This window comes from Phyllobates terribilis, unplaced genomic scaffold, assembly GCF_046119375.1.
Source record: "Phyllobates terribilis strain yellow unplaced genomic scaffold, ASM4611937v1 Scaffold_5__5_contigs__length_657084704, whole genome shotgun sequence".
NCBI classification, from domain to species: Eukaryota; Metazoa; Chordata; class Amphibia; order Anura; family Dendrobatidae; genus Phyllobates; species Phyllobates terribilis.
Window position 1 is genome coordinate 346,528,315 of NW_027362765.1, and position 72,089 is coordinate 346,600,403.

A 72,089-nucleotide genomic window follows, 5' to 3' on the forward strand; every position below is an offset into this window, starting at 1 on the left:
ACGAATCAATTTGTGAAGCACCTGGGGGTTACCGCTGCTCACTATGCATCTAGATAGGTGCCTTGGGGGTCTAGTTTCCAAAATGTGGTCAACTTTGGAATTAGGCAAACAGGGGCTCTCCAAACGCAACATCTTGTTCGCTAACAAATTGGAACCATGTCGCGTTTGGAGAGCCCCTGTGTGCCTAAACATTGGAGCTCCCCCACAATTGACCCCATTTTGGAAACTAGACCACTTTTTCATTTTTACAAATCAATTTGTGAAGCACCTGTGGGATCCAAGTGCTCAATGTGCATGGAGATAGGTGCCTTGAGGGGTCTAGTTTCAAAAATGGGCTCAATTGTGGCTGAGCTCCAATGTTTAGGCACACAGGGGCTCTCCAAACTCAACATGGTGTCCGCTAACCATTTTTTGCCGATTTTCCATTCAATTTGTTAGCGGACACCATGTCGCGTTTGGAGAGGCCCTGTGTGCCTAAACATTGGAGCTCCCCCACAAGTGACTCCATTTTGGAAACTAGACCCCCCAAGGCACCTATCTAGATGCATAGTGAGCACTTGGAACTCCCAGGTGCTTCACAAATTGATTCGAAAAATGAAAAAGTGGTAGAAAAAACACTTTTTTATATTTACGGATAAATTTGTGAAGCACCTGGGGGTTCCACGTGCTCAGTATGCATCTAGATAGGTGCCTTGGGGGGTCTAGTTTCCAAAATGGGGTGACTTGTGGGGGAGCTCCAATGTTTGGCACACAGGGGCTCTCCAAACACAACATGGTGTCCGCTAACAATTTTAGCCGATTTTCCATTCAATTTGTTAGCGGACAACATGTCGCGTTTGGAGAGACCCTGTGTGCCTAAACATTGGAGCTTCCACACAAGTGACCCCATTTTGCAAACTAGACCCCCCAAGGCACCTATATAGTTTCATAGTGAGCACTTGGAACTCCCCGGTGTTTCTCAAATTGATTCGTAAAAATGAAAAAGTGGAAAAAAAAACACTTTTTTATATTTACTGATTAATTTGCGAAGCACCTGGGGGTTCCAAGTGCTCACTATGCTTCTATATAGGTGCCTTGGGGGGTCTAGTTTCCAAAATGTGGTCAATTTTGGAAGAGCTCCAATGTTTAGGCATACAGGGGCTCTCCAAACTCAATATGGTGTCCACTAACAAATTGGAACCATATCGCGTTTGGAGAGCCCTTGTGTGCGTAAACATTGGAGCTCCCCCACAATTGACCTCATTTTGGAAAGTAGACCCCACAAGGCACCTATCTAGATGCATAGTGAGCACATGGATCCCCCAGGTGCTTCACAAATTAATCCATAAATATAAAAAAGTGTTTTTATTTCCACTTTTTCATTTTTACGAATCAATTGGAGAAACACCTGGGGGTTTAAAGTGCTAACTATGTATCTAGATAGGAGCATTGGGGGGTCTAGTTTCCAAAATGGGATCAATTGTGGGAGAGCTCCAATGTTTAGGCACACAGGGGCTCTCCAAATGCAACATGGTGTCCGCTAATAATTAGAGCCGATTTTCCATTCAATTTGTAAGCGGACGCCATGTGGCGTTTGGAGAGCCCCTGTGTGCCTAAAAATTGGAGCTTCCCCACAATTGACCCCATTTTGGATTTTACACCCCACAAGGGACCTATCTAGATGCATAGTCAGCACTTGCAACCCCCAGGTGCTTCACAAATAGATTCGTAAAAATGAAAACGTGAGAAACAAAAAACTTTTTTATATTTACTGATTTATTTGTGAAGCACCTGGGGGTTCCAAGTGCTCACTATGCATCTTGATAGGTGCCTTGGGGTGTCTAGTTCCAAAATGGGGTCACTTGTTGGGGAGCTCCAATGTTTAGGCACACAGGGGCTGTCCAAACGCGACATGGTGTCCGCTAACAAATTGAAACCATGTCGCGTTTGAAGAGCCCCTGTGTGCCTAAACATTAGAGCTCTCCCACAAGTGACCCCATTTTGGAAACTAGACCCCCAACGTCACCTGTCTAGTTGCATAGTGATCACTTGGAACCCCCAGGTGCTTCATAAATTGATTCGTAAAAATGAAAAAGTGGAAAAAAAAACACTTTTTTATTTTTATGGATTAATTTGTGAAGCACATGGGGTTTCCAAGTGCTCAATATGCATTTACATAGGTGCCTTGGTGGGTCTAGTTTCCAAAATGGGGTCACTTGTGGGGGACCTCAAATGTTTAGGCACACAGGGGTTCTCCAAACGTGACATGGTGTCCGCTAACAAATTGGAACCATGTCGCATTTGGAGAGCCCCTGTGTGCCTAAGCATTGGAGCTCCCCCAGAAGTGACCACATTTTGGAAACTAGACCCCGCAACGCACCTATCTAGATGCATAATGAGCACTTGGACCCCCCAGGTGCTTCACAAATTAATCGGTATATATAAAAAAAGTGTTTTTTTTTCAACACTTTTTCATTTTTACGAATCAATTTGTGAAGCACCTGGGGGTTCCAAGTGCTCACTATGCATCTATATAGGTGCCTTTGAGGGTCTAGTTTCCAAAATGGGGTCACTTGTGGGGGAGCTCCAATGTTTAGGCACACAGGGGCTCTCCAAACGCGACATGGTGTCCGCTTACAAATTGGAACCATGTTGCATTTGGAGAGCCCCTGTGTGCCTAAACATTGGAGCTCCCCCACACTTGACCCCATTTTGGAAACTAGACCCCTTAAGTGACTAATATTGATGCATAATGAGCACTTGGATCGCCCAGGTGCTTCACAAATTGATTCGTAAAAATGAAAAAGTGGAAAAAAAAACCTTTTTTATTTTTACGGATTAATTTGTGAAACACCTGGGGGTTCCAAGTGCTCACTATGCATTTAGATAGGATCCTTGTGGGGTCTAGTTTCCAAAATGGGGTCACTTGTGGGGGAGCTCCAATGTTTAGGCACACAGGGGCTCTCCAAACGCAACATGGTGTCCGCTAACAATTTGAGCCGATTTTCCATTCAATTTGTTAGCAGACACCATGTTGGGTTTGGAGAACCCCTGGGTGCCTAAACATTGGAGCTCCCACATAAGTGACCCTATTTTGGAAACTATACCCCCCCAAGGCACCTATCTAGATGCATATTGAGCCCTTCGATCCCCCAGATGCTTCACAAATTGATTCGTAAAAATGAAAAAGTGAAAAAAAAAGCACTTTTTTATTTTTACGGATTAATTTGTGAAGCACCTGGGGGTTCCAAGTGCTCACTATGCATATACATAGGTGCCTTGGAGGTCTAGTTTCCAAAATGGGGTCACTTGTGGGGAGCTCCAATGTTTAGGCACACAGGGGCTCTCCAAACGCAACATGTTGTAAGCTAACAATTTGAGCCGATTTTCCATTCAATTTGTCAGCGGACACCATGTCGCATTTGGAGAGCTTCTGTGTGCCTAAACATTGGAGATCCCCAACAAATGACCCCGTTTATGGAAACTAGACCCCCCAAGGCACCTTTATAGATTCATAGTGAGCACTTGGAACCCCCAGGTGCTTCACAAATTGATTCGTAAAAATGAAAAAGTGGAAAAAAAACACTTTTTTATTTTTACGGATTAATTTGTGAAGCGCCTTCGGGTTTCAAGTGCTCACTATGCATCTAGATAGGTGCATTGGGGGGTCTACTTTCCAAAATGTGGTCAACTTTGAAATTAGGCACACAGGGGCTCTCCAAACGCAACATGGTGTCCGCAAACAAATTGGAACCATGTCGTGTTTGGAGAGCCCCTGTGTGCTTAAACATTGGAGCTCCCCCACAATTGACCCCATTTTGGAAAATAAACTCCCCAAGGCACCTATCTAGATGCATAGTGAGCACTTGGAACCCCCAGGTGATTCACAAATTAATCCGTAAATATAAAAAATTGTTTTTTTTTTTCCACTTTTTCATTTTTTCGAATCAATTTGTGAAGCACCTGGGGGATCCAAGTGCTCAATGTGCATGTAGATAGGTGCCTTGGGGGGTCTAGTCTCCAAAATGGGCTCAACTGTGGGGGAGCTCCAATGTTTAGGCACACAGGGGCTCTCCAAACTCAACATGGTGTCCGCTAACCATTTTTTGCCGATTTTCCATTCAATTTGTTAGCGGACACCATGTCTCGTTTGGAGAGTCCCTGTGTGCCTAAACATTGGAGCTCCCCCACAAGTGACTGTTGGAACCCCCAGGTGCTTCACAAATTGATTCGAAAAATGAAAAAGTGGAAGAAAAAACACTTTTTTATTTTTACGGATAAATTTGTGAAGCACCTGGGGGTTCCACTTGCTCAGTATGCATCTAGATATGTGCCTTGGGGGTCTAGTTTCTAAAATGGGGTCACTTGTGGGGGAGCTCCAATGTTTGGCACACAGCTTCTCTCCAAATGCAACATGGTGTCCGCTAACAATTTGAGCCGATTTTCCATTCAATTTGTTAGTGGACAACATGTCGCATTTTGGAGAGACCCTGTGTGCCTAAACAGTGGAGCTTCCCCACAAGTGACCTCATTTTGGAAACTAGACCCCCCAAGGCACTTATATAGATTCATAGTGAGAACTTGGAACCCCCAGGTGCTTCACAAATTGATTCGTAAAAATGAAAAAGTGGAAAAAAAAACACTTTTTTATATTTACTGATTAATTTGTGAAGCACCTGGGGGTTCCAAGTGCTCACTATGCATCTAGATATGTGCCTTGGGGGGTCTAGTTCCAAAATGGGGTAACTTGTGGGGGAGCTCCAATCTTTAGGCACACAGAGGCTCTCCAAACGCTACATGGTGTCCTCTAACAAATTGGAACCATGTCGCGTTTGAAGAGCCCCTGTGTGCCTAAATATTAGAGCTCTCCCACAAGTGACCCCATTTTGGAAACTAAACCCCAACGTCACCTATGTAGTTGCATAGTGATCACTTGGAACCCCCAGGTGTTTCACAAATTGATTCGTAAAAATGAAAAAGAGGGAAAAAAAGCACTTTTTTATTTTTATGGATTAATTTGTGAAGCACCTGTGGGTTCCAAGTGCTCACTATGCATTTAGATAGGTGCCTTGGTGGTCTAGTTTCCAAAATGGGGTCAGTTGTGGGAGATCTCAAATGTTTAGGCACACAGGGGATCTCCAAACGCGACATGGTGTCCGCTAACAAATTGGAACCATGTCGCGTTTGGAGAGCCCCTGTGTGCCTAAACATTGGAGCTCCCCCACAAGTGACCACATTTTGGAAACTAGACCCCCCAACGCACCTATCTAGATGCACTGTGAGCACTTGGACCCCCCAGGTGCTTCACAAATTAATCCGTAAAAATAAAAAAAGTGTTTTTTTATCCACTTTTTCATTTTTACGAATCAATTTGTGAAGCACCTGGGGGATCCAAGTGCTCACTATGCATCTACATAGGTGCCTTTGGGGGTCTAGTTTCCAAAATGGGGTCACTTGTGGGGAAGCTCCAATGTTTAGGCACACAGGGGCTCTCCAAACGATGCATGGTGTCCGCTTACAAATTGGAACCATGTTGCATTTGGAGAGCCCCTGTGTGCCTAAACATTGGACCTCCCCCACACTTGACCCCATTTTGGAAACTAGACCCCTTAAGCGACTAATCTAGATGCATAATGAGCACTTGGATTCCCCAGGTGTTTCACAAATTGATTCATAAAAATGAAAAAGTGGAAAAAAAAACACTTTTTTATTTTTACGGATTAATTTGCGAAACACCTGGGGGTTCCAAGTGCTCACTATGCATCTAGATAGGAACCTTGGGGGGTCTAGTTTCCAAAATGGGGTCACTTTTGGGGGAGCTCCAATGTTTAGGCACACAGGGGTTCTCCAAATGCGACATGGTGCCCACTAACAAATTGGAACCATGTCGCGTTTGGAGAGCCCCTGTGTGCCTAAACATTGGAGCTCCCCCACAAGTGACCTCATTTTGGAAACTAGAACCCCAAACGCACCTATGTAGACGCATAGTGAGCACTTGGACACCACAGGTGCTTCACAAATTTATGCGTAAAAATAAAAAAAATTGGTTTTTTTTCCACTTTTTTATTTTTACGAAACAATTCGAGAAGCACCTGGGGGTTCCAAGTGCTCACTATGCATCTGTATAGGTGCCTTGGGGGGTCTAGTTTCCAACATGGGGTCACTTGTGGGGGAGCTAAAATGTTTAGGCTCACAGGGGCTCTCCAAACGCAACATGGTGTCCGTTTATTAGCGGACACCATGTCGCGTTTGGAGAGCCCCTGTTAGCCTAAACATTGGAGCTCCCCCACAATTGACCCCATTCTGGAAACTAGACCCCCCAAGGCACCGATCTAGATGCATAGTGAGCACTTGGAACCCCCAGGTGCTTCACAAAGTGATTCGTAAAAATGAAAAAGTTGAGAAAAAAAAATCACTTTTATTTTTACGGATTAATTTGTGAAGCACCTGGGGGTTCCAAGTGCTCATTATGCATCCAGATAGGTGCCTTGGGGGGTCTAGTTTCCAAAATGAGGTCACTTGTGGGGGAGCTCCAATGTTTAGGCGCACAGGGGCTCTACAAACGCAACATTGTGTCCGCTAATAATTTGAGCCGATTTTCCATTCAATTTGTTAGCAGACACCATGTCATGTTGGGAGAGCTCATGTGTGCCTAAACATTGGAGCTCTCCCATAAGTGACCCCATTTTGGAAACTAGACCCCCCAAGGCACCGATCTAGATGCATAGTCTGCACTTGCAAACCCCAGGTGCTTCACAAATTGATTCGTAAAAATGAAAAAGTGGAAAAAAAAACACTTTTTTATATTTACGGATTCATTTGTGAAGTACCTGGGGGTTCCAAGTGCTCACTATGCATCGAGATAGGTGCCTTGGGGGGTCTAGTTTCCAAAATGAGGTCACTTGTGGGGGAGCTCCAATGTTTAGGCACACAGTGGCTCTCCAAACGCGACATGGTGTCAGCTAACAAATTGGAACCATGTCGCGTTTGGAGAGCCTCTTTGTGCCTAAACATTGGAGCTTCCCCACAAGTGACCCCATTTTGGAAACTAGACCCCCCAGGCACCTATCTACATGCATAGTGATCACTTGGAATCCCAACGTGCTTCACAAATTAATCCGTAAATATAAAAAAGTGTTTTTTTTTCCACCTTTTTATTTTTACAAATCAATTTGTGAAGCACCTGGGTCTTTCAAGAGGTCACTATGCATCTAGATAGGTGCCTTGGGGGGTCTAGTTTCCAAAATGGGGTCATTTGTGGGGGAGCTCTAATGTTTAGGCACACAGGGGCTCTCCAAACGCAACATGGTGTCCGCTAACAATTTGAGCCGAATTTCCATTCAATTTGTTCCCGGACACCATGTCGCGTTTGGAGAGCCCCTGCATGCCTAAACATTTAAGCTCCCCCACAAGTGACCATATTTTGCAATCTAGATCCCCCAAGGCACCAATCTAGATGCTTATTGAGCACTTGGATCCCCCAGGTGCTTCACATATTAATCCGTAAAAATAAAAAAGTGGATTTTTTCCACTTTTTCATTTTTACGAATCAATTTGTGAAGCACCTGGGGGTTCCAAGTGCTCACTATGCATCAAGATAGGTGCCTGGGGGGGTCTAGTTTCCAAAATGGGGTTACTTTTGGGGGAGCTCCAATGTTTAGGCACACAGGGGCTCTCCAAACGCGACATGGTGTCCGCTAACAAATTGGAACCATGTCGCGTTTGGAGAGCCCCTGAGTGCCTAAACATTGTTGCTCCCCCAAAAGTGACCCCATTTTGGAAACTAGACACCCCAAGGCACCTATCTTGATGCATAGTGAGCACTTGGAACCCCCAGGTGCTTCACAAATTAATCCGTAAAAATAAAAAAGTGTTTTATTTTCCACTTTTTCATTCTTACGAATTAATTTGTGAAGCACTTGGGGGTACCAAGTGCTCACTATCCATCTAGATAGGTGCCTTGCGGGGGTCTAGTTTCCAAAATGGGGTCACGTGTGGGGGATCTCCAATGTTTAGGCACACAGGGGCACTCTAAACGCGACATGGTGTCCGCTAACAAATTGAATGGAAAATAGGCTCAAATTGTTAGCGGACACCATGTTGCGTTTGGAGCGCCCCTGTGTGCCTAAACATTGGAGCTTCCCCACAAGTGACCCCATTTTGGAAACTAGACCCCCCAAGGCACCTATCTAGATGCATAGTGAGCACTTGGAACCCCCAGGTGCTTCACAAATTAATCCGTAAAAATAAAAAAGTGTTTTATTTTCCACTTTTTCATTCTTACAAATCAATTTTTTAAACACCTGGGGGATCCAAGTGCTCACTATGCAGCTAGATAGGTGCCTTGAGGGGTCGAGTTTCCAAAATTGGGTCAATTGTGGAGGAGCTCCAATGTTTAGGCACACAGGTGCTCTCCAAACGCGACATGGTGTCCGCTAACAAATTGGAACCATGTCGCGTTTGGAGAGCCCCTGTGTGCCTAAACATTGGAGCTCCCCCAAAAGAGACCCCATTTTGGAAACTAGACCCCCCAAGGCACCGATCTAGATGCATAGGGAGCACTTGGAACCCCCAGGTGCTTCACAAATTGATTCGTAAAAAGAAAAAGTGGAAAAAAACACTTTTTTATATTCACGGATTAATTTGTGAAGCACCTGGGGGTTCCAAGTGCTCACTATGAATCTAGATAGGTGTCTTGGGGGATCTAGCTTCCAAAATGGGGTCATTTGTGGGGGAGCTCCAATGTTCAGGCACACAGGGGCTCTCCAAACGCAACATTGTGTCCGCTAACAATTTGAGTCGATTTTCCATTCAATTTGTTAGTGGACACCATGTCGCGTTTGGAGAGCCCCTGTGTGCCTAAACATTGGAGCTCCCACACAAGTGACCCCATTTTGGAAACTAGAACCCCCAAGGAACCTATCTAGATGCATAGTGAGCACTTGGACCCCCCAGGTGTTTCACAAATTGATTCATAAAAATGAAAAAGTGGAAAAAAAAACACGTTTTTATTTTTACGGATTAATTTGTGAAGCATCTGGGGGTTCCAAGTGCTCACTATGCATCTAGATAGGTGCCTTGGGGGGTCTAGTTTCCAAAATGTGGTCACTTTTGGGGGAGCTCCAATGTTTAGGCACACGGGAGCTCTCCAAATGCGACATGGTGTCCGCTAACAAATTGGAACCGTGTCGCGTTTGGAGAGCCCCTATGTGCCTAAACATTGGAGCTCCCCCAAAAGTGACCCCATTTTGGAAACTAGATCCCCCAGTGCCCCTATCTAGATGCATAGTGAGCACTTGGAACCCCTAGGTGTTTCACAAATTAATCCGTAAAAATAAAAATGTGTTTTTTTTTCCACTTTTTTATTTTTACGGATTAATTTGTGAAGCACCTGGGGGTTCCAAGTGCTCACTATGCATCAAGATATGTGCCTTCGGGGGTCTAGTTTCCAAAATGGGGTCACTTGTGGGGGAGCTCCAATGATTAGGCACACAGGGGTTCTCCAAACGCGACATGGTTTCAATTTGTTAGCGGACACCATGTCGCGTTTGGAGAGCCCCTGTGTGCCTAAACATTGGAGCTCCCCCACAAGTGACCCCATTTTGGAAACTGGACCCCCCAACGCACCTATCTTGATGCATAGTGAACACTTGGAACACCCAGGTGCTTCACAAATTAATCTGTAAAAATAAAAAAAAAATTTTTCCACTTCTTAATTTTTACGAATCAATTTGTGAAGCACCTGGGGGTTCCAAGTGCTCACTATGCATATAGAAAGGTGCCTTGGGGGTTCTAGTTTACACAAGGGGGTCACTTGTGGGGGTGCTCCAATGTTTAGGCACACAGGGGCTCTCCAAACACGACATAGTGCCTGCAAACAAATTGGAACCATGTCGCGTGTGGAGAGCCCCTGTGTGCCTAAACATTGGAGCTCCCCCACAAGTGATCCCATTTTGGAAACTAGACCCCCCAAGGCACCTACCTAGATACACAGTGAGCATTTGGAACCCCCAGAACCATCACATGTTCAACTGTAATAATAAAAAAGTGTTTTTTTCCCACTTTTCATTTTTATGAATCAATTTTGTGAAACACCTGGGGCTTCCAATTGCTCACTTGGCATCTAGATAGGTGACCTGGGGGGTCTAGTTTCCAAAATGGGGTCACTTGTGGGGGAACTCCAATGTTTAGGCACACATGGGCTCTCCAAACGCAACATCGTGTCCGCTATCAATTTGAGCCGATTTTCCATTCAATTTGTTAGCGTTCACCATGTCGCGTTTGGAGAGCACCTGTGTGCCTCAACATTGGAGCTCCCCCACAAGTGACCCCATTTTGGAAACTAGACCCCCCAAGGCACCTTTCTAGTTGCATAGTGAGCACTGGGATCCCCCAGGTGCTTCACAAATTGATTCTCAAAAATGAAAAAGTGGGAAAAAAAACACTTTTTTATTTTTACGGATTAATTTGTGAAGCAACTGGGGGATCCAAGTGATCACTATGCATCTAGAAAGGTGCCTTGGGGGCTCTAGTTTCCAAAATGGAGTCACTTGTGGGGGAGCTCCAATGTTTAAGCACACAGGGGCTCTCCAAACGCAACATGAAGTCCGCTAACAATTTGAGCCGATTTTCCATTCAATTTGTTAGCGGACACCATGTCGGGTTTGGAGAGGTCATGTGTGCCTAAACATTGGAGCTCCACCACAAGTGACCCCATTTTGGAAACTAGACACCCCAAGGCACCTATCCAGATGCATAGTGAACACTTGGAACAACCAGGTGCTTCACAAATTGATTCGTAAAAATGAAAAAGTGGTAAAAAAGACGCTTTTATTTTTACGGATTAATTTGTGAAGCACCTGGGTGTTCACAGTGCTCACTATGCTTCTAGATAGGTGCCTTGGGAGGTCTAGTTTCCAAAATGTGGTCAATTTTGGAAGAGCTCCAATGTGTAGGCACACAGGGTCTCTCCAAACTCAACATGGTGTCCGCTAACAATTTGGAACCATATCGCGTTTGGAGAGCCCCTGTGTGCATAAACATTGGATCTCCCCCACAATTGACCTCATTTTGGAAAATTGGCCCCACAAGGCACCTCTCTAGATGCATAGTGAGAACTTGGAAACCCCAAGTGCTTCACAAATTAATCCATAAATATAAAAAAGTGTTTTTTTTCCACTTTTTCATTTTTACGAATCAATTTGTGAAACACCTGGGGGTTTAAAGTGCTGACTATGCATCTAGATAGGTGCATTGGGGGGTCTAGTTTCTAAAATGGGATCAATTGTGGGGGAGCTCCAATGTTTAGGCACACAGGGGCTCTCCAAATGTAACATGGTGTCCACTAATAATTTGAGCCGATTTTCCATTCAATTTGTTAGCGTTCACCATGTCGCGTTTGGAGAGCCCCTGTGTGCCTCAACATTGGAGCTCCCCCACAAGTGACCCCATTTTGGAAACTAGACCCCCCAAGGCACCTTTCTAGTTGCATAGTGAGCACTGGGATCCCCCAGGTGCTTCACAAATTGATTCTCAAAAATGAAAAAGTGGGAAAAAAAACACTTTTTTATTTTTACGGATTAATTTGTGAAGCACCTGGGGGGATCCAAGTGATCACTATGCATCTAGAAAGGTGCCTTGGGGGCTCTAGTTTCCAAAATGGAGTCACTTGTGGGGGAGCTCCAATGTTTAAGCACACAGGGGCTCTCCAAACGCAACATGAAGTCCGCTAACAATTTGAGCCGATTTTCCATTCAATTTGTTAGCGGATACCATGTCGGGTTTGGAGAGGTCATGTGTGCCTAAACATTGGAGCTCCACCACAAGTGACCCCATTTTGGAAACTAGACACCCCAAGGCACCTATCCAGATGCATAGTGAACACTTGGAACAACCAGGTGCTTCACAAATTGATTCGTAAAAACGAAAAAGTGGTAAAAAAGACGCTTTTATTTTTACGGATTAATTTGTGAAGCACCTGGGGGTTCACAGTGCTCACTATGCTTCTAGATAGGTGCCTTGGGAGGTCTAGTTTCCAAAATGTGGTCAATTTTGGAAGAGCTCCAATGTTTAGGCACACAGGGTCTCTCCAAACTCAACATGGTGTCCGCTAACAATTTGGAACCATATCGCGTTTGGAGAGCCCCTGTGTGCATAAACATTGGATCTCCCCCACAATTGACCTCATTTTGGAAAATTGGCCCCACAAGGCACCTCTCTAGATGCATAGTGAGCACTTGGAAACCCCAAGTGCTTCACAAATTAATCTATAAATATAAAAAAGTGTTTTTTTTTCCACTTTTTCATTTTTACGAATCAATTTGTGAAACACCTGGGGGTTTTTAAAGTGCTGACTATGCATCTAGATAGGTGCATTGGAGGGTCTAGTTTCTAAAATGGGATCAATTGTGGGGGAGCTCCAATGTTTAGGCACACAGGGGCTCTCCAAATGTAACATGGTGTCCACTAATAATTTGAGCCGATTTTCCATTCAATTTGTTAGCAGACACCATGTCATGTTTGGAGAGCTCATGTGTGCCTAAACATTGGAGCTCCCCCATAAGTGACCCCATTTTGGAAACTAGACCCCCCAAGGCACCTTCCTAGATGAATAGTGAGCATTTGGAACCCCCAGGACCTTCACAAATTAAACTGTAATAATAAAAAAGTGTTTTTTTTCCCACTTTTTCATTTTTATCAATCAATTTTGTGAAACACCTGGGGGTTCCAAGTGCTCACTTGGCATCTAGATAGGTGACCTGGGGGGTCTAGTTTCCAAAATGGGTCACTTGTGGGGGAACTCCAATGTTTAGGCACACATGGGCTCTCCAAACGCAACATGGTGTCCGCTAATAATTTGAGCCGATTTTCCATTCAATTTGTTAGCGTTCACCATGTCGCGTTTGGAGAGCCCCTGTGTGCCTCAACATTGGAGCTCCCCCTCAAGTGACCCCATTTTGGAAACTAGACCCCCCAAGGCACCTGTCTAGTTGCATAGTGAGCACTGGGATCCCCCAGGTGCTTCACAAATTGATTCTCAAAAATGAAAAAGTGGGAAAAAAAACACTTTTTTATTTTTACGGATTAATTTGTGAAGCACCTGGGGGATCCAAGTGATCACTATGCATCTAGAAAGGTGCCTTGGGGGGTCTAGTTTCCAAAATGGAGTCACTTGTGGGGGAGCTCCAATGTTTAAGCACACAGGGGCTCTCCAAACGCAACATGGTGTCCGCTAACAATTTGAGCCGATTTTCCATTCAATTTGTTAGCGTTCACCATGTCGCGTTTGGAGAGCCCCTGTGTGCCTCAACATTGGAGCTACCCCACAAGTGACCCCATTTTGGAAGCTAGACCCCCCAAGGCATCAGTCTAGATGCATAGTGAGCACTGGGATCCCCCAGGTGCTTCACAAATTGATTCGCAAAAATGAAAAAGTGAAAAAAAAACACTAGTTTTATATTTAAGGATTAATGTGTGTAGCACCTGGGGGATCCAAGTGCTCACTATGCATCTAGATGGGTGTCTTGGGGGGTCTAGTTTCCAAAATGGGGTCAATTGTGGGGTAGCTCCAATGTTTAGGCACATAGGGCCTCTTCAAACGCGACATGGTGTCCGCTAACGAATTGGAACCATGTCGGGTTTGGAGAGCCCCTGTGTGCCTAAATATTGGAGCTCCCCCACAAGTGACCCCATTTTGGAAACTAGACTCCCCACTGCACCTAACTAGATGCATAGTGAGCACTTGAAACCCCCAGGTGTTTCATAAATTAATCCGTTAAAATAAAAAAGTGTTTTTTTTTCCACTTTTTTATTTTTACGGATTAATTTGTGAAGCACCTGGAGGTTCCAAGTGCTCACTATGCATCAAGATAGGTGCCCTCGGGGGTCTAGTTTCCAAAATGGGGTCACTTGTGGGGGAGCTCCAATATTTAGGCACACAGGGGCTCTCCCAACGCAACATGGTGCCCACTAACAATTTGAGACGATTTTCCATTCAATTTCTTAGCGGACACTATGTCGAGTTTGGAGAGCCCCTGTGTGCCTAAACATTGGAGCTCCGCCAAAAGTGACCTCATTTTGGAAACTAGACCCCCCAAGGCACCTATCTAGATGCATAGTGAGCACTTGGAACCCGCAAGTGCTTCACAAATTAATCCGTAAAAATAAAAAAGTGTTTTTCTCTCCACCTTTTCAGTTTTGCGAATCAATTTGTGAAGCACCTGGGGGTTCCAAATGCTCACTATGCATCTTGATAGCTGCCTTGGGGGGTCTAGTTTCCAAAATGGGGTTATTTTGGGGGAGCTCCAATGTTTAGGCACACAAGGGCTCTCCAAACGCGACATGATGTCCTCTAACAAATTGAATGGAAAATCGGCTCAAATTGTTAGTGGACACCATGTTGCGTTTGGAGAGCCCCCCACAAGTGACCCCATTTTGGAAACTAGATCCCCCAAGGCACCTATCTAGATGCATAGTGAGCACGTGGAACCCCCAGGTGCTTCACAAATTAATCCGTAAAAATGAAAAAGTGTTTTATTTTCCACTTTTTCATTCTTACGAATCAATTTTTTAAGCACCTGGGGCTTCCAAGTGTTCACTATGCAACTAGATAGGTGCCTTGGGGGGTCTAGTTTGCAAAATGGGGTCACTTTTGGGGGAGCTCCAATTTTTAGGCACACAGGGGCTCTCCAAACGCAACATGGTGTCCGCTAACAATTTGAGCCGATTTTCCATTCAATTTGTTAGCGGACACCGTGTCGCGTTTGGAAAGCCCCTGTGTGTCTAAACATTGGAGCTCCCCCACAAATGACCCCATTTTGGAAACTAGATCCCCCAAGGCACCTATCTAGATGCATATTTAGCACTTGTAACTCCCAGGTGCTTTACAAATTAATCCGTAAAAATAAAAAAGTGTTTTATTTTCCACTTTTTCATTTTTACGAAACAATTTTTTAAACACCTGGGGCTTCCAAGGGCTCACTATGCATCTAGATAAGTGCCTTGGGGGGTGTAGTTTCTAAAATGGGGTCATTTGTGGTGGAGCTCCAATGTTTAGGCACACAGGGGCTCTCCAAACGCGACATGGTGTCCGCTAACAAATTGGAACCATGTCGAGTTTGAGAGCCCCTGTGTGCCTAAACATTGGAGCTCCCCCAAAAGAGACCCCATTTTGGAAACTAGACCCCCCAAGGCACCGATCTAGATGCATAGTGAGCACTTGGAACCCCCAGGTGCTTCAAAAATTGATTTGTAAAAATTAAAAAGTGGAAAAAAAACACTTTTTTATTTTTACGGAATAATTGGTGAAGCATCTGGGGGTTCCAAGTGCTCACTATGCATCTAGATACGTGCCTTGGGGGGTCTAGTTTCCAAAATGTGGTCACTTTTGGGGGAGCTCCAATGTTTAGGCACACAGGGGCTCTCCAAACGCAACATGGTGTCCGCTAACAATTTGAGCCGATTTTCCATTCAATTTGTTAGCGGACACCGTGTCGCGTTTGGAGAGACCCTGTGTGTCTAAACATTGGAGCTCCCCCACAAGTGACCCCATTTTGGAAACTATACCCCCCCAAAGAACCTATCTAGATGCATAGTGAGCACTTGGAACCCCCAGGTGCTTCACAAATTGATTCATAAAATGAAAAAGTGGAAAAAAAAACACTATTTTATTTTTATGGATTAATTTGTAAAAGCACATGGGGGTTCCAAGTGCTCACTATGCTTCTATTTAGGTGCCTTGTGGGGTCTAGTTTCCAAAATGGGGTCACTTGTGGGAGAGCTCCAATGTTTAGGCACACAGGGGCTCTCCAAACGCAACATGGTGTCCGCTAACAAATTGGAACCATGTTGCATTTGGAGAGCCCCTGTGTGCCTAAACATTGGAGCTCCCCCACAAGTGACCCCATTTTGGAAATTATACCCCCAAGGCACCTATCTAGATGCATAGTGAGCTCTTGGAACCCCCAGGTGCTTCACAAATTGATTCATAAAAATGAAAAAGTGGAAAAAAAACACTTTTTTATTTTAAGGATTAATTTGTGTAGCACCTGGGGTTTCTACGTGCTCACTATGCATCTACATAGGTGCCTTGGGGGGCCTAGTTTCCAAAATGGGGTCAATTGTGGGGGAGCTCCATTGTTTAGGCACACAGGGGCTTTCCAAATGCAAAATGGTGCCGCTAACAATTTGAGCCGATTTTCCATTCAATTTGTTTGCGGACACCATGTCGCGTTTGGAGAGCCCCTGTGTGCCTAAACATTGGAGCTCCCCCACAAGTGACCCAATTTTGGAAACTAGATCCCCCAAGGCACCTATCTAGATGCATAGTGAGCACTTGGATCCCCCAGATGCTACACAAATTGATTCGTAAAAATGAAAAAGTGGAAAAAAAAACACTTTTATTTTTACGGATTAATTTGTGAAGCACCTGGGGGTTCCAAGTGCTCACTTTGCATCTAGAGAGGAGCCTTGGGGGGGTCTAGTTTTCATAATGAAGTCACTTGTGGGGGAGCTCCAATGTTTAGGCACACAGGGGCACTCCAAACGCGACATGGTGTCCGCTAACAAATTGGAACCATGTCGTATTTGGAGAGCCCCTGTGTGCCTAAACATTGGTGCTCCCCCACATGTTACCTCATTTTGGAAGCTAGACCCCCCAAGGCACCTATTTAGATGCATAGTGAACACTTGGAATCCCAAGGTACTTCGCAAATCAATCCGTAAAAATAAAAAAGTGTTTTTTTTTCCACTTTTTCATTTTTACAAATCAATTTGTGAAGCACCTGGGGGTACCAAGTGCTCTCTATGCATCTAGATAGGTGCCTTGGGGGGTCTAGTTTCCAAAATGGGGTCACTTGTGGGGGAGCTCCAATGTTTAGGCACACAGTGGCTCCCCAAATGCGACATGGTTCCAATTTGTTATCGGACACCATGTCGCGTTTGGAGAGCCCCTGTGTGCCTAAACATTGGAGCTCCCCCACAAGTGACCCCATTTTGGAAACTAGACTCCCCAAGGCACCTATCTAGATGCATACTGAGCACTTCGAACTCCCAGGTGCTTCACAAATTGATTCGTAAAAATGAATAAGTAAAAAAAAAAACACTTTTTTATTTTTACGGATTAATTTGTCAAACACCTGGGGGTTCCAAGTGCTCACTATGCATCTAGATAGGTGCCTTGGGGGGTCTAGTTTCCAAAATGGGGTCACTTTTGGGGGTGCTCCAATGTTTAGACACACAGGGGCTCTCCAAACGCGACATGGTGTCCGCTAACAAATTGAATGGAAAATCGGGTCAAATTGTTTGCGGACACCATGTTGCGTTTGGAGAGCCCCTGTGTGCCTAAACATTGGAGCTCCCCCATAAGTGACCCCATTTTGGAAACTAGACCCCCCAAGGAGCCTATCTAGATGCACAGTGAGCACTTGGAACCCCCAGGTGCTTCACCAATTAATCCGTAAAAATAAAAAAGTGTTGTTTTTTTTCCACTTTTTCATTTTTACGAATAAATTTGTGAAGCACCTGGGGGTTCCAAGTGCTCACTATGCATCTAGATAGGTGCCTTGGTGGTCTAGTTTCCAAAATGGGGTCACTTGTGGGGGAGCTCCAATGTTTAGGCACACAGGGGCTCTCCAAACACAACATGGCGTCCGCTAATTATTCAAGCAAATTTTACAATCAAAAAGTCAAATTGCGGTCCTTCCCTTCCGAGCCCTGCACCCAAATAGTGTTTTTTCCCCACATATGGGGTATCTGCGTGCCCAGGGGAAATAGCACAACAAATTTTGGGGTCCATTTTTTCTTGTTATTGTGGCGCCCTGCTATGCATCAGTGCCACAGATCCTAGAGGGGTGCATTAACGGATTCCTCCACAGGAGGCCCTCATAAGCATTCACACACCTCCACCTTCCACCTCAGACCACCAGAGGGATCCCGTAAGGGATATATAAAGGGAAGGTGGAGTCAGGCAGCTGAGTGAGTGATTCAGCAGTACCTGTTCAGACACAGAAAGACTCAGTGCAGTCAAGCCAGAGCCTAGCAGTTCCTGCAGAAATAGTTCAGAACAGTCTGTAGAGTGAGTCCAGACTAGAACTCACAGAGCTCAGGATAGAGAGCTAGGAGTGTGCCGACACTCTGAGAGCGGCGAAGAAGAGCAGCGTCCCGGCTTCAGTGTGTGTATCCTAGTGAGGGCCCAAGCGGGGCCGAAGGCGAGCGGAAAGTGAGTACATAGGGGGGCAGAGGAGTTTAACCAGTTCACCCCAAAGCATTTACCGGACACCGGGTCTGAGTCTACATGGATCTTCATGACCAGTAGAAAACGACCGGAACCCCTGGCGAACTACATGTCCCAGGATCACCAAAAGCTGATACATACCAGGGTCAGGAATCACAGAGACCCCAAAGAATAGGGAGCGTGTACTCCAAGAGAAGGCCCTACCACAAGGTCAGCCGGTGCAGGACAGAGACAAAGTTAGGCCTGGCTCCAGGCAGGTCAGAAACTTACTACGCAAAGGCAAGAAACAGGAGGCCCTATACCCGCTCACTGGGGAGGATCCTGATATGCACCCTTCACCCTACAGTGCTCCGGGATATGCCTGAATTTCCACCAGTAAAAGGTACTGAAGTGACTATCGTGTCTGTCCCTGTTGTTGCTCTGACCTAGCGGGTCCCGTCTGTCCTGCATCCCTACATCCATGCTGCCCTTAGGCCTAGCTCCACCTGTGGGGAGCTATACCACGCAAGCTGCCTTAACACCGGCCTCAGCGAACTGCCGCAGCGCTGGTGATCCTCACCAGACACCACAGGTGGCGTCACAAACTTTCTTGTAATTATCCACCCTTTTAAAAGAGTGACCCCAGGGTACGGGCCCGGGAGCCGACCACCGCGACATCCCCAAGGCCAGGCAAAGGCCCGGGTACCGAGTCATCCCCATCCCCTGGGCTAGTCATTATCCTTGCGAAAATAAAAAAAATTGGGTCTAAAGTAACATTTTGTGAAAAAAGTTAAATGTTCATTTTTTTCTTCCACATTCCAAAAATTCTTGTGAATCACCTGAAGGGTTAAAAAACTTCTTGAATGTGGTTTTGAGCACCTTGAGGGGTGCAGTTTTTAGAATGGTGTCACTTTTGGGTATTTTCTGTCATAAAGACCCCTCAAAGTGACTTCAAATGTGATGTGGTCCCTAAAAAAATGGTTTTGTAAATTTTGTTGGAAAAATGAGAAATCGCTGGTCAACTTTTAACCCTTATAGCTCCCTAACAAAAAAAAATGTTGGTTCCAAAATTGTGCTGATGTAAAGTAGATATGTGGGAAATGTTTTTTATTAACTATTTTGTGCGACATATCTCTCTGATTTAAGGGCATAAAAATTCAAATTTTGAAAATTGCTAAATTTTCAAAATTTTTGTCAAATTTCCTTTTTTTTCACAAATAAACGCAAGTGATATCGAAGAAATTTTACCACAATCATGAAGTACAATATGTCACGAAAAAAACGTCTCAGAATCAGGGGGATCTGCTTTGGCGTTCCAGAGTAATTACCTGATAAAATAACAGTGGTCAGAATTGTAAAAATTGGCCTGGTCATTAACGTGCAAACCACCCTCGGGGGTAAAGGGGTTAAGGAGCTTCTAAATATATAGGGCACACTAAACCATCAGGTGAGGGGCATTGTGGGAGCTGCTTGTGGCTAAATTAGCAGCTGGTCATCACACCAGGAGATGGCTGGGTGATCAAAGATAGAGCTAGGACTCTGTAGGCTCTGCAGTTTGGCACCTCTAAACATCAGATAAAATCTACAGTGGGGAAAGGACAGACATATGTGAGAATGGAATGGGACAGATAAAGCAGAAATATCAAGCGGAGAATTCTACCAGTGAGTTGAATCAGGAGAGCAGAGCATTAGATGGCGACATATACAGCAAGCAGAGGAATGTGCAGGAGCAGAGCATGTACCAGTGAGTTGAATCAGGAGAGCAGAGCATTAGATGGCGACATATACAGCAAGCAGAGGAATAGTGCAGGAGAAGAGCATGTACCAGTGAGTTGAATCAGGAGAGCAAAGCATTAGATGGCGACATATACCGCAAGCAGAGGAATGTGCAGGAGCAGAGCATGTACCAGTGAGTTGAATCAGGAGAGCAGAGCATTAGATGGCGACATATACAGCAAGCAGAGGAATAGTGCAGGAGAAGAGCATGTACCAGTGAGTTGAATCAGGAGAGCAGAGCATTAGATGGCGACATATACAGCAAGCAGAGGAATGTGCAGGAGCAGAGCATGTACCAGTGAGTTGAATCAGGAGAGCAGAGCATTAGATGACGACATATACAGCAAGCAGAGGTGACGCGCCCCCTGGGCCATGTTGTTAGGGATACCCGGAGCCGGATCAGATGGGGGTTGTAGTCTCCGAGTGGCTGTGACCCGGTCCGTGCCCAGGGTGTCAAACTCAGTGTGCGGCAGTCCTTGTAGATGTTTTAGTGTCGACTACGCCACCCGTTGATTTGCGGTCAAAAGGCCGCCGCTGCAGGATGGTCCGCTGAGGCTGGTGGTGTGTGTGCAGCTGTGGTAGTATAACCCCCAACGGGAGGGGTATAGCCTCAGGGGGTCAGACGTGGAGGATGGTGGTTGTGAAGGTGCAGCAAGGAGACTCAGAGGCATAAAATGCAGTTCCAGGGTTTTACTTACTGGTGTTGCTCGGGTCACTGTGTACAGCAGTGACCACCTAAGCCGTGCTGCGTCCACCAGGTGCGGGACTCGGTCAACTCCCGGGCAATTCCGGAGCGTGGTCCTGAGCTCCTTTCTGACTCTCCCTTCCTCTGGCCGTTCCCACCAGGGATCCACTTTTGGCCGGCTCCCTCGGGTCTCTTGGTGGTCAAGCCTCCTCTGGGCTCCCTGACCCTATGCTTGGTATGCCTTTCTAGTGGATTTGGTGAGGGTCGTGGCAGATCCTGCCCACGACCTCCGGTTCCTGGCTAAGGTGTGCTGTAGCCTCCGCCAGCTTGGGATCCGGTACCCTTTTGCCGACCCTTCACCCTTTTGTCCTTATTCTGGGATCTTGGGGTCCCCTCTCGTCCTGCGCCTCTGGGTCTCTCTTCCTTCTCCTCTGCCCTGCTTCTCAGGCTCTCAGACAGACTGTCTGACTGACTCACAGGCTGACTGACTGACTGACTGACTGACTGACCCTGATCTAAGATGGTGCCCACCTTATATACTCCCTCTATGTGTGAGCTCAGGTGACCAGCACCCAATGAGCTCCTAGCTTTACCCAGGCTGCTCCCCCTATCTGCCCCTACACTACTGGGATGTTCCACCCCCCTCCCACTCCAGCCAGGGACAGACGCTGTCGTACCTGCACATATATCTGGTGGGAGTACCGTAGTTCTGTCCCCCGGAAATGGGATGTATGTAGTGCATGCAGCCTACTAGCTCAGTTCCACACTCCATCCTTACCCGGGAGTGGAATACCACACCTCTGGGTTGAGGTGCAATACCCCTGTAGCAGCCGAATCCTCAGGGTGCTACATTCCCCCCTGGTAAATCACAGCACGTCCTCGGGCTGTAAAAGAATAAACATCCAAAAACATACAATTTTTTTTTTCAAAACATAAACATATAGAACATTATATATATCATAAAACTTTTCATATTAAACATTCTTGTTCCTCCGGCCACGGTGCAAATTGTGACCGGGTAAGTGCCACAGTCTCTTCTGGAAGAAAAACAGTTTCCTATAAAACCGGTAGGGGGCGCTTTAAGAAGCGCAACTATGTACAAAAAGGGGAAGGTATGGCCGCTCTCAGTCCTCGGCCAATGGGGAAGAGGAATGGCTGTTCACAGTCCTCAGCCTGTTGGGGGATAGGGACACACGGGTACAGTTCACTGGTCCCAACGGGGACTATATTTTAAACTATTAACTGTTCTTGTACCCTGATGGGTAACTATTTTACAGTTTCACGATACCGTACTCTAATGACGGCGTCCTCCTGTTCCTTCTCGCGGGCAAACTTCAGACCCGTCCGGGTCCTCTTGCTCCTCCTCACACCGCAGCTCCTCCTCCGTCAGCCGGTGTACATGAAGGGCGTACGGTCCTTTGGCACATTTGTGCCGGGTGAATGTGACCTCGTCCCCTACATATAGGTCACGTCCTCTGTGTCCCTCCGGCAGATGACTTTCAACGTCTCTGCGGGTAACAAAGACGTCGCCGGGGGTCTGATGATCCCTGATGAAACCCCAACCGTGCTGCAGTTGGAATTTAATCACAGTCCCGGTGGCACGGGGACAATGAGCTGCACGGGGGTTCCTCCGGGTCCGGCTCTTCTGTTCAGCGCTCTGTATTTGCAGCCGCTGCTCACGGACCCGCCTCTCTCTCCTTTTCCTGTCAAAGACCTCCAGCTGCTGCTGGCAGCACTCTGCACGCTCAGCTGCGGCCGCCCGTGTTTCTTGGGTGAACCCCATGAGGTCTCCTCCAGTGGGGTCCCACTCAAACTGCGCCTCCTCCAACGAGAGCGGGGTCATCTTGACAGGCGCCGGAGGCGGTATCAGGGGCTCATCCAGGGGTCTTTCTTTCCGGAGTCGGGGATGGTGGTACTCCGGTGGCCACACAAAGGGCTGCCCATCCGGGCAAGTGTGCTGGGCAAACAAGTCTTCACCCAGGTGTGGCGCTGTGGATGTTGAGGGCGCGGAGGTGGTAGCGGCGCCCAGGTTTACCAGGCCTTGCGACCAGGCTTGGGGCACCCTGAAGGTGAAGGGCACCGTGAAGACGGCGGCGCCCGGGTGTTCCTGGCCTTGCGACCAGGCCGGTGGCTCGGCAGAGGTAGAGGGCGCTGTTGGTACTGCGGCGCCTGGGGGCACTCGGCCTTGTGACCAGGCCGGTGGCGTCTCCTGCTTGGCCGCGCTCTGGATTGAGGCGCGTGACGTAGCAGGGGGCGTGGCCGCGGCTCCGGCCGCTTGAGGCCTAGCTTGGAGCGATGACGCAGCGGCTACGGGAACGGTGAGTGGGGCTTCGGGCTCTGCGACGGGGAGCTGGGGCAGGTTTGCGGCTTCTGGGCACGGGATGCTGTCGTCCCCATTTGCCTTCATCTCTTCGGCTCCCTCCGCGGCGTCGTCTCCGGCCGTCGTCCCTCCTTCGCCGTCCTCAGAGGTGGATTTGCTCCTCGCTGCGGGTGGCATGCTTCGCTGGCGGGCTCCAGCCTGCTGGGCCATCTCTCTGCTCCACTCCGCCAGTGTTTCCTGCTGCACCCGGGCCATCCTCCGTGCGAGGCCCTCCAGCGCGGTCTGTGCACGCTCCCGATCTCCGGGGAGCTGCGCCAGGATCTCCAGCAGGCCTTCTGGAGTGGCGACCTGCAACAGGCTCCTGACCACTGGGTCGGTGCTGCCTGACTCTCCCTCCATCTCCGGGTGTGTTCTCTCTGGACTCTCCTCCAGACTCCTCCAAGCTGCTCCCATCTTCTTTCTTTTGTTCTGTCTACGCCCATACCGAGGGCGGTCCTGGGGCAACTTTGTGATTGCCAGTTCCAGGGGCAGTTCTCTCACGCTGATGGACATATCAATCATCACAGTCTCTGCTGGTGGGGGCGGTTTCCACTTTTGGCGCCATTTTCTGTCCTGGCCCACGATGGGAGGTGTCCTCTTGCCATCCTTTGGCACGCCCATAATGGCGTCTGCTCTGCCAAGGCGGGAAATCTTTTCTGATGGCGGGAATCGCTTCCCAGTGGCGGGAAACTCTGCGGATGGCGGGAAAAGACTGCAGATGACGGGCAAATGGCGGGAACTGATCCGAGATGGCGTCCGATGGCGGGGACCCTCTGGAATTGGCGGGAGACTTCTTTTTACGGTAAACATGAACTTTTCTTCAGGCACGCAGTACCCGGTTGTTGCGGGCACGTGATCCTGCCGACTACGCCAAAGTTGACGAGCCCCCTGGGCCATGTTGTTAGGGATACCCGGAGCCGGATCAGATGGGGGTTGTAGTCTCCGAGTGGCTGTGACCCGGTCCGTGCCCAGGGTGTCAAACTCAGTGTGCGGCAGTCCTTGTAGATGTTTTAGTGTCAACTACGCCACCCGTTGATTTGCGGTCAAAAGGCCGCCGCTGCAGGATGGTCCGCTGAGGCTGGTGTGTGTGCAGCTGTGGTAGTATAACCCCCAACGGGAGGGGTATAGCCTCAGGGGGTCAGACGTGGAGTATGGTGGTTGTGAAGGTGCAGCAAGGAGACTCAGAGGCATAAAATGCAGTTCCAGGGTTTTACTTACTGGTGTTGCTCGGGTCACTGTGTACAGCAGTGACCACCCAAGCCGTGCTGCGTCCACCAGGTGCGGGACTCGGTCAACTCCCGGGCAATTCCGGAGCGTGGTCCTGAGCTCCTTTCTGACTCTCCCTTCCTCTGGCCGTTCCCACCAGGGATCCACTTTTGGCCGGCTCCCTCGGGTCTCTTGGTGGTCAAGCCTCCTCTGGGCTCCCTGACCCTATGCTTGGTATGCCTTTCTAGTGGATTTGGTGAGGGTCGTGGCAGATCCTGCCCACGACCTCCGGTTCCTGGCTAAGGTGTGCTGTAGCCTCCGCCAGCTTGGGATCCGGTACCCTTTTGTCGACCCTTCACCCTTTTGTCCTTATTCTGGGATCTTGGGGTCCCCTCTCGTCCTGCGCCTCTGGGTCTCTCTTCCTTCTCCTCTGCTCTGCATCTCAGGCTCTCAGACAGACTGTCTGACTGACTCACAGGCTGACTGACTGACTGACTGACTGACTGACCCTGATCTAAGATGGTGCCCACCTTATATACTCCCTCTATGTGTGAGCTCAGGTGACCAGCACCCAATGAGCTCCTAGCTTTACCCAGGCTGCTTCCCCTATCTGCCCCTACACTACTGGGATGTTCCACCCCCCTCCCACTCCAGCCAGGGACAGACGCTGTCGTACCTGCACATATATCTGGTGGGAGTACCGTAGTTCTGTCCCCCGGAAATGGGATGTGTGTAGTGCATGCAGCCTACTAGCTCAGTTCCACACTCCATCCTTACCCGGGAGTGGAATACCACACCTCTGGGTTGAGGTGCAATACCCCTGTAGCAGCCGAATCCTCAGGGTGCTACAGAGGAATTGTGCAGGAGCAGAGCATGTACCAGTGAATTGAATCAGGAGAGCAGAGCATTAGATGGCGACATATACAGCAAGCAGAGGAATGTGCAGGAGCAGAGCATGTACCAGTGAGATGAATCAGGGGAGCAGAGCATTAGATGGCGGCATATACAGCAAGCAGAGGAATTTTGCAGGTGCAGAGCATGTACCAGTAAGTTGAATCAGGGGAGCAGAGCATTAGATGGCGACATATACCGCAAGCAGAGGAATTGTGCAGGTGCAGAGCATGTACCAGTGAGATGAATCAGGGGAGCAGAGCATTAGATGGCGACATATACAGCAAGCAGAGGAATGTGCAGGAGCAGAGCATGTACCAGTGAGATGAATCAGGAGAGCAGAGCATTAGATGGCGGCATATACAGCAAGCAGAGGAATTGTGCAGGTGCAGAGCATGTACCAGTGAGTTGAATCAGGGGAGCAGAGCATTAGATGACGACATATACAGCAAGCAGAGGAATTGTGCAGGTGCAGAGCATGTACCAGTGAGTTGAATCAGGAGAGCAGAGCATTAGATGGCGACATATACAGCAAGCAGAGGAATTGTGCAGGAGAAGAGCATGTACCAGTGAGTTGAATCAGGAGAGCAGAGCATTAGATGGCGGAATATACAGCAAGCAGAGGAATTGTGCAGGAGAAGAGCATGTACCAGTGAATTGAAGTAGGACAGCAGAGCATTAGATGGCGACATATACCGCAAGCAGAGGAATGTGCAGGAGCAGAGCATGTACCAGTGAGTTGAATCAGGAGAGCAGAGCATTAGATGGCGACATATACAGCAAGCAAAGGAATTGTGCAGGAGAAGAGCATGTACCTGTGAGTTGAATCAGGAGAGCAGAGCATTAGATGGCGACATATACAGCAAGCAGAGGAATTGTGCAGGAGAAGAGCATGTACCAGTGAGTTGAATCAGGAGAGCAGAGCATTAGATGGCGGAATATATAGCAAGCAGAGGAATTGTGCAGGAGCAGAGCATGTACCAGTGAATTGAATCAGGAGAGCAGAGCATTAGATGGCGACATATACCGCAAGCAGAGGAATGTGCAGGAGCAGAGCATGTACCAGTGAATTGAATCAGGGGAGCAGAGCATTAGATGACGACATATACAGCAAGCAGAGGAATGTGCAGGAGCAGAGCATGTACCAGTGAATTGAATCAGGGGAGCAGAGCATTAGATGGCGACATATACAGCAAGCAAAGGAATGTGCAGGAGCAGAGCATGTACCAGTGAGTTGAATCAGGAGAGCAGAGCATTAGGTGGCGGAATATATAGCAAGCAGAGGAATTGTGCAGGAGAAGAGCATGTACCAGTGAGTTGAATCAGGAGAGCAGAGCATTAGATGACGACATATACAGCAAGCAGAGGAATTGTGCAGGAGCAGAGCATGTACCAGTGAATTGAATCAGGGGAGCAGAGCATTAGATGACGACATATACAGCAAGCAGAGGAATTGTGCAGGAGCAGAGCATGTACCAGTGAGTTGAATCAGGAGAGCAGAGCATTAGGTGGCGGAATATATAGCAAGCAGAGGAATTGTGCAGGAGCAGAGCATGTACCAGTGAATTGAATCAGGGGAGCAGAGCATTAGATGGCCACATATACAGCAAGCAGAGGAATTGTGCAGGAGCAGAGCATGTACCAGTGAATTGAATCAGGAGAGCAGAGCATTAGATGACGACATATACAGCAAGCAGAGGAATTGTGCAGGAGCAGAGCATGTACCAGTGAATTGAATCAGGAGAGCAGAGCATTAGATGGCGACATATACAGCAAGCAGAGGAAATGTGCAGGAGCAGAGCATGTACCAGTGAATTGAATCAGGAGAGCAGAGCATTAGATGGCGACATATACCGCAAGCAGAGGAATGTGCAGGAGCAGAGCATGTACCAGTGAGTTGAATCAGGAGAGCAGAGCATTAGATGGCGACATATACAGCAAGCAGAGGAATAGTGCAGGAGCAGAGCATGTACCAGTGAGTTGAATCAGGAGAGCAGAGCATTAGATGGCGACATATACAGCAAGCAGAGGAATAGTGCAGGAGAAGAGCATGTACCAGTGAGTTGAATCAGGGGAGCAGAGCATTAGATGACGACATATACAGCAAGCAGAGGAATTGTGCAGGAGCAGAGCATGTACCAGTGAGTTGAATCAGGAGAGGAGAGCATTAGATGGCGGAATATATAGCAAGCAGAGGAATTGTGCAGGAGCAGAGCATGTACCAGTGAATTGAATCAGGAGAGCAGAGCATTAGATGGCGACATATACCGCAAGCAGAGGAATGTGCAGGAGCAGAGCATGTACCAGTGAGTTGAATCAGGAGAGCAGAGCATTAGATGGCGACATATACAGCAAGCAGAGGAATAGTGCAGGAGAAGAGCATGTACCAGTGAGTTGAATCAGGGGAGCAGAGCATTAGATGACGACATATACAGCAAGCAGAGGAATTGTGCAGGAGCAGAGCATGTACCAGTGAGTTGAATCAGTAGAGCAGAGCATTAGATGGCGACATATACAGCAAGCAGAGGAATGTGCAGGAGCAGAGCATGTACCAGTGAGATGAATCAGGGGAGCAGAGCATTAGATGGCGGCATATACAGCAAGCAGAGGAATTGTGCAGGTGCAGAGCATGTACCAGTGAGCTGAATCAGGGGAGCAGAGCATTAGATGGCGGCATATACAGCAAGCAGAGGAATTGTGCAGGTGCAGAGCATGTACCAGTGAGTTGAATCAGGGGAGCAGAGCATTAGATGGCGACATATACAGCAAGCAGAGGAATTGTGCAGGTGCAGAGCATGTACCAGTGAGTTGAATCAGGGGAGCAGAGCATTAGATGGCGACATATACAGCAAGCAGAGGAATGTGCAGGAGCAGAGCATGTAACAGTGAGTTAAATCAGGGGAGCAGAGCATTAGATGACGACATATACAGCAAGCAGAGGAATTGTGCAGGTGCAGAGCATGTACCAGTGAGTTGAATCAGGAGAGCAGAGCATTATATGGCGACATATACAGCAAGCAGAGGAATTGTGCAGGAGAAGAGCATGTACCAGTGAGTTCAATCAGGAGAGCAGAGCATTAGATGGCGGAATATACAGCAAGCAGAGGAATTGTGCAGGAGAAGAGCATGTACCAGTGAATTGAAGTAGGACAGCAGAGCATTAGATGGCGACATATACCGCAAGCAGAGGAATGTGCAGGAGCAGAGCATGTACCAGTGAGTTGAATCAGGAGAGCAGAGCAGTAGATGGCGACATATACAGCAAGCAGAGGAATGTGCAGGAGAAGAGCATGTACCAGTGAGTTGAATCAGGAGAGCAGAGCATTAGATGGCGGAATATACAGCAAGCAGAGGAATGTGCAGGAGCAGAGCATGCACCAGTGAATTGAATCAGGGGAGCAGAGCATTAGATGACGACATATACAGCAAGCATAGGAATTGTGCAGGAGCAGAGCATGTACCAGTGAATTGAATCAGGGGAGCAGAGCATTAGATGACGACATATACAGCAAGCAGAGGAATTGTGCAGGAGCAGAGCATGTACCAGTGAGTTGAATCAGGAGAGCAGAGCATTAGATGGCGGAATATATAGCAAGCAAAGGAATTGTGCAGGAGCAGAGCATGTACCAGTGAATTGAATCAGGAGAGCAGAGCATTAGATGACGACATATACAGCAAGCAGAGGAATTGTGCAGGAGCAGAGCATGTACCAGTGAATTGAATCAGGAGAGCAGAGCATTAGATGGCGACATATACCGCAAGCAGAGGAATGTGCAGGAGCAGAGCATGTACCAGTGAGTTGAATCAGGAGAGCAGAGCATTAGATGGCGACATATACAGCAAGCAGAGGAATAGTGCAGGAGAAGAGCATGTACCAGTGAGTTGAATCAGGGGAGCAGAGCATTAGATGACGACCTATACAGCAAGCAGAGGAATTGTGCAGGAGCAGAGCATGTACCAGTGAGTTGAATCAGGGGAGCAGAGCATTAGATGGCGGCATATACAGCAAGCAGAGGAATGTGCAGGAGCAGAGCATGTACCAGTGAGATGAATCAGGGGAGCAGAGCATTAGATGGCGGCATATACAGCAAGCAGAGGAATTGTGCAGGTGCAGAGCATGTACCAGTGAGTTGAATCAGGAGAGCAGAGCATTAGATGGCGGCATATACAGCAAGCAGAGGAATTGTGCAGGTGCAGAGCATGTACCAGTGAGTTGAATCAGGAGAGCAGAGCATTAGATGGCGACATATACAGCAAGCAGAGGAATAGTGCAGGAGAAGAGCATGTACCAGTGAGTTGAATCAGGGGAGCAGAGCATTAGATGACGACATATACAGCAAGCAGAGGAATTGTGCAGGAGCAGAGCATGTACCAGTGAATTGAATCAGGAGAGCAGAGCATTAGATGGCGACATATACAGCAAGCAGAGGAATGTGCAGGAGCAGAGCATGTACCAGTGAGATGAATCAGGGGAGCAGAGCATTAGATGGCGGCATATAAAGCAAGCAGAGGAATTGTGCAGGTGCAGAGCATGTACCAGTGAGTTGCATCAGGGGAGCAGAGCATTAGATGGCGACATATACAGCAAGCAGAGGAATGTGCAGGAGCAGAGCATGTACCAGTGAGATGAATCAGGGGAGCAGAGCATTAGATGGCGGCATATACAGCAAGCAGAGGAATTGTGCAGGTGCAGAGCATGTACCAGTGAGATGAATCAGGGGAGCAGAGCATTAGATGGCGGCATATAAAGCAAGCAGAGGAATTGTGCAGGTGCAGAGCATGTACCAGTGAGTTGCATCAGGGGAGCAGAGCATTAGATGGCGACATATACAGCAAGCAGAGGAATGTGCAGGAGCAGAGCATGTACCAGTGAGATGAATCAGGGGAGCAGAGCATTAGATGGCGGCATATACAGCAAGCAGAGGAATTGTGCAGGTGCAGAGCATGTACCAGTGAGTTGAATCAGGGGAGCAGAGCATTAGATGGCGGCATATACAGCAAGCAGAGGAATTGTGCAGGTGCAGAGCATGTACCAGTGAGTTGAATCAAGGGAGCAGAGCATTAGATGGCGACATATACAGAAAGCAGAGGAATGTGCAGGAGCAGAGCATGTACCAGTGAGTTGAATCAGGGGAGCAGAGCATTAGATGACGACATATACAGCAAGCAGAGGAATTGTGCAGGTGCAGAGCATGTACCAGTGAGTTGAATCAGGAGAGCAGAGCATTAGATGGCGGCATATACAGCAAGCAGAGGAATTGTGCAGGAGAAGAGCATGTACCAGTGAGTTGAATCAGGAGAGCAGAGCATTAGATGGCGGCATATACAGCAAGCAGAGGAATTGTGCAGAAGAGCATGTACCAGTGAGTTCAATCAGGAGAGCAGAGCATTAGATGGCGGCATATACAGCAAGCAGAGGAATTGTGCAGGAGAAGAGCATGTACCAGTGAATTGAATCAGGAGAGCAGAGCATTAGATGGCGACATATACAGCAAGCAGAGGAATGTGCAGGAGCAGAGCATTTACCAGTGAGATGAATCAGGGGAGCAGAGCATTAGATGGCGGAATATACAGCAAGCAGAGGAATTGTGCAGGAGAAGAGCATGTACCAGTAAGTTGAATCAGGAGAGCAGAGCATTAGATGGCGGAATATACAGCAAGCAGAGGAATTGTGCAGGAGAAGAGCATGTACCTGTGTGAAAAGAGAAGAAGAAGACGGGTGTTAGTCCATGGCCTCTGAAATAACTGCCACTTATCTCCGAAGCCACTTTGCACAAGAAGACGCATGCACAACCCAGCAACTGCTCTCTTCTGCTCACAAATCCTTTGCAACATGTGGAGGGTAGAGTTCCAACATGTGGAGACATCACACACCATTCGGTGTGCAGGATGCTGCAAACGCTGCTGCAACACAGCAAAGGCGGCAGAAGCTGTAGCCGACTTCCGAAAAAGAGCTGACAGGCGGCGTACTTTGACGAGCAGATCTGGCAACTCGGGGTACGATTTAAGAAACCGCTGAACCACAAGGTTAAACACACGAGCCAGGCATGGTACGTGTGTGATCTTGCCTCGCCTCAGAGCCGCCACCAGGTTACGGCCATTGTCACACACGACTATGCCTGGATGTAGGTTCAGCGGTCTCAGCCACAGATCTGCCTGCTCTTTCACAGCTGTCCACAACTCACAAGCAGTGTGAGGTTTCTCACCTAAGCTTATGAGTTTCAGCACAGCCTGTTGCCGCTTGGCTGAGGCAGTACTGCAGTGCTTCCAGCTTGTAACTGATGTGGTGATATCTGAGATGGAGGCTGAACATGAGGAGGAGGATGATGCGCAGGAGCTGTACACTGTGGGGGCAACTCTGACTGACATAGGGCCCGCAGTCCTCGGTGTAGGGAGGATGTGTTCCGTCCCAAGGTCCGACTGGGTCCCGGCATCCACTATGTTTACCCAGTGTGCCGTCAGGGAGATGTACCGTCCCTGGCCACAAGCACTTGTCCACGTGTCCGTTGTCAGGTGGACTCTCCCAGTAACTGCGTTGTTGAGGGCACGGCAGATGTTTTGGGACATGTGCTTGTGTAGTGCGGGGATGGCACACCGGGCAAAATAGTGTCGGCTGGGGACTGAGTACCGAGGGACGGCCACCGCCATAAGGTTGCGGAAGGATTCCGTCTCCACCAGCCTAAAAGGCAGCATTTCCAACGCAAGCAGTCGTGAAATGTGTGAATTTAGGACTGTGGCCTGTGGGGCATTAGCTGCGAATTTGCTCCTTCGTTCAAATGTCTGGGATATGGACAATTGAACGCTGCGGTGGGACGTGGACGTGGATGTTGTTTATTGAGAAACTGCCATAACAAGTGAAGACTGAGAGGAGGGGGCAGGGGATTGCCTTGCACACACAACAGGGGGTTCTATTGCACGCACAACAGCGGAAGAAGCAGTGGTGACACCCGCTGACACTGGTCGTGGACCCTGGGGTTCTCCCCACAAAGTCGGGTGCTTTGCTGACATGTGCCTAATCATGCTGGTGGTGGTCAGGCTGGTAGTTTTGTCACCCCTGCTGATGCTGGCCTGGCAGATGGTAAAAATGGCCTTTTTGGGGTTATCAGCAGAGTCTTTAAAAAATTCCAGACTCTGGAAGACCTACCGGTTGTACTGGCAACGTCCCTCATGTTGGTGTTACGGGGAACAGATGCCCGCCTTCTGTCTGCGGCCACCACACTGCTTCTTCCTGCATGTTGGGGTACTCTGCCTCCCTCACCCTGTGTGCTGCTGGCCTCGCTCTGCGTGTCCTCCTGCCACGTTGGGTCAGTTACTAGATAGTGTTGAGCAAACATGCTCGACACTGCTCGGTACTCGCCCAAGCATCACGCTACTCGGGATGTTCGGCGAGCACCGAGCATTTCCGGGTTACTCGGGCGGGAGCTCGGGTCTCCGCCCTGCATGTTTGGCGCTCTTTACAGAGCCAATGAACATGCAGGGATTGCCAGCCAGTCACTGTAATGCCGCAGCCATGTTGTTTGTGGGCATTAAAGTGATTGGCTGGCCGCACAGCGTCACCTCGAGTATTTAAAACCGGGCGCCGCCATCTTGGACACAGTCGCTCCGGATCAGACAGTGTAGGGACAGCGCTGCTGATTTAGGGAGAGATATATCCTGCAAAATAGTTAGTGTAGGGTCTGTAAAGGCTGCCAGATCAAACAAACAGTCCTTCTCAGGACTAATATCCATCCCAGGTATATCAGGCAGGCAGGCAGGCAGGCTGTATAGGAGACGCAGTGGTTATACCAGCAAACGCTGCATTACAGTCCTGTGTGCTCCTGATGCTGAAATTGCTGGACTTAGCTCCAGGTCCCGGGGGCCAGGAAAAATCCTTTTTTTTAATCTAAATCCTCTTTTTTTTTTCCTCCTTCACAATGTACAAATACCCGTCTTATTAACCTTTTGGTGCCCCCCCCCCCCCCAAAAAAAAAGTGTGCCTCTGATTTTTCAGACACAAATATATCTATTGAAAATAGTCTGGTGTAGGCCCGAGAAATAGAAGTGTGGTTTTGCAGTTCTATGGGCCATTTGTATCTAAAAAAAACAGTTTGAGTGTGTCGCTCACTGTTCAGCCGCAAATACGCAAATATATATATATTTTAAAAAGCCTGGTATACACCAGTAAATTATTACTGTGCTTTTGATGTTCCACGGTAAAACATCTCTATTATCCTGTTTTGGGCATTTTTTGCTGTATAAAAATAATAAGTGTCTCCCTGATTTTTCAGACACAAATATATCTGTTGAAAATAGTCTGGTGTAGGCCCGAGAAATACAAGTGTGGTTTTGCAGTTCCACGGTACAAACCTCTGTATTATCCACTTTTGGGCCATTTGTATCTAAAAAAAACAGTTTGAGTGTGTTGCTCACTGTTCAGCCGCAAATATATATATATTTTAAAAAGCCTGGTATACACCAGTAAATTATAACTGTGGTTTTGCTGTTCCACGGTAAAAAATCTCTATTATTCAGGTTTTGGTAGTTTTTTCCGTAAAGAAAAACAGTAGTGTCTCCTGACTGTTGTGACACAAAAATATATCTGTTGAAAATAGTCTTGTGTAGGCCCGACATCCCAGTGTGGTTTCGCAGTTCCACCGGTCAAATCGCTGTACTATCCAGTTTTGGGCCTTTGGTATCTAAAAAAAAAGCAGTTTCAGTGTGTCGCTCACTGTTCAGCCGCAAATATCTCTATTTAAAAAAGTGTGGTATACCCCAGTAAACAATAACTGTGGTTTTCCTCTTCCACGGTTCTAATCTACTCTTTATTACCCTTTTTCCATTGATAGTGCAAGTGTAAGCTATTTTACTTCATTTACAATGGGCAAGGCGCGTGGCAAGGGACGTGGAAGTGGACCTTCTGGTGATGGTTCGTGCAGAGGACGGGGCCGTGGCAAGGTGAAAATTTGCCACAACCAACAGCCACATCTTCTCGCTCCCACTTCTTGACCGAATTACTAGGGAAGCACAGAACAACACCAGTATTGAGAACTGATCAGTGTGAACAGGTTATTAATTGGATAGCAGACAATACTTCCAGTTACCTGGGCACCACCACCTCCGGTCTGTCTTCCACACGGTCAACTCTTAGTAGCCGTGAGTCTCGACCGCATACTCCTCCTCACCCTGATGCTCCTTCCTCCCACCATGCCGAGTGTCGTCAGACAGCAAGTGATCCCACACTTGGACACTCTGAAGAGCTGTTCACTGGTCCATTTCCATATTTGGGCCCCTCGCCTGATACGCTTGAAGTGGTGGAAGAGGAGATCCCATGTTGTGATGCCCAAATATTTGAACAGCCACGGCCACAGGAAGTCGACGTTGGCAATCTGTCACAAGAGGTGGACGATGACGAGACACAATTGCCAGGAAGTGAGGAGGAGGATCGTGGTGCGCAAGTGGAAGAGGATGAGGTGGTGGATGATCTAGTAACTGACCCAACGTGGAAGGAGGACATGCAGAGTGAGGCCAGCAGCACACAGGGGGAGGGAGGCAGAGTACCCCAACAGGCAGGAAGAAGCAGTGTGGTGGCCGCAGATAGAAGGCAGGCAACCGTTCCCCGTAACACCAACACGAGGGACGTTGCCAGTACAAGCGGTAGGTCTTCCAGAGTCTGGAATTTTTTTAAAGACTCTGCTGATAACCCCAAAAAGGCCATATGTTCCACCTGCCATGCCAGCATCAGCAGGGGTGACAAAACTACCAGCCTGACCACCACCAGCATGATCAGGCACATGGCAGCAAAGCACCCGACTTTGTGGGGCGAAACCCAGGGTCCACGACCAGTGTCAGCGGGTGTCACCACTGCTTCTTCCACTGTTGTGCGTGCAATAGAACCCCCTGTTGTGTGTGCAAGGCAATCCCCTGTCCATACTGCATGTAAAGATGCCCCCTCCTCTCAGTCTTCACTTGTTATGGCAGTTTCTCAAGAAACAGCATCAACGTCCACGTCCCACCGCAGCGTTCAATTGTCCATATCCCAGACCTTTGAACGAAAGCGGAAATTCGCAGCTAACGCCCCACAGGCCACAGTCCTAAATTCGCACATTTCACGACTGCTTGCATTGGAAATGCTGCCTTTTAGGCTGGTGGAGACGGAATCCTTCCGCAATCTTATGGCGGTGGCCGTCCCTCGGTACTCGGTCCCCAGCCGACACTATTTTGCCCGGTGTGCCATCCCCGCACTACACAAGCACGTGTCCCAAAGCATCTGCCGTGCCCTCAACAACGCAGTTACTGGGAGAGTCCACCTGACAACGGACACGTGGACAAGTGCTTGTGGCCAGGCACGGTACATCTCCCTGACGGCACACTGGGTAACCATAGTGGAAGCCGGGACCCAGTTGGACCTTGGGACGGAACACATCCTCCCCACACCGAGGATTGGGGCCCTATGTCAGTCAGAGTTGCCCCCACAGTGTACAGCTCCTGCGCATCCTCCTCCTCCTCCTCCTCCTCCTCCTCATGTTCAGCCTCCATCTCAGATATCACCACATCAGTTACAAGCTGGAAGCATTGCAGTACTGCCTCCGCCAAGCGGCAACAGGCTGTGATGAAACTCATAAGCTTAGGTGATAAACCTCACACTGCTTGTGAGTTGTGGACAGCTGTGAAAGAGCAGGCAGATCTGTGGCTGAGACCGCTGAACCTACATCCCGGCATGGTCGTGTGTGACAATGGCCGTAACCTGGTGGCGGCTCTGAGGCGAGGTGAGATCACACACGTACCATGCCTGGCTCATGTGCTTAACCTCGTGGTTCAGCGGTTTCTTAAATCGTACCCCGAGTTGCCAGATCTGCTCGTGAAAGTACGCCGCCTGTCAGCTCATTTTCGCAAGTCGACTACAGCTTCCGCCGCCCTTGCTGTGTTGCAGCAGCGTTTGCAGCTTCCGGCACACCGACTGGTGTGTGATGTCCCCACACGTTGGAACTCTACCCTCCACATGTTGCAAAGATTTGTGAGCAGAAGAGAGCAGTTGTGGAGTACCAGCTGCAACAAGGCCGTCGATATTCAGGTCAGACTCCACACATAAGACCTCAGGAGTGGACCTGGATGTCTGACATATGTACCATCCTGACAAACTTTGAGGAGGCCACCAAGATGGTGAGTGGCGATGACGCCATCATTAGTGTCAGCATCCCACTTGTCTGTCTTTTGCAACGCTCTCTGCAGAGAATTAAAGAGGAAGCATTGCAGCCAGAGTATGATGAGATGGATCAAGAAGCCGTAGCGGGCGATTAGACACAGCCCAGCCTCATCTCATCCCAACGTGCATTGGGGGACAATGAGGGAGAGGAGGAGCAGGAGGAGGAGGAGGAAGAACAGGAGCTGCTATCATGCGTTGTAGACGGTAGTACCTGTACAAGTGTCATACCGTCGGTTCAGCGTGGGTGGCCTGAGGACAGGGGGGAGGAGGAAGAGGAGGAGGAGGAGGAGAGCATGGTCAGTCGTCATCTTGGTGAGGACACGGAAATCTTGCCCGTTACCAGTCTGGCACGCATGGCTGACTTTATGTTACGCTGCCTTAACCGTGACCCTCGCGTTGTCAAAATGTTGGGTGACAGTCATTACTGGTTGGTGACACTTGTAGACTCCCGCTACAAGGAGAACTTTCACTCTCTTATTCCTGAGGTGGAGAGGTCTACAAAAATGGGGCAATACCAGAAGGCCCTTGCTGCAGAACTCTTAAAAAAATTCCCATCTGAACACGCTAGCGGCAGAGGTCACAGTTCGTTGCCCAACCAAGGCGTACAGGCGAGAGAGATGCAACTCCAATCCAGCAGAGGCAGGGGAACACTGTCAACGTTCTGGGACAGTTTTCTGACACCCGCCCAGCTTACCGGCCCTGAGGCGCGGGGTACTCTCACAAGGAGTGGAAAGTTTCAAAAGATGGTGAGGGAGTACCTTGCCGATCGTACCAGCGTCCTCCGTGATTCCTCTGTGCCTTTTAATTATTGGGTATTCAAGCTGGACACTTGGAATGAACTTGCTCTGTACGCCTTGGAGGTCCTGGCCTGCCCTGCCGCTAGCGTGTTATCGGAGCGTGTTTTTAGTGCCGCTGGGGGAATTATAACTGATAAGCGCACTCGCCTGTCAACTGACAATGCTGACAAGCTGACCCTTATCAAAATGAACAAGGGCTGGATTGGGCCAGACTTCTCATCACCACCAAATGACAGCAGAGTAACATAAAGTCAAATCCACTGTGTTATTTCGGGAGGTGTATTCACATGCACCGCTTCACACCCACACATGGGTATACGCTTCCTCGTTTCGGCTGTTTAATCTTCTTCTCCTTATCCTCAGCCTCCACCACCACTATACCACCAGGGTGCCAGCATTGCAAGTTCCTCCGTCCTAATTTTTGGCAGCTTTTGCTGGGAAAGCATAAGCAAATACCATGGGACACCCACTCCCCAATAATGGGACTTATGTTTGTAATATGCTGTACTGCATGGCTCTTGTAAGGGGCATTGCAAGTTGCTCCATCCTAATTTTTGGCAGCTTTTGCTGGGAAAGCATAAGCAAATACTATGGGAGACCCACTCCCCAATAATGGGACTTATGTTTGTAATATGCTGTACTGCATGGCTCTTGTAAGGGGCATTGCAAGTTGCTCTGTCCTAATTTTTGGCAGCTTTTGCTTGCAAGGCATAAGCAAATACTATGGGACACCCACTCCCCAATAATGGGACTTATGTTTGTAATATGCTGTACTGCATGTGACGCGCTCCCTGGGCCGTGTGTACACGTGTGTGGGATACCCTGTGCCGGGTCTCTGGGGTCTGTAGTCTCCGTGGCGGTGACCCGGTCCCGTGGCTCAGGCTGGTCAAACCAGTGGCAATCTTTCTTAGGTTTTGAGGTTAATTGCCCGACTGCGCCACCCGTGGATTGCGGTCAGGGAGTACCACCTCTGCGAGGCAGACCGCTGAGGCTGGTGCTGTGTGCGCAGCATAAAATGGGATAACTCCCCTCGGGAGGAGTATAGACTCAGGGCAGTGAGTGTGGATGATGGGGGTGATGGTGCACGAGCGCAGCAGGAATGACTCAGAGTCTTTGCAGTGCAGTTCAGGGTCTTTACTGATGATTATAAGGTAGACCCTCCCGGGAGTACTGGCTAGCATAAGAGGCCTGGTCAGTCTGTGAGCAAGCAGGAGTTCCCCTGGTCAGGTGGAGTTGTAGGCCTCCCCGTCTGTCTGCACTCTTCCTGGCTACCTTGCTGTAAGCGGGTAGAAGTAGCCCACGTCCCTGAGTGTACCGTGTAGTGCTCACCCGTATGGCTGGTGACTTGGGGCCTTCTGTTAGCCTCCGCTCCACGACGGCAGTGCTGGTCCCTTGCTTGTGACTGAGCCTCCGGGCTTCTATGGCCAGAGGACCTGAAATCCCCTGCCGGCTGGTTTCTGCTGCTGGATATATAAGTCCTCACAGCTTCGGACTCCTGTGTCCGGTTCCTATTGTCTTCTGCCAGGGCGAGCTCTGCTCAGCTTCCAGCCCCTGGTCTTTAGCTCCTAGCTCGTACAGAGCTCCTTGCTGTTACTTTCCCTTGCTCTCACTCTGACTCTGACTGTTCTCTGACTCACTCAACCCCGCCGCAGATCCAGTTTATAAGGGCAGAATTCTCCCCTCCCATGACTGGGGCAGGAGGATGTTGCATGTTTAAGGGATCCTGACCAGGAAACCTCCCACTTGCTCTCCGACGTAATCTCTATTACTGTGGTGACCAGACCCCTGGGGTGCCACACATGGCTCTTGTAAGGGGCATTGCAGTACCTCATAATTTTTGGAAAGCATTCCATTCACTGCTTAGGCCAACAGTGCACAGGAGACCCAGTTGCTATAAACGGAAAAAAAGGTTTAGTTAATGCCCTCTGACCTCCATGTCATTTCCAAGGGGCATTGGAGTGCCTCGAAATTTTTGGTAGGCATTGCACTCACTGTATGCCCTATAACTGGGTAGCCGAACAGCTCCTTTTGTTACAGAAACATATCCTACAAGACATATCTGGTTGACTGGCCTGATATTGATGTGAATGGTCCCTGTTCCTCCTGCTCTTTCTCCTTTGCCACTACCTCATCCATCATTTATCACCTGAAGCTTTGATTTAATGGGAGTCATAGAACTTGGATAGTAGCAGGAAAACATCCAGCAATCCTCGGAGGAGGTAGGATATGTGCCAAAACGCTGACCTCCTCAGGCCTAGCCGCTACTACATACATGCGCTTGCATTACAACAAAACAAAGCAGATGCTAACTTCTATCATCCTCATCATGCTCCTCACCTTGGCACTCTCAACTCCCCTGATGGAGAAGCCAGGGCCCACCGGAGGAGTCTGATAGTCCGGTGGGCTCGGCCAATGCTGCCCTAAAGCAGGCCAGGCTAAGAAAAGTGTGGGAAAGGTTACCGGTACAAATAGGGGTGACTGGGGACCGAGTATGGACACCCGGCCACCCCCTGGAGGCTGGGGAGCAAGCGGGGACACCCGGCCACCAGGCGGCTGGGGACTGAGTATGGATACCAGGCTGCCGACACAGCCATGGCGTGGTGGCCAGATTCCGCCTCCACATGCCTAAAAGGCCCAATTTAAAGTGCAAGCAAGCAGTATGGTATTGCAGCCTGGGGGTGGGTGGGTGGCAGGCTGCATACTTGCGCTTGCATTGCAAGGAATGGGAGAGGTACAATTGAACACTGCCCTGGGACAAGGACTTGAATGGGGATAGTTGCAAGTCTGCAACGACAGGTGCAAGGTGGGAGGCATCTTCGCATGTACCATGAACAGGGGTTTGGCATGCACACACTACAGCGGAATAGGCTCTCCTTCCCACTAAATGCACTGGGGAGGGCACAGGTAATGTTTTGGTATAAGCGCTTAATCTTATGTATAAGGCACACCAGGACAAATAGGGGCGGCTGGGGACTGAGTATGGATACCTCGCTGCCGAAGCAGCCATGAGGTAGTGGCCAGCTTCGGCCTCCTCTAAACTAAAAGGCCCCATTTCAAGTGCAAGCTAGCAGTATGAATTGCAGTCTGGTGGTGGGTGGGTGGCAGGCTGCACACTTACACTTGCATTAAAAGAAAACATAGCAGATGCTAACTTCTGTCATCATCATCATGCTCCTCACCTTGGCACTCTCAACTCCACCGATGGAGAAGTCAGGGCCCACCGGAGGAGTCTGGTTCTCTGGTGGGCTCGTCCAATGCTGCCTAAAGCAGGCCGGGCTAAGAAAAGTGTGTGGGGGGATGTTCCAAGGAGAAATGGGGGCGGCTGGGGACCATTTATGGACACCCGACTGCCCCCAGGCAGCTGGGGACCGTGTGGACACTCGGCCGCGGGGCGGCTGGGGACTGAGTATGGACACCCGGCCGCCGGGCGGCTGGGGACTGAGTATGGATTCCAGGCCGCCAACACAGCCATGACGTGGTGGCCAGATTCCGCCTCCACATGCCTAAAAGGCCCAATTTCAAGTTCAAGCAAGCAAGCAGTATGGTATTGCAGCCTGGGGGTGGGTGGGTGGCAGGCTGCATACTTGCGCTTGTATTGCAAGGAATGGGGGAGGTACAATTGAACACTGCCCTGGGACTAGAACTTGCATGGGGATAGTTGCAAGTCTGCATCTTCTGATGCGGCAAGGATCACTTCTGATGGGCACACTTTTAGACAGTGACCTGGGAGTCAGAGATGCTTCCAGGGGTCTTCCCCATGCTGTTCCCATGTCTTTTCAGCACTTTATGCATGTGTGACACAGCACATGGCCAGATAAGGTTGTAAAATGTTAAAATGACATTTCCCGGTGAATGCATTTGTCATAGTTGAAAGCAATACAAAAGTGCAAAAACGCATAAAAAATGCTACTTGTGAACATAGCCGAAGGTGTGGAGGAGTATTTTTGTTTTTGGTCATTTATTTTAACTTATACACAAGTCTTTTCCCTGGAAAGGATGTTCCTTAACATATTTCACAGGAAAAAAGTTTCACTTTCGTTTTATTGTGAGTCTGTAAAATTGGCTTAATACCTCTGACCACGTTGTTGACAGCAGTGACCTGGGGGTCAGAAATGCTTCCTGGGGCGATCCCCATGCTGTCCCCATGTCATTTGAGCACTGTCACTATCGTTTTGGGCACTTGTTAGGCTTTTAAAAGACTGCCGGGGGTGCCACCGCAAAAATGCTCGAGTCTCCCATAGACTAACATTGGGCTCGTTGCTCGGGTCGAGCACCCGAGTATCACGGCGAGCTCGGCCCGAGCTTCGAGCACCCGAGCATTTTAGTGCTCGCTCAACACTATTATTAGATCATCCACCACCTCCTCCTCTTCCACTTCCGCACCACGGTCCTCCTCCTCACTTCCTGGCAATTGTGTCTCATCATCGTCCACCTCTTGTGACAAATTGCCAGCGTCGACTTCCTGTGGCCGTGGCTGTTCAAATATTTGGGCATCGCTACATGGGATCTCCTCTTCCACCACTTCAAGCGGAGCAGGCGAGGGGCCCAAATATGGAAATGGACCAGTGAACAGCTCTTCAGAGTGTCCAAGTGTGGGATCAGTTGCTGTCTGACGACACTTGGCATGGTGGGAGGAAGGAGCATCAGGGTGAGGAGGAGTATGCGGTCGAGACTCACGGCTACTAAGACTTGACCGTGTGGAAGACAGACCGGAGGTGGCGGTGCCCAGGTAACTTGAAGTATTATCTGCTATCCAATTAATAACCTGTTCACACTGATCAATTCGCAATACTGGTGTTGTTCTGTGCTTCCCTAGTAATTCGGTAAAGAAGTGGGAGTGAGAAGATGTGGCTGTTGGTTGTGGCACATTTTCACCTTGGCCACGGTCCCCGTCCTCTACACGCACCATCACCAGAACGTCCAGTTCCATGTCGCTTGCCACGCGCCTTGCCCATTGTAAATGAAGTAAAATAGCTTACACTCGCATTATCAATGGAAAAAGGGTAATAAAGAGTAGATTAGAACCGTGGAAGAGGAAAACCACAGTCCTAGTTATCTGGCCTACACCAGACTCTTTTAAACAGATATATTTTGGGCTGAACACTCACAGACACACTCAATTTTTTTTTTGTTGGGGGGGGGGGGGAATACCAAAAGGTTAATAAGACGCATATTTGTACAGTCTGACTGAGGAAAAAAAAAAAAAAGAGGATTTAGATGAAAAAAAAAGGATTTTTCCTGGCCCCTGAGACCTGGGGATAAGTCCAGCAATTTGAGCAGCAGCTGCACACAGGACTGTAATGCAGTGTTTGTTGGTATAACCACTGCGTCTCCTATACAGCCTGCCTGCCTGCCTGATATCTGGGATGGATATTAGTCCTCAGAAGGACTGTTTGTTTGATCTGGCAGCCTTTACAGACCCTACACTAACTATTTCGCAGTATAAATCTCTCCCTAGCTCAGCAGCGCTGTCCCTACACTGTCTGATCCCAGCCGTCTGTGTCCAAGATGGCGGCGCCCGGTTTTAAATACTCGATGTGACGCTGTGCGGCCAGCCAATCACTGTAATGCCCACAAACAACATGGCTGCGGCATTACAGTGACTGGCTGGCAATCCCTGCATGTTCATTGGCTCTGTAAAGAGCGCCAAACATGCAGGGCGGTGACCCGAGCTCCCGCCCGAGTAACCCGGAAATGCTCAGTGCTCGCCGAACATCCCGAGTAGTGAGATGCCCGGGCGAGTACCGAGCAGTGTCGAGCATGTTCGCTCAACACTAGTGATTACTGAGGGGCCATTACTGAGGGGTCATTATATATATGAAAGGGCTATGATATTATGACTTTTGTCCTATATATATACATTGCACAGTACCACTCCTCCTGTATATATACACTGCACAGTACCACTCCTCCTGTATATATACATTGCACAGTACCACTCCTCCTGTATATATACAGTACAGACCAAAAGTTTGGACACACCTTCTCATTTAAAGATTTTTCTGTATTTTCATGACTATGAAAATTGTACATTCACACTGAAGGCATCAAAACTATGAATTAACACATGTGGAATTATATACTTAACAAAAAAGTGTGAAACAACTGAAAATATGTCTTATATTCTAGGGTCTTCACAGTAGCCACCTTTTGCTTTGATGACTGCTTTGCACACTCTTGGCATTCTCTTGATGAGCTTCAAGAGGTAGTCACCGGAAATGGTTTTCACTTCACAGGTGTGCCCTGTCAGGTTTAATAAGTGGGATTTCTTGCCTTATAAATGGGGTTGGGACCATCAGTTGTGTTGTGCAGAAGTCTGGTGGATACACAGCTGATAGTCCTACTGACTAAAACTTTGAAAGTGTCCCCAAGTGCAGTTGCTAAAACCATCAAGCGCTACAAAGAAACTGGCTCACATGAGGACCGCCCCAGGAAAGGAAGACCAAGAGTCACCTCTGCTTCTGAGGATAAGTTTATCCGAGTCACCAGCCTCAGAAATCGCAGGTTAACAGCAGCTCAGATTAGAGACCAGGTCAATGCCACACAGAGATCTAGCAGCAGACACATCTCTACAACAACTGTTAAGAGGAGACTTTGTGCAGCAGGCCTTCATGGTAAAATAGCTGCTAGGGAACCAGTGCTAAGGACAGGCAACAAGCAGAAGAGACTTGTTTGGGCTAAAGAACACAAGGAATGGACATTAGACCAGTGGAAATCTGTGCTTTGGTCTGATGAGTCCAAATTTGAGATCTTTGGTTCCAACCACCGTGTCTTTGTGCGACGCAGAAAAGGTGAACGGATGGACTCTACATGCCTGGTTCCCACCGTGAAGCATGGAGGAGGAGGTGTGATGGTGTGGGGGTGCTTTGCTGGTGACACTGTTGGGGATTTATTCAAAATTGAAGGCATACTGAACCAGCATGGCTACCACAGCATCTTGCAGCGGCATGCTATTCCATCCGGTTTGCGTTTAGTTGGACCATCATTTATTTTTCAACAGGACAATGACCCCAAACACACCTACAGGTTGTGTAAGGGCTATTTGAACAAGAAGGAGAGTGATGGGGGGCTACGCCAGATGACCTGGCCTCCACAGTCACCAGACCTGAACCCAATCGAGATGGTTTGGGGTGAGCTGGACCGCAGAGTGAAGGCAAAAGGGCCAACAAGTGCTAAGCATCTCTGGGAAATCCTTTAAGACTGTTGGAAGACCATTTCCGGTGACTACCTCTCGAAGCTCATCAAGAGAATGCCAAGAGTGTGCAAAGCAGTCATCAAAGCAGAAGGTGGCTACTGTGAAGACCCTAGAATATAAGACATATTTTCAGTTGTTTCACACTTTTTGGTTAAGTATATAATTCCACATGTGGTAATTCATAGTTTTGATGCCTTCAGTGTGAATGTACAATTTTCATAGTCATGAAAATACAGAAAAATCTTTAAATGAGAAGGTGTGTCCAAACTTTTGGTCTGTACTGTACACTGCACAGTATCTCTCCTCCTTTCCTGAATATATACACTGCACAGTACCACTCCTCCTGTCCTGTATATATACACTGCACAGTACCACTCCTCCTGTCCTGTATATATACACTGCACAGTACCACTTCTCCTGTATATATACACTGCACAGTACCACTCCTCCTGTCCTGTATATATATGTAGCACCCTGAGGATTCGGCTGCTACAGGAGTATTGCACCTCAACCCAGAGGTGTGATATTCCACTCCCGGGCAAGGATGGAGAGTGGAACTGAGCTCAGTCAGCTGCATGCACTACACACATCCCATTTCCGAGGAACAGGCCGACGGTACTCCCACTTAGAAATGTGCAGGTACGACCGAGTCTGTTCCTGGCTGGAGTGGGAGGGGGGTGGTACATCCCAAGTAGTGTAGGGGCAGATAGGGGGAGCAGCCTGGGTAAAGATAGGAGCTCATTGGGTGCTGGTCACCTGAGCTCACACATAGAGGGTGTATATAAGGTGGGCACCATCAAAGATCAGGGTCAGATGCAGAGAACAAGTCAGATGCAGAGAACAAGTCAGTTGGAGACAGCAAGACAGCTGCAGAGGAGCAGACAGCAAGCAGAGAGGAAGTCAGCCTGCAGCAAGAGAGAGACCCTGAGTGAGAGAGGAGCAGAGAAGGAGTACCCAGAGGGGAAAACAGAGAGGACCCAAGAACCCAAATTAAAGCACCGGGTGAGGAGTCGGCACAGGGTACCGGAACCCAAGCTGGTGGGGGCAGAAAACACACCCTAGCCAGAGACCGGAGACCGTGGGCAGCGTTTGTCACGGTCACCCATCACATCCACCCCGAAGGCACACCGCATGAAGGGTCAGGGAACCCAAGGCCAAGGGTGTCCCAACAGAAGGCCCGAGGGAGCTGGACCTAGGTGGATCACTGGTGGGGACGGCCAGAGAACGGGACAGAAGGAGAGCTCAGGGCCACGCTCCGGACTTGTTTGGGGGTTGGCTGGATCCAGGACCTGGTGGACGCAGCACGGCTCGGGTGGTCACTCGGAGCTGGAGTGACCAGTACAACATCTGCAGTAAGTAAACACCCTTAACTGCACAACCCGACTCTGTCTTCACTGCCGTCTGCACTACACCACCACAACCCCCATCCTCTGCGCCTGTCCCCTCTGAGGCTATACCCCTCCCGTTGGGGGTTATCTCATCAAGCTGCGCACCCACCATCAGCCTCAGCGGACCCTGCTGCAGCGGCGGCCACAGTGACCGCATCACAACGGGTGGCGTAGTCGACACAAAAGAACTTTAGTAACATCTGTAGAACTGCCACATCACACTGAGCTTGACGCCCTGGGCACGGGACCGGGTCACAGCCGCTCGGAGACTACAACCCCCCATCTGATCCGGTGCCGGGTATTCCCCTCAAAAAGGAATATGTCCCAGGGGGCGCGTCAACTTTGGCGTAGTCGGCAGGATTACGTGCCCGCAACACCCGGGTACTGCGTGCCTGAAGAAAAGTGCAAGTTTACCTCAGAAAGAAGTCTCCCGCCGGTTCCGGAGGGTCCACGCCATCGGACTCCATCACCAGTCGTTTCCCGCCGATTGTCCGCCATTTCCAACTTGTTCCCGCCATCTGCAGAGTTTCCCGCCACTGGGCGACGCTTCCCGCCAAAACCGCAGATTTCCCGCCTTGGAAGAGCAGCGGACGCCATTATGGGCGTGCCAAAGGAGGGCAAGAGGCCACCTCCCATCGTGGGCCGGGACAGAAAATGGCGCCAAAAGTGGAAACCGCCCCCACCAACAGAGACTGTGATGCTGGAGGTGTCTGTCAGCGTGAAAGAACTACCCCTGGAGCTGACAGTCACCGAGTTGCCCCGGGACCGCCCTCTAAGTGGGAGGAGACGAAAGGAGAGAACAAAGATGGGTGTCGCTTGGAGCAGTCTGGAGCGAGCGCACCCGGAGACAAGAAGTCTAACGAGGAGTAGCGGAGGAGCTTACCCGGAGATGGAGAGAAAGCAGAACAGCACCGGCCCGCTGGCCAGGAGTCTGCTAGAGACCGAGGAAGGAGGGCAGAGCAGCACCGGCCCGCTGGCCAGGAGCCTGCCGGAAGCAGAGCAGAGCAGCACCGACCCGATGGTCAGGAGCCTGCTAGAGTCCACAACCCCGCTAGGTCTAGCGGAGATCTTAGCGCAGCTCCCCCGAGACCGGGAGTGTGCACAAACTGCCCTGGAGGGCCTCGCATGGAGGATGGCCCGGGTACAGCGCGAGATACTGGCGGAGTGGAGCCGGGAGATGACCCAGCAAGCTGAGACCAGTCAACGGAGCATGCTACCCTGGAAGAGGAAGCAGACCGCCTCTGAGGATGGCGCGGGACGACCCAAGGCCGGAGACGGCGCCGAGGAGGGAGCCGAACGCATGGAGGCAGGTAAAGGGGACGCCTATACCCCAAGCCGTGACACCGCTTACCTGCCCCAGCTCCCCGTCGCAGAGCCCGAAAGTCCCCCTGCTGTGCCCGAAAACGCCATGTCACCGACGCAGACTAGGCCCCAACCGGAAGCCGCCGCCGCGACCCCTGTGACGTCACACGCCTCGACCCCGAGCGTGACCAAGCAGGAAGTACCACCAGCCTGGTCGCAGGGCCTAGAATTCCCGGGCGTCGCATCACCAACAGCGCCCCCTACCTCCGCGGAGCCTCCGGCCTGGCCGCAAGGCCAGGTAGCCCAGGGCGCCGCCGTCCTAACGGTGCCCTTCACCTTCCAGGTGCCCCAGGCCTGGCCGCAAGGCCTGGGCAACCCGAGCGCCACCACCACCGCGCCCGCACCCGTAAAACCAAGAGTGCCGCATCTGGGAGAGGACCTGTTCGCCCAGCATACGTGCCTGGACGGGTCTGAAGTTACAACCAGCTATAAGCAAAGAGCAGGAGGAAGACGCCGTTGAGTGCGGCAGAGCAAGTGATGTAAATAGTTACCCGACCGGGTACCAAAGAAACTGTTGATACTTATATATAGTCCCCGTTGGGACCAGCATGAGTGAACTGTTTACCCGTTTACCCCTTAATCCCACTGACCGAGGACTGAGAGCGGTCATTCCTCCCCAATACCTGGCCGAGGACTGAGAGCGGCCAACTTCCCCTGTAAATAGTTGCGCGTCCTAAAGCGCCCCCTACCGGTTTTCCCAGTTTTTCGAAGAGACTGTCGCACTTTTCCCGGACACACGTTGCACAGTGTCCGGAGGAGGAACCAGAAACAAGAGACGACGAGAATGTTATATGAAAAGTTTTATATATATATAATGTTTTATATGTTTTATATGTTTATAAAAATTTGTATGTTTTGGTGATGTTTTATGTCTTACAGCCCGAGGACGTGCTGTGATTTACCAGGGGGGAATGTAGCACCCTGAGGATTCGGCTGCTACAGGGGTATTGCACCTCAACCCAGAGGTGTGATATTCCACTCCCGGGTAAGGAAGGAGTGTGGATCTGAGCTCGGTAGGCTGCATGCACTACATACATCCCATTTCCGAGGAACAGGCCGACGGTACTCCCACTTAGAAATGTGCAGGTACGACCGAGTCTGTTCCTGGCTGGAGTGGGAGGGGGGTGGTACATCCCATGTAGTGTAGGGGCAGATAGGGGGAGCAGCCTGGGTAAAGATAGGAGCTCATTGGGTGCTGGTCACCTGAGCTCACACATAGAGGGTGTATATAAGGTGGGCACCAACTAGAATCAGAGTCAGTGGCAGAGAACAAGTCAGTTGGAGAGGAGCCTGTCTGATGCAGAGAACAAATCAGCAGAGAGAAGGAAACAGCAGCCCTGGAGAGAGAGTGGAGCAGAGAAAGACCCAGAGCACAGAAGAGAAGGGACCCAAGAACCCAAATCAGAGCACCGGGTGAGGAGTCAGCATCAGGGTACCGGAACCCAAGCTGGTGGGGGTAAAAACAATCCCCAGCCAGAGACCGGAGACCGTGGGCAGTGTCTGTCACGGTCACCCACCACATTCACCCCGAAGGCACACCACATGAAGGGTCAGGGAACCCAGGGCCAAGGGTGTCCCAACAGAAGGCCCGAGGGAGCTGGACCTAGGTGGATCACTGGTGGGGACGGCTGAAGAAAGGACAGAGGGAGAGCTCAGGGCCACGCTCCAGACTTGTTTGGGGGTTGGCTGGATCCAGGACCTGGTGGACGCAGCACGGCTCGGGTGGTCACTAGCAGCTGGAGTGACCAGTACAACATCTGCAGTAAGTAAACACCCTTAACTGCACAACCCGACTCTGTCTTCACTGCCGTCTGCACTACACCACCACAACCCCCATCCTCTGCGCCTGTCCCCTCTGAGGCTATACCCCTCCCGTTGGGGGTTATCTCATCAAGCTGCGCACCCACCATCAGCCTCAGCGGACCCTGCTGCAGCGGCGGCCACAGTGACCGCATCACAACGGGTGGCGTAGTCGACACAAAAGAACTTTAGTAACATCTGTAGAACTGCCACATCACACTGAGCTTGACGCCCTGGGCACGGGACCGGGTCACAGCCGCTCGGAGACTACAACCCCCCATCTGATCCGGTGCCGGGTATTCCCCTCAAAAAGGAATATGTCCCAGGGGGCGCGTCACAACCCCCCATCTGATCCGGTGCCGGGTATTCCCCTCAAAAAGGAATATGTCCCAGGGGGCGCGTCAACTTTGGCGTAGTCGGCAGGATTACGTGCCCACAACACCCGGGTACTGCGTGCCTGAAGAAAAGTGCAAGTTTACCTCAGAAAGAAGTCTCCCGCCGGTTCCGGAGGGTCCACGCCATCGGACTCCATCACCAGTCGTTTCCCGCCGATTGTCCGCCATTTCCAACTTGTTCCCGCCATCTGCAGAGTTTCCCGCCACTGGGCGACGCTTCCCGCCAAAACCGCAGATTTCCCGCCTTGGAAGAGCAGCGGACGCCATTATGGGCGTGCCAAAGGAGGGCAAGAGGCCACCTCCCATCGTGGGCCGGGACAGAAAATGGCGCCAAAAGTGGAAACCGCCCCCACCAACAGAGACTGTGATGCTGGAGGTGTCTGTCAGCGTGAAAGAACTACCCCTGGAGCTGACAGTCACCGAGTTGCCCCGGGACCGCCCTCGAAGTGGGAGGAGACGAAAGAAAAGAACAAAGATGGGTGCCGCCTGGAGCAGTCTGGAGCGAGCGCACCCGGAGGCAAGAAGTCTAACGAGGAGTAGCGGAGAAGTTTACCCGGATATGGAGAGAAAGCAGAACAGCACCGGCCCGCTGGCCAGGAGTCTGCTAAAGACCGAGGAAGGAGAGCAGAGCAGCACCGGCCCGCTGGCCAGGAGCCTGCTGGAAGAAGAGCAGAGCAGCACCGACCCGTTGGTCAGGAGCCTGCTGGACACCACGACCCCACTAGGCCTAGTGGAGGTCCTTGCACAGCTCCCCCGAGACCGGGAGTGTGCACAGACTGCCCTGGAGGGCCTCGCACGGAGGATGGCCCGGGTACAGCGCGAGATACTGGCGGAGTGGAGCCGGGAGATGACCCAGCAAGCTGAGACCAGTCAACGGAGCACGCTACCCTGGAAGAGGAAGCAGACCGCCTCTGAGGATGGCGCGGGAGGACCCAAGGCCGGAGACGGCGCCGAGAAGGGAGCCGAACGCATGGAGGCAGGTAAAGGGGACGCCTATACCCCAAGCCGAGAAACCGCCCACCTGCCCCAGCTCCCCGTCGCAGAGCCCGAAAGTCCCCCTGCTGTGCCCGTAGCCGCCATGTCACCGCTATGGACTAGGCCCCGACCGGAAGCCGCCGCAGCGACCCCTGTGACGTCACGCGCCTCGACCCGGAGCGTGACAAAGCAGGAAATACCACCAGCCTGGTCGCAAGGCCTAGTACCCCCGGGCGCCGCATCACCAACAGCGCCCCCTACCTCCGCGGAGCCTCCGGCCTGGCCGCAAGGCCAGGTAGCCCAGGGTGCCGCCGTCCTAACGGTGCCCTTCACCTTCCAGGTGCCCCAGGCCTGGCCGCAAGGCCTGGGCAACCCGGGCGCCACCACCACCGCGCCCGCGCCCGTAAAACCAAGGGTGCCACACCTGGGGGAGGACTTGTTCGGCCAGCTCACATGGCCGGACGGGCGGCCCTTCATCTGGCCCGAAGGATACCATGAGCTGGAACGGCAGCAGAAACTAAGACCCCTGGATGAACCCCTGATTCCGGCTCCGAAGCCCGTGGCACGGATCTCGCCCCCGCTAGCGGAAGCACAGTTTGAGTGGGACCCCACCGGAGAAGATCTAATGGGGTTCACTCAGGAAACTAGGGCAGCTGCAGCAGAGCGCGCTGAGTGTTGCCGACAGCAGCTCGAAGAGTTCGCGAGGGAGCGGAGAGAGAGGCGGGTCCGGGAACAACAGGCCCAAATAAGGAGCGCCGAGCAAAAGAGCCGGACCAGGAGGGACCCCCGTGCAGCGCACAGTCCCCGTACCACCGGGACTGTAATCAAGTTTAACCAGCAGCACGGGTGGGGCTTCATCAGAGACAACAACACCCTCGGCAACGTCTTTGTCACGCGCAGAGACGTGGAATCCCATCTGCCGGAGGGGCACAGAGGTCGTGACCTTTACATCGGGGACGAGGTCACCTTCACCCGCCACAAGTGTGCCAAAGGACCTTATGCCCTCCACGTGCACCGCCTGACGGAGGAGGAGTTGCAGTGCGGGGAGGAGGAGCAAGAGGACCCGGACGGGTCTGAAACTAGAGCCAAAGGTAACCAAAAAGCAAGAGCAGGAGGACGCCGTCGCTAAGGACAGCGAAGCAGGAGCTGTATATAGTTGCCCGTCGGGGCACAGTGAATTGAAACTGAAACCGTAAAATTGAAACTGTTGCTGCTAATATAGTCCCCGTTGGGACCAGCATGTGTGAACTGTTACCCGTTTAACCCCTAAATCCCACTGACCGAGGACTGAGAGCGGTCATTCCTCCCCAATACCTGGCCGAGGACTGAGAGCGGCCAACTTCCCCTGTAAATAGTTGCGCGTCCTAAAGCGCCCCCTACCGGTTTTATAAGAAAACCATTTTTCTAGAGAAACTGTTGCACTTTTCCCGGACACACGTTGCACAGTGTCCGGAGGAGAAACCTGAAACAAGAAACGACTACGAGAATGTTTATATGAAAAGTTTTATATGATGTTTTATATGTTTATGTTTATAAAAAAAAATGTATGTTTGGTGTTTTATGTCTTGCAGCCCGAGGACGTGCTGTGATTTACCAGGGGGGAATGTAGCACCCTGAGGATTCGGCTGCTACAGGAGTATTGCACCTCAACCCAGAGGTGTGATATTCCACTCCCGGGCAAGGATGGAGAGTGGAACTGAGCTCAGTCAGCTGCATGCACTACACACATCCCATTTCCGAGGAACAGGCCGACGGTACTCCCACTTAGAAATGTGCAGGTACGACCGAGTCTGTTCCTGGCTGGAGTGGGAGGGGGGTGGTACATCCCAAGTAGTGTAGGGGCAGATAGGGGGAGCAGCCTGGGTAAAGATAGGAGCTCATTGGGTGCTGGTCACCTGAGCTCACACATAGAGGGTGTATATAAGGTGGGCACCATCAAAGATCAGGGTCAGATGCAGAGAACAAGTCAGATGCAGAGAACAAGTCAGTTGGAGACAGCAAGACAGCTGCAGAGGAGCAGACAGCAAGCAGAGAGGAAGTCAGCCTGCAGCAAGAGAGAGACCCTGAGTGAGAGAGGAGCAGAGAAGGAGTACCCAGAGGGGAAAACAGAGAGGACCCAAGAACCCAAATTAAAGCACCGGGTGAGGAGTCGGCACAGGGTACCGGAACCCAAGCTGGTGGGGGCAGAAAACACACCCTAGCCAGAGACCGGAGACCGTGGGCAGCGTTTGTCACGGTCACCCATCACATCCACCCCGAAGGCACACCGCATGAAGGGTCAGGGAACCCAAGGCCAAGGGTGTCCCAACAGAAGGCCCGAGGGAGCTGGACCTAGGTGGATCACTGGTGGGGACGGCCAGAGAACGGGACAGAAGGAGAGCTCAGGGCCACGCTCCGGACTTGTTTGGGGGTTGGCTGGATCCAGGACCTGGTGGACGCAGCACGGCTCGGGTGGTCACTCGGAGCTGGAGTGACCAGTACAACATCTGCAGTAAGTAAACACCCTTAACTGCACAACCCGACTCTGTCTTCACTGCCGTCTGCACTACACCACCACAACCCCCATCCTCTGCGCCTGTCCCCTCTGAGGCTATACCCCTCCCGTTGGGGGTTATCCCACCAAGCTGCGCACCCACCATCAGCCTCAGCGGACCCTGCTGCAGCGGCGGCCACAGTGACCGCAACACAACGGGTGGCGTAGTCGACATTAAGAACTTAATAACATCTGTAGGACTGCCACATAACACTGAGCTTGACGCCCTGGGCATGGGGCCGGGTCACAGCCGCTCGGAGACTACAACCCCCCATCTGATCCGGTGCCGGGTATTCCCCTCAAAAAGGAATATGTCCCAGGGGGCGCGTCATATACACTGCACAGTACCACTCCTCCTGTCCTGTATGTATACACTGCACAGTACCACTCCTCCTGCCTGTATATATACACTGCACAGTACCACTCCTCCTGTCTTGTATATACGCTGCACAGTACCACTCCTCCTGTCCTGTATATATACACTGCACAGTACCACTCCTCCTGTCCTGTATATATACACTGCACAGTACCACTCCTCCTGCCTGTATATATACACTGCACAGCACCACTCCTCCTGTCTGTATATATACACTGCACAGTACCACTCCTCCTGTCCTGTATATATACACTGCACAGTACCACTCCTCCTGTCCTGTATATATACACTGCACAGTACCACTCCTCCTGTCCTGTATATATACACTGCACAGTACCACTCCTCCTGTCCTGTATATATACACTGCACAGTACCACTCGTCCTGTCCTGTATGTATACACTGCACAGTACCACTCCTCCTGCCTGTATATATACACTGCACAGTACCACTATTCCTGTCTGTATATATACACTGCACAGTACCACTCCTCCTGTATATATACACTGCACAGTACCACTCCTCCTGTCCTGTATATATACACTGCACAGCACCACTCCTCCTGTCTGTATATATATACTGCACAGTACCACTCCTCCTGTCCTGTATATATACACTGCACAGTACCGCTCCTCCTGTCCTGTATATATACACTGCACAGTACCACTCCTCCTGTCCTGTATATATACACTGCACAGTACCACTCCTCCTGCCTGTATATATACACTGCACAGTACCACTCCTCCTGTCCTGTATATATACACTGCACAGTACCACTCCTCCTGTATATATACACTGCACAGTATCACTCCTCCTGTCTTGTATATACGCTGCACAGTACCACTCCTCCTGCCTGTATATATACACTGCACAGTACCACTCCTCCTGTATATATACACTGCACAGTACCACTCCTCCTGTCCTGTATATATACACTGCACAGTACCACTCCTCCTGTCCTGTATATATACACTGCACAGTACCACTCCTCCTGCCTGTATATATACACTGCACAGTACCACTCCTCCTGTCTTGTATATACGCTGCACAGTACCTCTCCTCCTGTATATATACACTGCACAGTACCACTCCTCCTGTCCTGTATATATACACTGCACAGTACCACTCCTCCTGTATATATACACTGCACGGTACCACTCCTCCTGTATATATACACTGCACAGTACCACTCCTCCTGTCCTGTATATATACACTGCACAGTACCACTCCTCCTGTCCTGTATATATACACTGCACAGTACCACTCCTCCTGCCTGTATATATACACTGCACAGTACCACTCCTCCTGTCTTGTATATACGCTGCACAGTACCACTCCTCCTGTCCTGTATATATACGCTGCACAGTACCACTCCTCCTGTCCTGTATATATACACTGCACAGTACCACTCCTCCTGTCTTGTATATACGCTGCACAGTACCACTCCTCCTGTCTTGTATATACGCTGCACAGTACCACTCCTCCTGTCTTGTATATATACACTGCACAGTACCACTCCTCCTGTCCTGTATATATACACTGCACAGTACCACTCCTCCTGTCCTGTATATATACACTGCACAGTACCACTCTTCCTGTCTTGTATATACGCTGCACAGTACCACTCCTCCTGTCTTGTATATATACACTGCACAGTACCACTCCTCCTGTCCTGTATATATACACTGCACAGTACCACTCCTCCTGCCTGTATATATACACTGCACAGTACCACTCCTCCTGTCTTGTATATACACTGCACAGTACCACTCCTCCTGTCTTGTATATACGCTGCACAGTACCACTCCTCCTGTCTTGTATATATACACTGCACAGTACCACTCCTCCTGTCCTGTATATATACACTGCACAGTACCACTCCTCCTGCCTGTATATATACACTGCACAGTACCACTCCTCCTGTCTTGTATATACGCTGCACAGTACCACTCCTCCTGTCTTGTATATATACACTGCACAGTACCACTCCTCCTGCCTGTATATATACACTGCACAGTACCACTCCTCCTGTATATATACACTGCACAGTACCACTCCTCCTGTCCTGTATATATACACTGCACAGTACCACTCCTCCTGTCCTGTATATATACACTGCACAGTACCACTCCTCCTGCCTGTATATATACACTGCACAGTACCACTCCTCCTGTCTTGTATATACGCTGCACAGTACCTCTCCTCCTGTATATATACACTGCACAGTACCACTCCTCCTGTCCTGTATATATACACTGCACAGTACCACTCCTCCTGTATATATACACTGCACGGTACCACTCCTCCTGTATATATACACTGCACAGTACCACTCCTCCTGTCCTGTATATATACACTGCACAGTACCACTCCTCCTGTCCTGTATATATACACTGCACAGTACCACTCCTCCTGCCTGTATATATACACTGCACAGTACCACTCCTCCTGTCTTGTATATACGCTGCACAGTACCACTCCTCCTGTCCTGTATATATACGCTGCACAGTACCACTCCTCCTGTCCTGTATATATACACTGCACAGTACCACTCCTCCTGTCTTGTATATACGCTGCACAGTACCACTCCTCCTGTCTTGTATATACGCTGCACAGTACCACTCCTCCTGTCTTGTATATATACACTGCACAGTACCACTCCTCCTGTCCTGTATATATACACTGCACAGTACCACTCCTCCTGCCTGTATATATACACTGCACAGTACCACTCCTCCTGTCTTGTATATACACTGCACAGTACCACTCCTCCTGTCCTGTATATATACGCTGCACAGTACCACTCCTCCTGTCCTGTATATATACACTGCACAGTACCACTCCTCCTGTCTTGTATATACGCTGCACAGTACCACTCCTCCTGTCTTGTATATACGCTGCACAGTACCACTCCTCCTGTCTTGTATATACGCTGCACAGTACCACTCCTCCTGTCTTGTATATACGCTGCACAGTACCACTCCTCCTGTCCTGTATATATACACTGTACAGTACCACTCCTCCTGTCTTGTATATACGCTGCACAGTACCACTCCTCCTGTCTTGTATATACGCTGCACAGTACCACTCCTCCTGTCTTGTATATACGCTGCACAGTACCACTCCTCCTGTCTTGTATATACGCTGCACAGTACCACATCTTGTGTCGATGGTTTATCCCAGGTTTGGACGTTTCGCTGCTTTTTCTGGATATGTGATCACTTTCCCATCTCTTGGATCCCACGATCCTGAGAATCGCAGCTGATGTACTGGGATCTGTGGTTGATCCTGTGAGTGATGAGGGTCATGGCCAGAGAACAATCCTCTGATCGGGGGTGTTATCGGCTGCCTTTTTGTTCCAGTCTGGAGGGGTGAGCTCCAGGACTGGCCCTCATTAGTACCTGTATTATAGTGTAATTAGTTGGGGTCTGGCCTCTTTGTAGTGGGGGCTTTGATGTGTCGCCCCCCCCCCCCTCGCTGTGATGGTGGGGGCAGCTTTTCTTCTTGCATTGGCCATTATGCAGCGAATTCCTAATTCGTTAAGTGTTGCCTCCCGTGGTCATGGTTGAGTGTTTAGTCTCATTGCTCCATATCAGATAGTTTCTGGAAACCTCTTAGTGAGGTTGCGGGGGGCTGAGTGGCGGCCAGGGCGTCCTGAGTGGCGGCGGGGGCTGCAGGGGGAGCGGATTATCTTGGCAGTTCCCACGCTGCGGTCTGGTCTGCAAATCAGGATTGTGCCCCTAACAAGCATCTCCTTTCAGGTGGGATCATCCGCCGCTTTCTTCTCACCGATCATTGTAAGCAATGAAGAAATCCCATCTGAGCGAGGGAGGATCACAGGCCTGGCTGACACCAGAGGACAACTGTGCAGCCATCACCTACCATAGGTGTGGGAAAGACTTAGTGCAACACAGAGGAAAGAGTGAAAGGGAGCCCAGACTCTGGGGAAAGGGGGGAGTGGAGACCTCCTAGTCTGTTCTAGTGTCACCCTGTCTTAACCACCGTCCCTATATTGGCTCTTCACCAATCGCCGCACACGTGCCTCACCCTGACTTCCCCTGGCGTATGGCTAAGGCTAAGGAAGGGGAGAGATGAGCACTAGTCAATCCCCACTAAACTCTATAGACAACAAGGGTGGACAAACAGGGGGAGAATGCTTAGCTTTTGACGACTTCAGACAAATGCGTACACGTCCTCAAGCACCAGAGAGTACGAAGTACTGCTCTTGCTAAAGCCTCACAAGTAGTAATGAATGTCGCCGACACGTCCCCCTCAGACACACCAAGTATTTATACACCCAGGCCAGGGTGCTAATTAGCCAGAGGGAAGTAGCCGCTGGGTCCTAGAGACAGCCAGCCTCTAATAAGATGTCTGTAATGCCAAACATAGAGATCTCCTGCAACCAACTGCAGGGCATCTGTCTGTCACCTCTGACACATCAGTGACACATATACATCACAGCGAGTACTGCCGCTCATGGAGCACTGACATCACCTGAAACCTTCAGGACTTCTCATTTTCAAGACCTCTGTTTGCTGTCAGTGAATGAAGGTATTTCTATCAGGACGATGAGTTTGTCTTCATTCCTCTGTTTTGCTGTCCTGCATCAGTGTTCATCAGTCTGAGTGCATGAGACGGATCGGATGTAAATCCTCTAACGCTCCACAGATTCATGGCAGAACTTTTGCGATGAAAGCACCGGCTGGAGAGTTTAGGTGCGGCACCTTGCTGTACCTCGTACAGTCACTTTTCATTGTGTTCTCTCTAAGTAGATAAAGGAAAGCCTGATACTCTGATCTCAGAAAACACATGGACTGGCTCAGACTCAATCTCACAGAAGAGGAGGTGACATAGAAAGACCAAAATGGAGTCAAGATAGATAAATAAATCCGCCTCTCACAGGACTCCGGGGGGACAAAGGACTGTGCCCCCCATGGACTGTGTGCTGGTTGTAAGGACCAATGTTTGGAGGACAGAGGACCTGATGTTCCAGTCACTTCAGTAACCTTGAGGACTGTTGCCTTGGACAGGGAGGGTTGCTGCTGTGTTGGCCTGTGGGCCTTTGTTAAATATGGACATGGACACTTTGTTGCTTCCAGGGTCTTTACCAAGGAGGAACGGTTCCAGTTTGTTTTAAGAGACTGTGTGAGTGATTGACAAGAAAAATGTCAATGTTTCCAGAGGCTTTAACTGAGAAGGTCTGCCGTAAGCTTGAAGACGTTGTGGTCAAAAACGTCAATCGAAGTGTTTGAAAATGTTTTCAAAATGTATTAACCCTCTTGTTCCAGGTCTTGTATTGCCAGGAATGGCAATATTTAAAGAGTGGGAGTATGTGAGGAGGTGGTCGAGGACTCCCACGGCCCTCTAGAACACTGTGTTTAATTGCATTTTATTACAAGATATGTAATGTATTATATGGCCACTAGATGGCAGTGATGTTTTACAGTTAAAGTTATTCTGCTTGACATATACCTGTTAGTTTGGCACAGGGTTAACCATAGAGGCCTGCCCTTAGGTGAGTTGAGGAATGGCGGATCCCTGGGTAAAAAGTAGGATCCATTTTAGTTAGTAAGTCTGAGAGAGAGAAGGGGAGAGAAATAGGAGGTGTGGTGCATACAAGGGAATAGGAGCAATTGGGACAATCAGAACAGTCTTACCTCAAGAGGCCAATTTTGGGACTCCTTCCTTTTTCAACTGCAATGCAGTAGCAAACATGCCGAGACTGGGAGAGCCTTAACTGCTAGGTGCATCAAGGAAAGTCAGGTAGCTGGAACATTAGGGTGGTAACAGGAGCTCCCTTATGTGTAGCTTCCAGGGAGATGGAGTTACCCTTAGGGCTGAAGTACTCTGCATTCACCTGTATTGCAAGAACTGTGTCTGTGTCCATCACCACAGGGAAAATGCCGTTGTATGTGAATGATGAACAAGGAAACTGTGTCACATATTGTGAAGACCCGGGGTCTTAAGTTGGCGTAATACTACTCAGACAACACAAGGTGAGGGTAAAACAGCGTGGCAATACTTTATTGATCCACCAAATGGACAATAAACAGATAGAACAGTCCCAGCAAATACCCAAGATGGTGCAACATTACACAGTCTCACCCCTCTGCTGGCCCGCCTGGGATAGAACAGCTGCGACTTTGGGGACTTCCAGGGCCAACCACCATTGAAATTTACATTCCCCAAAATGGCCGCCACCAGCGCATGCTCAATAACAAGTCAGTATGTAAAATAGTAGGCAGGTCACTGAAAGCACAGTGACCTGTCACAAGGCACAGATAGGAATATATGAATACATAATGAGAGCACCAGAGCACATGCATATCATTATGGCAGAAATGAAAATGAAGATTATAAAAGAATTACTGGATGGATTTCATCAACAAAGGTATCATTTTACTCAGTGTAACAGCACCCACCTGACAGTGTATGTGGTTTACTGAGCACAATCCTGCAGACAGGTGCGCTTTAACAAATCTAGACGTTTGGCTGATTAAGATTATAAAGTGTATAGTCACACGTTATTCCCTGTATTTGAGTGTTGCTTTTAGTAAAAAGGACTTTGCATTTTTCAGCTGGTGTGGCTTCCTCATTATGAAGACCAAAAGAGTTGACACCGCAGTAGGTGAATAAGAAGTGAGTATCGAAATCTCTCCCAAAGAAACACCACAGCTCACACACCCAGGGACCCAAAGGATCCCCTACTATTGTGCAGGGCTGGGGTGACGAAGACATGCCACTCGTCCATGACTACCACTCTGTCCCCCGTTACAACATCATACTATGTGTAGAGGAATATACTGCGGGGACGTCATACTGTGTGTGTGGGAATGTACTGTGGAGACATCATACTGTGTGTGGGGGAATGTACTGTGGAGACATCATACTGTGTGTGGAGGAATGTACTGTGGAGACATTATACTGTGTGTGGGGAATGTACTGTGAGGACATCATACTGTGTGTGGGGGGAATGTACTGTGAGGACATCATACTGTGTGTGGAGGGAATGTACTGTGAGGACATCATACTGTGTGTGGAGGGAATGTACTGTGGAGACATCATACTGTGTGTGGAGGAATGTACTGTGAGGACATCATACTGTGTGTGGAGGAATGTACTGTGGGGACATCATACTGTGTGTGGAGGAATGTACTGTGAGGACATCATACTGTGTGTGGGGGGAATGTACTGTGGGGACATCATACTGTGTGTGGGGGAATGTACTGTGGAGACATCATACTGTGTGTGGGGGAATGTACTGTGGGGACATCATACTGTGTGTGGAGGAATGTACTGTGGAGACATCATACTGTGTGTGGAGGAATGTACTGTGGGGACATCATACTGTGTGTGGAGGAATGTACTGTGGGGACATCATACTGTGTGTGGAGGAATGTACTGTGGGGACATCATACTGTGTGTGGAGGAATGTACTGTGGGGACATCATACTGTGTGTGGAGGAATGTACTGTGGGGACATCATACTGTGTGTGGAGGAATGTACTGTGGGGACATCATACTGTGTGTGGAGGAATGTACTGTGGGGACATCATACTGTGTGTGGAGGAATGTACTGTGGGGACATCATACTGTGTGTGGGGGGAATGTACTGTGGGGACATCATACTGTGTGTGGAGGAATGTACTGTGGGGACATCATACTGTGTGTGGAGGAATGTACTGTGGGGACATCATACTGTGTGTGGAGGAATGTACTGTGAGGACATCATACTGTGTGTGGGGGGAATGTACTGTGGGGACATCATACTGTGTGTGGAGGAATGTACTGTGGGGACATCATACTGTGTGTGGAGGAATGTACTGTGAGGACATCATACTGTGTGTGGGGGGAATGTACTGTGGGGACATCATACTGTGTGTGGGGGAATGTACTGTGGAGACATCATACTGTGTGTGGAGGAATGTACTGTGGGGACATCATACTGTGTGTGGAGGAATGTACTGTGGGGACATCATACTGTGTGTGGAGGAATGTACTGTGGGGACATCATACTGTGTGTGGAGGAATGTACTGTGAGGACATCATACTGTGTGTGGGGGGAATGTACTGTGGGGACATCATACTGTGTGTGGGGGAATGTACTGTGGAGACATCATACTGTGTGTGGGGGAATGTACTGTGGGGACATCATACTGTGTGTGGAGGAATGTACTGTGGAGACATCATACTGTGTGTGGAGGAATGTACTGTGGGGACATCATACTGTGTGTGGAGGAATGTACTGTGGGGACATCATACTGTGTGTGGAGGAATGTACTGTGGGGACATCATACTGTGTGTGGAGGAATGTACTGTGGGGACATCATACTGTGTGTGGAGGAATGTACTGTGGGGACATCATACTGTGTGTGGGGGGAATGTACTGTGGGGACATCATACTGTGTGTGGAGGAATGTACTGTGAGGACATCATACTGTGTGTGGGGGGAATGTACTGTGGGGACATCATACTGTGTGTGGGGGGAATGTACTGTGAGGACATCATACTGTGTGTGGAGGGAATGTACTGTGGGGACATCATACTGTGTGTGGGGGAATGTACTGTGAGGAAATCATACTGTGTGTGGGGGAATGTACTGTGAGGACATTATACTGTGTGTGGGGGAATGTACTGTGGGGACATTATACTGTGTGTGGGGGAATGTACTGTGAGGACATCATACTGTGTGTGGGGGAATGTACTGTGGGGACATCATACTGTGTGTGGAGGAATGTACTGTGGGGACATCATACTGTGTGTGGGGGGAATGTACTGTGGGGACATCATACTATGTGTGTGGGGGGATGTACTGTGGGGACATCATACTGTGTGAGGGGGAATGTACTGTGGAGACATCATAATGTGTGTGGAGGAATGTACTGTGGGGACATCATACTGTGTGTGGGGGGAATGTACTGTGGGGACATCATACTGTGTGTGGGGGGAATGTACTGTGGGGACATCATACTATGTGTGTGGGGGGATGTACTGTGGGGACATTATACTGTGTGTGGGGGAATGTACTGTGGGGACATCATACTGTGTGTGGAGGAATGTACTGTGGGGACATCATACTGTGTGTGGGGGGAATGTACTGTGGGGACATCATACTATGTGTGTGGGGGGATGTACTGTGGGGACATCATACTGTGTGAGGGGGAATGTACTGTGGGGACATCATACTGTGTGTGGGGGAATGTACTGTGAGGACATCATACTGTGTGTGGGGGAATGTACTGTGAGGACATTATACTGTGTGTGGAGGAATGTACTGTGGGGACATCATACTGTGTGTGGAGGAATGTACTGTGAGGACATCATACTGTGTGTGTGGAATGTACTGTGGGGACATCATACTGTGCGTAGGGGGGAATGTACTGTGAGGACATCATACTGTGTGTGGTGGATGAGTTGTGGGGACATCATACTGTGTGTGGAGAATGTACTGTGGGGACATCATACTGTGTGTGGGGGGAATGTACTGTGGGAAGATCATACTGTGTGTGGGGGAATGTACTGTGGGGACATCATACTGTGTGTGGGGGGAATGTACTGTGGGAAGATCATACTGTGTGTGTGAGAATGTACTGTGGGGACATCATACTGTGCGTAGGGGGGAATGTACTGTGAGGACATCATACTGTGTGAGGGGAATGTAATGTGTGGACATCATACTGTGTGTGGTGGATGAGTTGTGGGGACATCATACTGTGTGTGGAGAATGTACTGTGGGGACATCATACTGTGTGTGGGGGGAATGTACTGTGGGAAGATCATACTGTGTGTGGGGGAATGTACTGTGGGGACATCATACTGTGTGTGGGGAATGTACTATGGGGACATCATACTGTGTGACGGGGAATGTACTGTGGGGACATCATACTGTGTGTAGAGGGAATGTACTGTGGGAACATCATACTGTGTGTGGGGGAATGTACTGTGGGGACATCATACTGTGTGTGGGGGAATGTACTGTGGGAACATCATACTGTGTGTGGGGGGAATGTACAGTGGGGACATCATACTGTGTTAGGGGAATGTTCTGTGGGGACATCATACTGTGTGTGGGGAGAATGTACTGTGGGGACATCATACTGTGTGTGCGGGAATGTACTGTGAGGACATCATACTGCGTGTGGGGGATGTACTGTGAGGACATCATACTGCGTGTGGGGGATGTACTGTGAGGACATCATACTGTGTGTGGGGGAATGTACTGTGAGGACATCATACTGCGTGTGGGGGATGTACTGTGGGGACATCATACTGTGTGACGGGGAATGTACTGTGGGGACATCATACTGTGTGTGGGGGAATGTACTGTGGAGACATCATACTGTGTGTGGGGAATGTACTGTGGGGACATCATACTGTGTGACGGGGAATGTACTGTGGGGACATCATACTGTGTGTAGAGGGAATGTACTGTGGGAACATCATACTGTGTGTGGGGGAATGTACTGTGGGGACATCATACTGTGTGTGGGGGAATGTACTGTGGGAACATCATACTGTGTGTGGGGGGAATGTACTGTGGGGACATCATACTGTGTTAGGGGAATGTTCTGTGGGGACATCATACTGTGTGTGTGGAGGAATGTACTGTGAGAACATCATACTGTGTGTGGAGGAATGTACTGTGGTGACATCATACTGTGTGTGTGGGAATGTACTGTGAGGACATCATACTGCGTGTGGGGGATGTACTGTGAGGACATCATACTGTGTGTGGAGAATGTACTGTGGGGACATCATACTGTGTGTGGAGGAATGTACTGTGAGGACATCATACTGTGTGTGGGGGAATGTACTGTGAGGACATCATACTGTGTGTGGGGGAATGTACTGTGAGGACATCATACTGTGTGTGGGGGAATGTACTGTGAGGACATCATACTGTGTGTGGGGGAATGTACTGTGGAGACATCATACTGTGTGTGGAGAATGTACTGTGAGGATATCATACTGTGTGTGGGGGAATGTACTTTGGGGACATACTGTGTGGGGAGAATGTATTGTGGGGACATCATACTGTGTGTGGGGAATGTACTGTGGGGACATCATACTGTGTGTGGGGAATGTACTGTGGGGACAGCATACTGTGTGTGGAGGAATGTACTGTGGGGACATCATACTGTGTGTGGGGGGAATGTACTGTGGGAAGATCATACTGTGTGTGGGGGAATGTACTGTGGGGACATCATACTGTGTGTGGGGGGAATGTACTGTGGGGACATCATACTGTGTGTGGGGAATGTACTGTGGGGACATCATACTGTGTGACGGGGAATGTACTGTGGGGACATCATACTGTGTGTAGAGGGAATGTACTGTGGGAACATCATACTGTGTGTGGGGGAATGTACTGTGGGGACATCATACTGTGTGTGGGGGAATGTACTGTGGGAACATCATACTGTGTGTGGGGGGAATGTACAGTGGGGACATCATACTGTGTTAGGGGAATGTTCTGTGGGGACATCATACTGTGTGTGGGGAGAATGTACTGTGGGGACATCATACTGTGTGAGGGGAATGTACTGTGGGGACATCATACTGTGTGAGGGGAATGTACTGTGCGGACATCATACTGTGTGTGGTGGATGAGTTGTGGGGACATCATACTGTGTGTAGGGGGAATGTACTGTGGAGACATTATACTGTGTGTGGGAATGTACTGTGGGGACATCATACTGTGTGTGGAGGAATGTACTGTGAGGACATCATACTGCGTGTGGGGGATGTACTGTGGGGACATCATACTGTGTGTGGGGGGAATGTACTGTGGGGTCATCATACAGTGTGTGGGGAATGTACTGTGGGGACACTATACTGTGTGTGTGGGGGAATGTACTGTGGGGACATCATACTGTGTGTGGGGGGAATGTACTGTGGGGTCATCATACTGTGTGTGGGGAATGTACTTTGGGGACATAATACTGTGTGTGGGGGGAATATAATGCGGGGACATCATACTGTGTGTCTGGGGAATATACTGTGGGAATATCATACTGTGTGTGGGGGAATGTACTGTGGGGAGATCATACTGTGTGAAGGAGAATGTACTATGGGGACATCATACTGTGTGTCTGGGGAATATACTGTGGGAATATCATACTGTGTGTGGGGGAATGTACTGTGAGGAGATCATACTGTGTGTAGGAGAATGTACTGTGGGGACATCATACTGTGTGTCTGGGGAATATACTGTGGGAATATCATACTGTGTGTGGGGGAATGTACTGTGGGGAGATCATACTGTGTGAAGGAGAATGTACTATGGGGACATCATACTGTGTGTGGGGAATGTACTGTGGGAACATCATACTGTGTGTGGGGGAATGTACTGTGGGGACATCATACTGTGTGTGGGGGAATGTACTGTGGGGACATCATACTGTGTGGGGGGGAATGTACTGTGCAAATATCATACTGTGTGTCTAGTGAATATACTGTGGGAATATCATACTGTGTGGGGGGGGGATGCACTGTGGGGACATCATACTGTGTGTGGGGAAATGTACAGTGGGTACATCATACTGTGTGTGGAGGAATGTACTGTGGGGACATCATACTGTGTGTGGGGGAATGTACTGTGAGGACATCATACTGTGTGCAGGGGGAATGTACTGTGCGGACATCATACTGTGTGCAGGGGGAATGTGCTGTGGGGACATTATACTGTGTGTGGAGGAATGTACTGTGGGGACATCATACTGTGTGTGGGGGAATGTACTGTGAGGACATCATACTGTGTGTGGGGGAATGTACTGTGAGGACATCATACTGTGTGTGTGGGGAATGTACTGTGAGGACATCATACTGTGTGTGGGGGAATGTACTGTGGGGACATCATACTGTGTGTGTGGGGGGAATGTACTGTGGGGACATCATACTGTGTGTGGGGGAATGTACTGTGGGGACATCATACTGTGTGTGGGGGAATGTACTGTGAGGACATCATACTGTGTGTGGGGGAATGTACTGTGGGGACATCATACTGTGTGTGGAGGAATGTACTGTGAGGACATCATACTGTGTGTGGGGGGAATGTACTGTGAGGACATCATACTGTGTGTGGGGGAATGTACTGTGGGGACATCATACTGTGTGTGGAGGAATGTACTGTGAGGACATCATACTGTGTGTGGGGGGAATGTACTGTGGGGACATCATACTGTGTGTGGGGGAATGTACTGTGGGGACATTATACTGTGTGTGGAGGAATGTACTGTGGGGACATCATACTGTGTGTGGGGAATGTACTGTGGGGACATCATACTGTGTGTGGAGGGATGTACTGTGGGGACATCATACTGTGTGTGGGGGGAATGTACTGTGAGGACATCATACTGTGTGTGGAGGAATGTACTGTGGGGACATCATACTGTGTGTGGAGGAATGTACTGTGGAGACATCATACTGTGTGTGGGGGAATGTACTGTGAGGACATCATACTGTGTGTGAGGAATGTACTGTGAGGACATCATACTGTGTGTGGGGGAATGTACTGTGAGGACATCATACTGTGTGTGGGGGAATGTACTGTGGGGACATCATACTATGTGTGTGGGGGGAATGTACTGTGGGGACATCATACTGTGTGTGGGGGAATGTACTGTGGGGACATCATACTGTGTGTGAGGGAATGTACTGTGAGGACATCATACTGTGTGTGGGGGGAATGTACTGTGGGGACATCATACTGTGTGTGGAGGGAATGTACTGTGGAGACATCATACTGTGTGTGGGGGGAATGTACTGTGAGGACATCATACTGTGTGTGGGGGGAATGTACTGTGGTACTGTTGTTTACCTTGTTGTCTTTAGTTTGTAGTGGGGCCTGACTAGTTCTCACCCTGTCATCTCCCTATCAAGGGCCAAGCTATAGGGACATTCAGGGCTTAAGTTCCTGCTCGGCGATAGGTGTGGAACCTACATAGGGACAATAGGGTAGGCAGGGTGATATTAGATCTGCCTAGGGGTCTCCAGTCCACCTTTCCCAAGTGTTTGGTCTTCCTCCCCCTCTTCCCTTCGTGTTGCACTTAGTCTTTCCCTCACCTTGCGTGACATTATCACTGGACGTGCATAAATAAGAAAAAAAAACTGACATGTGGTTTTATTTGTGTGTGTTTTTTTTTCTCTCCCTTGGTTCATGGATCCCGCTGCAATGCTGGCAGAGCATCTGCACAAGCTGTCTCTGGAGGTGACTGACCTCCGGTCTGAGGTTCAGCAGCAGCAACAGTGGCTGCAGGTCTCTAATGTTGGGGTCTTTGGGTTCAAGCTGGACCGGCCTACCCGCAAAGTTTCCCTTCCAGACAGGTTTTCAGGAGGTAGGGATGTCGCAGAGTGCATCTTCTTACAGTCACCACTGTACTTACGAGAGCTTCAATCAGCAAGATATCTTGAGTAAACAGTATTTACTTCATACTGGTTAAACATGAGATACAATTCAGTGTCACACAGTCCGTGTGCTGCTGACATAACACATTCAGGAAAGGAAGAAAAAAAACATAGGAAGTAAAAACAACCAACAATTGAGAGCTTTCCTCCCCCATTACAGCAAGCATATAACTTTACACACTATCGCCATCTGCTGTCTGGTTAGTATAAAGTCCTCCTTTCACTTATAATAAGTCCTAATCTGTTGCCAACACCCTTTCTCAACAGTAAGGACTTATTCAATCAAACCCAACTTTTTTATTAGTCTCTGGTGTTTATCAGCATTCAACGCCTTCGTGAAGATGTCTGCTGTCATTTCTTCAGTAGGACAATACTCTAACTTCAAGACTCCTTGTTCCTGATGATCTCTCAAGAAATGATATTTCACATCAATATGCTTGGTTCTTGGATTGACTCTTTCCATCTGAGCAAGAACAAGACATCTTTGATTGTCCTCTTTCAGTTTTGTTGGTTCCAACTGCGGTTGTCCTAATTCTGTCAACAATTGTCTTATCCACAGTACTTCTTGACTCGCATGAGCTGCGGCAACATATTCTGCTTCTGTTGAAAACAGTGTCACAATTGACTGTTTCTTACTAGTCCAACTTATTGGTCCACCTGAGAGAAAAAAAATATGTCCACTGGTAGATCTTCTGTCAGTTGGATCTCCAGCCCAATCTGCATCAACATATCCTGTTAAAATGCAATTATCACTTGTGGGTAATTTCAGCTTAACATTGCTGGTTCCTTTCAAATAACGCATTACTCTCTTCACAGCATTCCAATCAGCTTTATTTGGTTTTGATACCTTTCTACTCAGGATTCCTACTGCTGCTGCGATGTCTGGTCTTGTAACGGTCGCTAGATACAGTAGTTTTCCTATTGCTGTTCTGTATTCTTCATTATTTGGTAGCATATTTTTTTCACTGTTCATCTCTTTGAGATAATTAGTTTCCATTGGAGACTTTACTGTTTTTACATCCTTTAATCCAAATTTTTCTGTTATGTCTTGAATCACGTGATTTTGATTCAGTAGGAAACTTCCGTCTTCTTCTCTTTCTACCTGTATTCCTAGGTACTGTTTTACATTTCCCAAGTCTTTGATTTTGAAATGTTGCATCAGGATTTTTAGAATGTTTTCTTTATCCCTTTCTTGTTTAAAACAAATCAAAATGTCTTCTACATATATGAGTACATAAATCAATCTATTAATCAGTCTTTTTGTGTACAAGCATGGATCAGCTTTGCTTCTTTGAAATTTTTCATTTGTAAGTACTTCCGTGATTTTGTCATTCCACGCTTTAGCTGCTTGCTTTAAACCATATATGCTTTTCTGTAGTTTGCAAACTTTGTTTGGATTTCTTTCATCTTTGAATCCTGGGGGTTGTTCCATGTAAATGTCTTCTGTTAAATCTCCATTCAAAAAAGCTGTCTTTACATCCAGATGTCTCAGTTCCATCTGTTTCATTGCTGCAACTGTAAGTAAAGTTCTTATTGTAGTGTGTTTGACAACTGGAGCAAATGTCTCATCATAGTCTTCATATCTTTGAGAATACCCTTTAGCTACGAGTCTTGCTCGGTATCTTTCAGCTGTGCCATCTGTTTGGTATTTTACTTTAAAAATCCATTTACATCCTATGGCTTTTCTTCCTTCTGGCAAATCTGTTAGTGTCCATGTATTTGAATCATGCATGGATTTAATTTCTGTTTCTGTTGCTTCTATCCATTTATTAGCTTCTACTTCAGGAAGTTTAGATATGTCTTCCCAAGAGGTAGGCTCATAGATTTTTCTTATGCTTGTCTTGTATGAGAGACGTTTTGGTGGTTTTCCTTTGTTCTCTCTCATTGAACGTCTTGGTTCTGTGTCTGTTTGTAGTTGTGATTCTTCTCTTTCAGTATTTTGTTCTTCATTCATTTCTACTTCATTCTCATCAGATATTTCTTCAGTTATGTCACTATTGTTTTTCTCATTTTTTGTTTCAACTGAAATCATAATGTCTTCATTTAAATCTTCAATGAATGTCACACTGTTACTCACCGTAACTCTGTCTGTTTTGGGATCTAGGATTCTATATCCTTTGCAATTTTCACTATATCCAACGAATATTCCTTCCATGGATCTGTTTTGAAGTTTGGAACGTTTTTCTGTTGGAATGAATATAAAAACTTTACATCCAAAAACTTTTAAATGATTGACACTTGGTTTCATACCTTGCCACAGTTCATATGGAGTTTTCATCAGTTTTCTGGAAAAAAGTTGGTTCTGTAGATATGTAGCTGTCATTGCTGCCTCAACCCAATATTTCTCTGGTAGTTTGGAATCCGTCAGCATACATCTTATCATTTCTGTTAGAGTTCTGCTTTTCCTTTTTGCTACTCCATTTTGTTCAGGTGTGTATGGAACAGTTTTCTGGTAACATAGTAACATAGTTAGTAAACCCGAATAAAGACTTGCGTCCATCAAGTTCGACCTGTTAGTTCTGTAATTGCTAAAGTTGATCCAGAGGAGGCAAAAACCCCAAATGATTTGGCCAATCTTCACCTGAGGAAAAATTCCCTCCCGACTCTGAAACCAGCAGTCAGAATAAATCCCTGTATCAACCTACTATTTTATTTTATTTTTAAGTATATGCTGAAATCTGCCTGGTATCTAGAAATGCATCCAGTCCCCGCTTGAACTGGTTTAGTGAATCCGACATTACCGTCTCCTCACTCAGTGAATTCCATATTCTCACTGCTCTTACCGTAAAGAACCCCTTCCTATGCTGGTGCTGAAACCTTTTCTCTTCCAGTCTTAGTGAGTGCCCTCTTGTTACCGTAATATCCCTCCTTTTGAACAAATCCCGGGCAAGATCTCTATACTGTCCCCTAACATATTTGTACACATTTATTATGTCCCCCCTCAACCTTCTCTTTTCCAGGCTGAATAGTCCTAGTTTTGCCAACCTCTCTGGGTATTGCAGTCCCTCCATTCCCTTTATTAATTTTGTTGCCCTCCTTTGTACCTTTTCAAGCTCATTTATATCCTTTCTATATATTGGGGCCCATAACTGAGCACAGTATTCCAAGTGTGGTCTGACCAGTGCTTTGTACAGTGGAAGAACAATGTTCTCCTCCTTTGCAGCTATACCTCTTCTGATACATCCCATTACCCTGTTTGCCCTTACAGCAGCCGCCTGACTTTGGGCACTCCAATTTAGTTTGCTATCAATCAAGATGCCCAAGTCCTTCTCCATCTCTGAATTCCCCAATGATTTCCCATTCAGTGAGTACTGGTGACTTCCATTTTTCCTTCCCATATGTATGACCTTACATTTCTCCTCGTTAAACCTCATTTGCCATTTAATGCTCCACCTACCCAGCTTATCCAAATCCCTCTGTAGGTCTGCACTGTCCTCTTTTGTATTAATTGTTTTACATAACTTTGTGTCATCTGCAAATATTGATATTTTACTATTTAACCCGTTGACTATGTCGTTAATAAAGATATTAAATAACATTGGGCCTAGTACAGACCCCTGTGGTACCCCACTAGTGACGCTTACCCAATCTGAGTATATTCCATTTATAACCACCCTCTGCCTTCTATCCTTTAGCCAGTTAGCTACCCACTTGCAGACATTTTCCCCCAGCCCCATCATTCTCATTTTGTATACCAACCTATTATGTGGCACGCTATCGAACGCTTCTGAGAAGTCGAGATACACGACATCCACTGGTTCCCCCTGATCTACTCGAGAGCTAACCTCCTCGTAGAAGTCAATCAGGTTTGTTTGGCAGGAGCGATTCCTCATGAATCCATGTTGGTTCGGGGTTAATAGATTATTAGCATCAAGATGCTCCGTAATTGCCTCTTTAATGAAGCTTTCAAAAATTTTGCCCACAACGGACGTCAGACTCACCGGCCGATAGTTTCCGGCGTCACTTTTCGCTCCCTTTTTGAATATTGGCTCTACATTCGCCTGTCGCCAATCAAGTGGCACAGACCCAGTCTCAACAGAGTCCTTAAATATAAGATATAACGGTCTGTCTATCACATGACTTAGTTCCCTTAGTACCCGTGGGTGTATGCCATCAGGTCCTGGTGATTTGGTTATTTTAATGTTACTGAGGCGTTTCTGTACCCCAGCTTGGGTTAGATTTGTCATACTTAGTGGAGGATTAAGTTTGTCACTTCTCATTTCTCCTGTTAGTTCGATTTCCTTTGTGAAAGTTGTCGAAAAAAATGTATTTAATAGATTAGCTTTATCCTCATCTTTCTCTATGATTTTGCCTTCATCACTTTTTATCGGTCCAATATTATCCGATTTAATCCTTTTACTATTTATATACGTAAAGAACAGTTTGGGATTTGATCTACTTTCCCTAGCAATACGTCTCTCTGTTTCCTCCTTTGCTATTTTTATTTGTTTTTTACAGGTTCTCATTTTTTCCTTGTAACACATTAGTGCCTCCTTACTGTTTTCCTGCTTTAATCTCTTGAATGCCTCTTTTTTGCTATTTAACGCCCCTTTTACGTTCTTGTTCAACCATATT